General features: G+C 45.1%; 1 protein-coding gene across 1 annotated transcript; it reads left to right on the top strand.

The window, feature by feature from the left end:
• The first annotated feature begins 3113 nt into the window (after window positions 1–3113).
• On the top strand, window positions 3114–31105 carry NDUFA9 (NADH:ubiquinone oxidoreductase subunit A9). Its single transcript, XM_040439208.1, has 11 exons — window positions 3114–3228; window positions 4794–4964; window positions 6199–6296; window positions 6896–6987; window positions 12856–12997; window positions 15296–15398; window positions 16869–16936; window positions 17035–17111; window positions 24283–24378; window positions 25645–25711; window positions 30851–31105. The coding sequence occupies exons 1-11, from the start codon at window positions 3180–3182 to the stop codon at window positions 31019–31021; spliced, it is 1134 nt and encodes a 377-aa protein (XP_040295142.1). The 5' UTR covers window positions 3114–3179; the 3' UTR covers window positions 31022–31105.
• Window positions 31106–60948: the final 29843 nt, after the last annotated feature.

The raw sequence follows: 60948 nt of genomic DNA, 5'->3' as shown, positions 1-60948 counted from the left end.
ATGTACCTTTGAAACCTAGGAACTACACCATTTTTGGTGCAGTTCCTTTGCTAGATTCTGCAGGACCTGTGATGTTGAAGATGATGTCATCACAGGTCCTGGCAGATGCACTGTTCTAACCTGGGAACTACACTTTACACTGTGCAGTTCCCTTACAGGACCTGTGATGACATCATCAAAGGTCCTTTAGCTTTAGAAAGGTAAACAGGAGTAATTAGGGGACAGGGCCTCTCCTCCACTTCGGTGCCTGCCTGCAGCCTATCAGAGGAAAGGGAAGGGACACGCCTCTCCCTCCCCTGCACCTCCGCTGGCACAGACAGTTTACAATGGAGATGAGCGCAATGGAAGCGCTCATCTCCCTGTGCCCGGCGGAGGCTGCTCACTTGGGGGGGGGGGGTCATTTTAGTTGGGGGGGCACATGGGGGGGCACAGCATGATGTAGGGGGGGCCGTGGCCCCCTCTGGCCCCCCCCTGGCGACGCCACTGCTGCTGGCACTTCACCTGCGCCCCCCTCCTGTCCGCAAATGGTAGCGCCCAGGGCACCCGCTCCTTCGGCCCCTGCCTTGTACCGGCCCTGTATGCACTCAATACTTGGTCGGGGCTCCTTTTGCATGAATTACTGCATCAATCTGGCATGGAGGTGATCAGCCTGTGGCACTGCTGAGGTGGTATGGAGGCCCAGGTTGCTTTCATAGGGGCCTTCAGATCATCTGCATTGTTGGGTCTGGTGTCTCTCATCTTCCTCTTGTCAGTACCCCACAGATTCTCTATGAGGTTTAGGTCAGGTGAGATTGCTGGCCAATAAAGCACAGTGATAACGTGGTGATTAAACCAGGTATTGGTACTTTTGGCAGTGTGGGCAGGTGCCAAGTCCTGCTGGAAATGAAATCCAGATCTCTATAAGGGAAGCCTGAAGTGCCCTAAAATTTCCTTTTAGACAGCTGCACTGACTTTGGACCAACACCGGCAGAGGACATGGCCCAAACCATCACCAAGCAATTTGGATTGTGTGACTCTCCACTCTTCCTCCCGACTAAGACCTTGATTTCCAAATGAAATGCTAAATTTACTTACATCTGAAAACAGGACTTTGGACCACTGGGCAGCAGTCCAGTACTTTCTGTCCCTAGTTCAGGTAAGACCCTTCTAATGTTGTCTCTGGGTCATGAGTGGCTTGACACAAGGAATGCGACAGTTGTAGCCCATGTCCTGGATATGTCTGTAGGGTGGCTCTTGAAGCACTGACTCCAGCCGCAGTCCACTTCTTGTGAGTTCTTGTGAGTCTCCCCCAGATTCTTGAATGGCTTTTTCTTGACAATGCTTTCAAGCCTGCGGTTATCCCTGTTGCTTGTGCACCTTTTTCTACCACACTTTTTCTTTCCACTCAACTTTCCATCAGAGGGGTATTCCAGTGGGTACAAGTTATCCCCTATCCTTTGGCAACCGAATCTCCATTCATGGCAGTGCATGATGGGTCCCTGTTCTAAAGATAGGAGTGAGTCCCAAAGGTAGGAGCAGCACCTATTGGACATTTATGGCATGTATATGTGGGTATGACAAAAATGTCCAGGTGGAAATACCCCTTTAACCCTTTCGCTACCAGCACCGTACCTGTACGGCGCTGGAGCGATAGGCAAACATGGCGCCCGCTTGCTCTTGCAGTGGACGTCATGGCCGGCAGATCTTTGCTGTTTCAAACAGCAAAGATCTGCCTCTAATTACTGAGACTGGCAATAATGACGATCGCGGTTATTAAAGCCTTTAGAGGCTGTGATCAAGTAAGATCACAGCATCAAAAGTTTAAAAAACCCGGAAGCTCGCGCGAATCCTACAGACATCCCCTGCGGCCAATGGGGATGCCGGTAACTGGTTTGAATGCCCTGGGTCTCGCTGAAGAGAAAGAGTATTAAAACGTCAATTCTTATATTGGCCACTAGATGGCAGGCCAACATAAGAAATAAGCAATAGATCGTAATAAAGTCCTTTTAAAAACACGATTGTTCAAAATTAAAAAATTATTTTTTTAGGCTCATATATGAGCTTCAAAATTATTACAATTTTTTTTTTTATTAAAAAAATATATTAAAAATTAAAAAATATATAAAAGTTTAAATCACCATATAATAAAAAAATAAATACCTAAATAACAAAAATATAAACATCATGGCTATCTCCGCGACTGAAAACACCAGCACTATTAAAATATAAAAATACTTTTCCAATACGGCAAATGGCGTAACGGAAAAAAGGGTCAAAATGGCCAATTTGCTATTTTTACATTGCTTCTCTGACCCAAACAAATTTCATAAAATGTAATCAAAAAGTCCCACACACTCCAAAATGGTATCAGTACAAACTACAGATTGTTCTGCAAAAAGTGAGCCCCGCACAGCTCAGTAGATATAACTATAAAAGAAAAGGTATGGGGGTCAGAATATGGTGTTGTAAAAATTTTATTTTTTTTCTCAAAGTTTACATTTATTTTTGGATTGTGTGACCTATACATATGCGGTAGCGATTTAATTGTACTGACCCAGAGAATGAAGGGCATGGGTCAGTTTTGCCGCAAACGAAACGCCGTGGGAACCAAACCCGTAAAATGGTGGAGGAATTTTTTTTACCGCTTCCCACTACATTGTATGCCTTAATTAATGGTGCCATTAGAAAGTACAACTTGTCCTGCAAAAAATAAGCCCTCATACAGCTGTGTGAACGGAAACATAAAAAGATATGAAGAAAGATAGGGAAGAGAAATGAGAAAACCTCCGGTAGTGAAGGGGTTTATGAACTCTGTAGCCGCCATGCACTTTGACATCATCAAGCATTGTATTTATTGTGACTGTAACCAACAAGCATTGGTTCCTTACAAAACTGTGCATGGCGGCTACTGCCTGTCACCCAGCTTTTCCTGGGCACAGATAAGTACCTTATTAGTTTTTAGGGAGAAATGTTACTTAATCTTAATAATACTTAAATTTATGTATATAAATATTCAGCCAAAACAATGTACTTATCAAAGAAGTACTTAATCTATGAAATAAAAAAAAATCGGACGTACACTTGGAGAACAGCAGGCTGCGTGTTTTGACCGCTAGGTGGAGCCTTTGCGCTGTGTCAGTGTCAAAACGAGTTGTGCACGGCTTCCGTAGCTCGCGCAGGCTTGTGGGATCTCGGTCAAGATGGCGGTCATTATCCTTTGCAGGGCTGCCGGTGCCCGGGCAATGTCACGTAAGTCACACGGTGATAATGCAGAAAAGGCCTTTGGAATAAGGGAGCACTGGCGGATCGCTCCGCGCTGGATGTGTCACCTGCTGGGCCTTGTAGTTCCACTACAGCAGGAGACCTGCAGGGTTCATGCCAGCAGTTCCCCCTGACTTGCCGTAGTGTCACTGATAACCTTCAACTGTATCTGTAGTGTGACAGGCGGACATACCCCGTAGACAGGGTGCAGACACAACGGAATGGGATCACCCATGATTGTTTTTTTAATTTATTTTTTCCATACTTTTCTAGAAGGAATACTGGAGGAACGGCACTAGAGTTCTTAAAGACATAACACCTGGTGTATCTGTCCAGTCTGTTGTGAGGCTGCAAAGCGATCTTTGGTTGTATGTCAAAGTCCCGATATATATGAAATGCTGGTGGGACATTGCCCTGTGTGAACGGGACTGGATGGGAATGAACCAGCACACCACTAATTATCATTTCTAAATGCAGCTAACAAGCTCTGATCGACCTGCCCCTATCATCAATGGGTACAATATCCACCCATATTAAATGACCCTTGTATATGTCATCCAAATACTGGAATAACTTGGTGAACACATTGCTTGTCGTGTATTATACTCCAGAGCTGCACTCCCTATTCTGCTGGTGGAGTCACTGTGTACATACATTACATTTCTTATCCTGAGTTACATTCTGTATTATACTCCAGAGCTGCACTCACTATTCTGCCAGTGGAGTCACTGTGTGCATACATTACTTATCCTGTACTGCTCCTGAGTTACATCCTGTATTATACTCCAGAGCTGCACTCACTATTCTGCCGGTGGAGTCACTGTGTACATACATTACTTATCCTGTATTATACTCCAGAGCTGCACTCACTATTCTGCCGGTGGAGTCACTGTGTACATACATTACTTATCCTGTATTATACTCCAGAGCTGCACTCACTATACAGCAGGCATTAGAGCTGAAATCTCCCAGCATTCTCAACTGGTTCATTGTCTGCACAGCCTTGCGCCAGTTATTTGCGTACCAGGTAGTGAGGTGTCTATATCAGGTCCCATTTACACGACTGTGCCCATGTTGGACATGTCCTATGTTTTGCGGTGCAGAAACACTGACCCAGATGCCCACAGAAACGCAAAGAAGACCGGAGAGGGCTTCTGGGTCCGTGTCTCCATGCTGCAAAAGATAGAACATGTCCTTGAAGTCAGTGGGTCAACACCGCGGTGCCATAAGTGTCTCAGCTCTATACCCAAAATCCTGGTGACAGGTTCCCTTTAAAGGGGCTATATGATTTCCAAGAAACAGCGCCACTCTTTTCCATGGTTGTGACTGGTACTGTTCCTTCCATTTGAATAGGCCTGAGTTACAGGACAGATATGGCTGCGGGCAGGCGTGGCACTGTTTCTATCGAGGAGTTTTTGGACTCAGGAGCAGAACACCTTCTGTGGGGTCGTCCATCGCCCCTCACCTCTAGGAACACACAGCAGGCATCCCTCCAGTTACACGAGGATGAACGGCCATTAACCTCTGTTCTCTATCTTTCTTGTTTGTCCTAGGTCGGCAGATCTCATCGCTGGCCGCCTCTGTTCCCGTGGTCCTGCAGCAGAGGAGCGTCCACCATGCTGTTATTCCCCACGGGAAGCCTGGCCGCTCTGCAGTCAGCGGGGTGGTGGCCACAGTGTTTGGAGCTACAGGGTTCCTGGGACGATACGTTGTCAACAGGCTAGGTGACTTGTACTATAGCGTTAGTCTCCTTCCTGGGGTTACTGGATTACCCCCCCCCCCCCCCTTTTTTTTTTTTGTAGTAAAGTGTACAAAAAACAAAACCAAAACATTTTTTTCATCCAATTTTCTTTTGTTCTTTATATTTGCAAAGTGTTCCCATGCTGGGAAGATCACTGGGTCTAATGGAGGCAGCGACCATGCTGTTCAGTCAGCAGCCATCCTGTCTCCAATTATTATTTTATTTTTTCAATATTAGGTGTTCATAAGTTTAAAAATAATAGCATTCATCCATTTCTTGTCTAGGTGTAAACCGATATAAGGGGCGTTCACAAGGCGTTTTTTTTTTTTTTTTGTGTGCAGACACCCACGTGGAAATCTTGCCAGCGGTCGCATGGTTTCTGCCCCCCAATCACATCATCAGTAAGGTTGAGCGGACTTGCGGTTTCAAGTTCGGTGTACAAGGTTCGGGTTATCTAAGAATTCTGTTATGGATTCCGCTACCACGGACCCTATAACTTATCCATAACGGAATTCTTAGATAACCCGAACCTTGTACGCTCATCCCTAATTATTAGGAGGCAATGCTGAAGATGGCAGCGAGAACGGAACTGTCCAATCTCAGCGCTGCCGTGGCTTCAAACTGCAGCTCCGTGCTCTTCAGTGCTGCCTCCTATTGAAATGAATGGGAAGCAGAAACCAAGCACCCTTCGGGAAAAAGGAGATGCCCACTCCAAGATTCCACAGGCAAGAAACCCTGTGTGAACAGGCCCTGACCACTTGTCAGCTCTCACAGATGCTGTTGGGCAGCGCCAGCCTCTAGCACATAAAGGGGGCTTCCAAGCAGCCCCATGTGGAAAGGGGTTTCTCAGTGAGACGGCATATCAGTTGTCATTATGTTTGATTTTGTGAACATATCGGGGGTCATTTATTCTAGCTCTGCTCCCGCCAGTTTTCTGGTGTTGTTGCAGGTGTTGGTTTGCGACAAAATTTGCGACTTTTTAGACGTGACACTTTTTTTTTTAATAGGCATGCTCCTCTTAATTTATTGGTCAGTTCTTCCACCAGCATTTTTTTTTTAAATACTAAGACTAGTGTGTCTGGTTTTTAGTACGTGGCCTCCACAAAAGGGGACAACCCGAGGGATCCTGGTGATTATTGGATCCTAGAGAGACATTCTTTGTCACACTCCTCCCACTTCCAGCACTTTGTGTTTGATTATTTTATTTGTTGTTTCAGGACGTATTGGCTCCCAGGTGGTCGTACCGTACCGTTGTGACCAGTATGACATCATGTATCTCCGACCTATGGGAGATCTGGGCCAGTTAACATTCATGGTAAGTGCCAAAATGCACTTTTCTTTAAAGGGGTTCTGCACTTTGTTTAAACTTGCTGATCTTTCCTCTGGATAGATCATCCGCATCTGATCGGGGGGGGTTCGGACACCCGGGACCCCCGCCGATCAGCTGTTTGAGAAGGCAGCGGTGCTCCAGCAGTGCCGCGGCCTTCTCACTGTTTCAGTGATGTCACGACCAGTATCAACTGGCCTGGGCGCAGCTAAGCTCTGTTCACTTGAATTGAACTTAGCCGCTCCCCGGCCAGTGATACCATTTGTGACGTCACTGGGCCTGCGGTAAACAGCGAGAAGGCGCTGCCTTCTCCAACAGCTGATCGGCAGGGGTCCCGGGTGTTGGACCCCCGCCGTTCAGATGCTGATGATCTATCCAGAGGACAGATAAACTACAGACAAAAATGAAGATGATATCGGAGTTGCAGATTTTAGTGATGTATCTGAGCAGGCAGTATGGCCACCCTATGCAGCTTCTGGCAAGAGCGGAAACCCCAACTGACCTTTACTCCAGGAGACCCCAGTTAGTTTTAGGGCCCGAGTTTGCATACAATCTGATACAAGCTCCTGCACAAATGATCTTTTCAGGAATGGGACTCACGAAACAGAGACTCCACCAGGCAAGCTCTCCAGCACTCCAGTGTGGTGATTAACCTTGTGGGCAAAGAATGGGAGACGAGGTAAGAGATTCCTGATCCTTTTTTACTCACTTGCTTGAAGCTTGTCCCTCCACTAGTCATTTCACTGCTCTGAAGGGTCTCATTTCTGAAGATTTGTGGTCTCCTACCTGTAGCTCTTCAGCTCTCAAGATGTGCTGCTAGCTGCAGGAGGAGTTTGAATGGTGGGACCACATGTGTGTATACATGCTCCCATCCTATTTAGTCTATTCGGGTTACAGGAACAGCCAAACTTCCACCATCTCATGCAATTTACATTCAACACTGTGGTGGATCATGTAAGTTGGGATCTGTAACCAAAACCAGAAGGTTAGATTTTTCATGACTGTCGTCGCATCATTCAGTTCATGTAATGTGACCTCATTTACTATCGTTATTTGCCAAGTACATGACTTGGTGGTACAGAGCCAAAGTTGCCATATAGACCTAGCCTTAATCCTCCCTGGATACAGTGAGGTAGCCTTGTCCATGTAACTGAGAATGAGGACACTTCAAGTGAATGGGGCGGATCTGCAGTAACTGATACTATCTATAGGCAGAGAAATGTTGCTGCCCTATGTTACTTTAAAGGGTTTCTACCACCAGATTTTCACCTATTTAGCTGTCTGACACTAGCGATCTGCTAGTGTCTGCTGTACCTAACCATGTTCATGTATTACCTTTGTCTGGAGCGGTTAAGCTTAAAAACGTAGTTTTATTGGTATGCAAATGAGCCTCTAGGTGCTATGGGGGTGTCTTTTCAGCACCTAGAGGCTCCGTCTACTCACTATTTCTGCCGCCCAGCGCGCTCCAGCCCGCCCCTCTCCTCTAGATTGACAGCCTACTTCTCTCCATCTCGGCCAAATTCTCGCGCCTGCGCCGTGTGCTTCTGTATTCAGCGCAGGCGCAGTGACTGTCGGACTGATCCCTGCGCCGGCATCTTCAATTACGGATCGCTAGTGTCAGAGAGCTAAATAGGTGAAAATCTGGTGGTAGAAACCCTTTAATATTTACAGCACTACTTCTCCAATCTCCAGGTCTACCTCTCTGTGCAGAAGAATCCCACCATGACTTAAAGGGGTTGTCTCATCATGGACAATGGGGGTATATCGCTAGGATATGCCCCCATTGTCTTATAGGTGCGGGTCCCACTGCTGGAACCCACACCTATATCGAGAACGGAGCCCCGAAAGTGAAGGAGGGCGCACTGCTCATGCGCGGCCCCCGCTGCCATTCATTTTCTATGGAGCCGGCACCTATAAGACAATGGGGGCATATCCTAGCGATATGCCCCCATTGTCCATGATGAGACAACCCCTTTAACTATAAGTCCATAGAAGTCAAGATTTTCAAGACTAAGGCTACTTTCACACTAGCGTTCGGGGCTCCGCTTGTGAGTTCCGTTTGAAGGCTCTCACAAGCGGCCCCGAACGGATCCGTACAGCCCCAATGCATTCTGAGTGGATGCGGATCCGCTCAGAATGCATCCATTTGGCCTCCGCTCAGCAGACGGACACCCGAACGCAGCTTGCAGCGTTTTCGTGTCCGCCTGGCCGTGCGGAGCCAAACGGATCCGTCCAGACTTATAATGCAAGTCAATGGGTACGGATCCGTTTGACGTTGACACAATATTGTGCAATTTCAAACGGATCCGTCCCCCATTGACTTTAAATGTAAAGTCAGGAGTCCCTATTAATATACCATCAGATCGGAGTTTTCTCTAATCCGATGGTATATTTTAACTTGAAGCGTCCCCATCACCATGGGAACACCTCTATGTTAGAATATACCATCGGATTTGAGTTACATCGTGAAACTCAGATCCGACAGTATATTCTAAACACAGAAGCGTTCCCATGGTGATGGGGACGTTTCAAGTTAGAATATACTGAGAACTGTGTACATGACTGCCCCCTGCTGCCTGGCAGATGCTGCCAGGCAGCAGGGGGCAGACCCCCCCTCCCTCCCCAGTATTAATTGTAACCAGTGCGGCCCCCCTCCCTCTATATTCATCGGTGGCCAGTGCGGATTCCCAGTATTAAATATGACCAGTGCGGCCTCCCCCTCCCTCCCTCCCCAGTATTAAATATGACCAGTGCGGCCTCCCCCTCCCTCTATATTTATTGGTGGCCAGTGCGGATTCCCAGTAAATGTGACCAGTGCGGCCTCCCCTCTTCCCCCCCCCCCCTAATTAAAATCACCCCCCCATCATTGGTGGCAGCGGAGAGTACCGATCGGAGTCCCAGTTTAAATCGCTGGGGCTCCGATCGGTTACCATGGCAGCCAAGACGCTATTGCAGTCTTGGCTGCCATCGTTACTTAGCAATAAATAGAAGCATTATACTTACCTGAAGAGCTGCGATGTCTGTGACCGGCCGGGAGCTCCTCCTACTGGTAAGTGAAAGGTCTGTGCGGCGCATTGCCTATTGCACAGACCTGTCACTTACCAGTAGGAGGAGCGCCCGGCCGGTCCCAGACATCGCAGCTCTTCAGGTAAGTATAATGCTTCTATTTATTGCTAAGTAACCATGGCAGCCAAGACTGCAATAGCGTCTTGGCTGCCATGGTAACCGATCGGAGCCCCAGCGATTTAAACTGGGACTCCGATCGGTACTCTCCGCTGCCACCAATGATGGGGGGGGGGGGGGTGATTTTAATTAGGGGGGGGAAGAGGGGAGGCCGCACTGGTCACAATACTTGGAATCCGCACTGGCCACCAATGAATATAGAGGGAGGGGGAGGCCGCACTGGTCATATTTAATACTGGGAATCCGCACTGGCCACCGATGAATATAGAGGGAGGGGGGCCGCACTGGTTACAATTAATACTGGGGAGGGAGGGGGGCCGCACTGGCCACCAATAAGTTAAATACAGGAGGGGAAGGGGTCTGCCCCCTGCTGCCTGGCAGCATCTGCCAGGCAGCAAGGGGCAGTCATGTACACAGTTCTCAGTATATTCTAACTTGAAGCGTCCCCATCACCATGGGAACGCTTCTGTGTTTAGAATATACTGTCGGATCTGAGTTTTCCGAAGTGAAAAATCAGATCTGAAAAAAAACAGTTATGCAGACGGATCCGTTCTGAACGGATGCAAGCGTTTGCATTATAGGAGCGTATCCGTCTGTGCAGACACCAGACGGATCCGCTCTTAACGCAAGTGTGAAAGTAGCCTAAAAAAGCCTTTTTCAAGTGCCTTTCAAAGGGGTTTTCCAAGACTAGTGCCTTAGGCCTCGTTCACACTTTAGTGTTTGTTTTAAATTTCCATCAGTGATTTCTGAGCCAAAACCAGAAGTGAAGCCTACACAAAGATAAGGTATAATCGAAAGATTTGCACCTGTTCTTTGGTTTGGACCCACACCTGATTATGGCTCGGAAATCACTGACCAAACACTGAAGTGTGAATGAGGCTTATTCACAGCCAGTGTTCTGTCAGTGATTTCCATCAGTGATTCTGAGCCAAAACCAGATGTGGCTCTAAACACAGAACAGGTGCAGATCTTTCCCTTATTCCTTATGTCTGTGGAGGATCCAATCCTGGTTTTGGCTCACAATCACTGATGGAAATCACTGACCAAAACACTGATGTGTCAATAGGGCCTAACATATTTATGACCTATCCTAAGGTCACCAATATCACATCGGCACCCCGTCTGACCAGCTGTTTTTATTTACTGCAATGCTGGAAGCAGACAGCGGAACCACATTGTGTAGTGACTGTGCCTGGTCACTGCTGCACTGCTCCCATTCACTTGAGTGGGACCCGCACTGCGGTAACCAGGCACAGTCACTACATAGCAGTACTGTTCCAGTTCTCCCATGTAGCATTGATAACCTATCCTAAGTAAAGGTCAATACGTTTGTCCTGAAAATCCACTTAAGGCTGAGTTTACACGGGCGAGATTTCCGCGCAGGTGCAATGCGGTAGGTGAACGCATTGCACCCGCACTGAATCTGGACCCATTCATTTCTATGGGGCTGTTCACATGAGCAGTGATTTTCACGCATCACTTGTGCGTTGCGTGAAAATCGCAGCATGCTCTATATTCTGCGTTTTTCACGCAATGCAGGCCCCATAGAAGTGAATGGGGTTGCGTGAAAATTGCAAGCATCCGCAAGCAAGTGCGGATGTGGTGCGATTTTCACGCACGGTTGCTAGGAGACGATTGGGATGGAGACCCGATCATTATTATTTTCCCTTATAACATGGTTATAAGGGAAAATAATAGCATTCTGAATACAGAATGCATAGTAAACTAGCGCTGGAGGGGTTAAAAATAAATAAATAATAATTTAACTCACCTTAGTCCACTTGATCGCGCTGCCCGGCTTCTCGTCTGTCTCCTTTGTTGAACAGGACCTGTGGTGAGCATTTATTACAGGAACAGGACCTGTGGTGACGTCACTCCGGTCATCACATGATCCATCACATGATCTATCACATGATCTTTTACCATGGTGATGGATCATGCGATCACCGGAGTGACGTCACCACAGGTCCTGTTCCTGTAATGAAGGCTCACCACAGGTCCTGTTCAACAAAGGAGACAGACGAGAAGCCGGGCAGCGCGATCAAGTGGACTAAGGTGAGTTAAAAAAAAATTTAAATTTTTTTTTAACCCCTCCTGCGCTATTTTACTATGCATTCTGTATTCAGAATGCTATTATTTTCCCTTATAACCATGTTATAAGGGGAAATAATACAATCTACAGAACACCGATCCCAAGCCCGAACTTCTGTGAAGAAGTTCGGGTTTGGGTACCAAACATGCGCGATTTTTCTCACGCAAGTGCAAAACGCAATGTTTTGCACTTGCGCGGAAAAATCGCACGTGTTCCCGCAACGCACCCGCACATTTTCCCGCAACGCCCGTGTAAACTCGGTCTAAAAATATTTAAAGTCTGTAGCAAATTGTTGAAAAGTCTACATACTGCGCACAGCAAATTGTGTTACTGTTCCTTTTGGGGTTTGTGTCTTCTTTTTTTTTTTTTTTTTTAACAAAATTAGCATTCTCAGGCAGTAATGCTTTTATTACATTCTCCCATAAATTCCTCTCTATACTTGAAAAAACGCGTTGCAGATATAATAAAATCATTTGTCCCAATACAAAAAGCTTAAAGGGGTTCTGCACTTTGTTTTAACTGATGATCTATCCTCTGGATAGATCATCAGCTTCTGACCGGCGGGGGTCCGACACCCTGGACCCTGCCGATCAGCTGTTTGAGAAGGCAGCGGCGCTGGCAGTAGCGCCGCGGCCTTCTTACTGTTTACCGCCGGCCCAGTGACGTCACGACTAGTATCAACTAGCATGGGCGGAGCTAAGTTCCATTCAAGTGAACAGACCTTAGCTGCGCCCAGGCCAGTTGATACTAGTCATGACGTCACTGGGCCAGCGGTAAACAATAAGAAGGCCGCTGCGCTGCTGGAGCGCCGCTGCCTTCTCAAACAGCTGATCGGCGGGTTGTCCCGGGTGTCGGACCCCCGCCGATCAGATTCTGATGATCTATCCAGAGGATAGATCATCAGTTAAAACAAACTGTTGAACCCCTTTAATGGGGTAGCTATTTTTGGTAATTTCAGATGTATCCCTATCCATCTCTCTGAGATCTGCTGGAAATAGTCGATTGCTGTACTTGGCTTTCTCCAGCCGTCCCATAAGGATGAATTGTGCGTCAGTGCTCATGCTCACACTGGCGCTTTGTTCATTTTGGGGGGGCCCTGAGTGGTACAGGGCCTCATATTCTTGTAATCGGTGGGGGTTCAAGCAGTAGGACCCCCACTGATCTAATAGTTATCCCCTATCCTGTGGATAAGGGATGACTTTTTAAGGTATCTATTTTTGATTTTTCTATTTGTAGATAGAATAAAATAACTTAGTTTTTTCTCCATTTTAGTAATTTCAGTTTTGAGGATATGTTTGTCAATATCCCAAAAGACATTGCATTGTTGGCTCGAGAAGCAGGAGTAGAGAAGTTCATCCACGTTTCCCATCTCAATGCTGACATGAAAAGCCCTTCAAAGTTACTGAGGAACAAGGTGAATTGAATTCTTTAAAGAAACACTAAACCTAAGGCCTTATGCACACGACAGTTGTTTTTTGCATCCGCCCAAAAAAACGGATGCAGCATCCGTTTTTTATGGAGGATCCGTTTTTTTCCACAGATCCCTTGTAATAAATGCCTATCCTTGTCCGTAAATGTGAAAAAAGTAGGACATGCACTATTTTTTTTGCTGAAGGGAAACACGGACAACAGACGCGGAACACAAACGGATGAACTATCCGCATTTTTTTGGGTCCCCATTCTATCCGCAAAAAATAACGGAATGGAGGCCGAGAAAAACGTCGTGTGCATGAGGCCTAAAAATGATAAAATCTAGTTTCCCCCACTGTCGGTAGCATTTTCTGCATGATCCTGACACACTGTGTTGTACAAATTCTGCAGAGAACACAGTTAAGGCTACAATTACCCGCTGTTTTTAGAACCTATTGAAGTCTATAAGGCTATTCACATGGCCATTTTTTACCAGCCAGTGAACACCAGCCGTCAAAAAAAAGATGTCCTATTTTTGGCCATTTTCACAGCCAGACGGACTCCATTAAAATCAGTGGGATCGTTTTTAACAGCCGTTAGCAGTGCACTCATCTAATGGCTATTACAAATGCGTACAGTAGTGCAAAATGGCCTTTTAGGGTTAAAAAAATATCACCTCATCCACTTGCAGAGGCAGTCGCTCCTCTCTGCTGAAGGACCTGCGTTACAAGCGTGATGATGTCACCATGCGCTCCCAGCTATCATGGTGACGTCATCACTAGGCTTGAGCGAATCAAGCTTCGTATCATAGATCCAAAGTCGATTCGTTCAAAAACGTATGGGGTCATTTATGACCAGATACATGCCGTATATCTGGCACATATTCTGTCGCACACCATGGTGCGGCAGAATCTGCGACTTCTTCCCCGCTCACTCCAAGTCTAAAAAAGTGGGTGCGGCGGGGAAGTAGAAGGACCGGTAGGCCCGTTTCATTCATCACTTTCTACGCCTGGTTTAGCTGGTAGTGAAAACCTTTCTGATATTTTTCTGTATACAGCTCCTGTACAGACCTTTGTGTCTCTATGGTTATGGATTACAAGCAAGCCACGTGTAGTCTGATCCTTATGCCCCTTTTTTATTTTCTGTAGCTTAGCAGAAGAGTAAAGTGACAATCGACTGCAAGACTCTGCAACCATGGAGATACAAAGTTCTGCAAAGACGCTGTATACACGAAACGGGAGGAGCTATACCCAGAGGGGTACTTTATTAAAGGGATTCTGTCACCAGATTTAACCCTATTACGCTAGCTGACATTAGCAATGTGCTAATGTCAGCTAAACCTAACTAGCCTATTCCTACTTTTATCTATGCCCCCGTTACTCCAGAAATCTAACTTTTATAATATACTAATTAGCCTCTAGGAGAAGGGGGGGTGTTGTTCCTGCTCCTAGAGGCTCCGTTCTCCCACCTTTGTCGCCTCCCTCCAAGTCCTGATTGACAGGGCCAGGCAGCGCTCGCATCTGTCTGCCTGTGCTCTGCTAAAATCTCGCGCCGTTCAGTATTCGGCGCAGGCGCGGTGAGGAAGTTGGCAGCCTGCGAGCGTCTTTCCCTCATCGCGCCTGTGCCTAATGCTGAATGGCACGAGATTTCACCAGAGCACAGGGCTGGCAGACAGATGCGAGCGCTGCCTGGCGCTGTCAATCAGGACTTGGGGGGAGGCGACAAAGGTGGGAGAATGGAGCCTCTAGGAGCAGGAACAACCCCCCCCTCCCCCTGCTCCTAGAGGCTTATGAGCATATTCTAAAAGTTAGATTTCTGGCCTAACGGGGGCATAGATAAAAGTAGAAATAGGCTAGTTAGGTTTAGCTGACATTAGCGATGTGCTAATGTCAGCTAGTTTAATAGGGTTATTTCTGGTGCCAGAAACCCTTTAAATATTGGTGTTCTAGATGCCAGAACCCTGCTGGGAGAAGATCTGACTAGTTTATTAAGAGGTGCAGATCAGTGGCGGAAAACACAATGTTTGCGAAAAATGCCCTTTTGTGCCTTTTTATGCCAAAATAACTGAAAATGACCCCTAATTATTTATGATTGCAAGTAACTGTCCAAATTTTTTTATCCAAGCAATGGTTCAGTTGGATAAAAGGCCTGTATAGATTGTCATTGCATTGAGACATGTACTGCTAGAAATGGATCAAATTGCAGAAAAATGTGTAGTGTGAGACCCAACCTAAGTGATCCGTGCAGCTCTCCATTTCTTCTGCCGTTATATTAGTAGAACTGTAAATTGCTTTGTCATCAGGCGGTGGGAGAAGAAGCTGTGAGAGACATATTTCCTGAAGCCATCATCCTGAAGCCTGCAGAGATATTCGGTCGGGAAGACAAGTTCCTGAACTATTACGCAAGTATGTCCATGCCTTATTTTGCAGTTTCTTGAACACTGTGCATGGCCTCTTTGGGTAACGCTCCCAGGGGCTAGAAGTGCCAATTGCTGTTTAGTGGCATCTCTAGGGATTATTCTCTTCGCTCACAGAGTAGTGAAAGGAAAGGGGACCCGAAAGGAGATCCTTTTGATTAGAATCCAGTTGTATCAAAATTCAAGGCTCCTTCACATTTTAACTTACACTTGAACAGTCCCATTGAAGTGAGTGCATGCGCACTACCGGTCCATTCACATGGGGACCTCACCCTATCTGGTGGCAAAACCTCTTTGGTTGGCTGAGCACCAACCTATCATAAAAAAACCTGTGCCAATGACAGGAAGTCAGAAAAACCGATAAATTGAATAGGACCTATGATGCCCTCACGGAACTACATCTGGCTGGATACCTTTGCAGCGGTATGTAACCTAGCTCCCGCATGTTTTTGTTTCTCCAAGCTTCCCCCGTTCAGACGCTTTTGCTGCCTTTTGGTTTCGGTGCTTGATAGCAGTGAACTGTTGGGTAGGCGGTTCCCAGCCATTGACACTAAGCGTAGGGCATTGCCCACCTTATAAATTCACCGCTATCAGGTGCTAATACTAACGGTATGAACGAGGTAGGCTAAAAGGTAATTGCAGCACAGGAGACACGGTGGCAAAGGTACACAACCAATCACAGGACGTGACCGCTCCGTTTTAAAGGGGTTGGCCAGTTTAGACTTATCTTTCTAAAAAGGCCAAAAACAATCATGTTTGTTCAGTCCAAGCATACATGAATTTGTAGTGTCCCCCAGATGTGATGGTAAATGTCTCTGAGCGCCCCGGTATTGGCGGTGTAATCCTACGGACCAGGCATCCTCGTTGTCTACAGGATACAAGATGGCGGTGGTCACTTCAAGTGGATGCATCTGGCACATGCACCGATACAGGGGAATCTGCTGCCTGTATCTGCGAATGCCATTCAGCATCTGCACTGAAGTCCTGGACATCAGGAACAGTCTGAGGAAGTGGTCACATGAGCAAATCACGGGACCAGTGCAATTTGGTGTCCCATGAACGCAGAGTTCTCAGTCTGTATGTTTATACCGCAGATACCTGGTCTGCTGGGGGACAGTACAAAGGAATATGTTCATCGAGCAAACATGACTGTTTATGGACTTTTTAGAAATGTATGTCCAAATTGGACAATCCCTTTAAGAAATCTCTGGTCTAGGGTCTCATAGTTGTTCATAGAGGAGGAGAATAGCTTGTTGTCTGGTATTCTACTGCCAGTCAGACCCCACAATTTGGCTGGGCCTGCAGTAATCAAATCAGTGGGTATGACCGGGCAGAGTTTGTTATGAGCAGGATCATGTAGGGCCCCCCCCCCTTTTCTTTTTATACATCTTATCGTCCACAAAATATGGCATTTTACTTTTTATTTTAACCATTTGTGAATTTTTGTCCTTGTGTGTAGACATGCGGTGGTTTGGAGGTGTGCCCCTAATATCTATGGGCCAGAAGACTGTGAAGCAGCCGATTTATGTGAGTAGCCGTATTATGCAGTTGATGTGGATGCTGTGGTGAATGTCTCTTGGGATTTTTTAGATGGCTGGATGATGTGGCTGCTGTTCTTTATGCAGGTTGTGGATGTGGCCAAGGCTATCGTGAATATTATCAAAGATCCTGACTCTGCAGGGAAGACATATGCTCTAGCTGGGTAAGTTGCATGCACTGACTGATATTTTAATCAAGAATATAATGTATCTAGTACAAAATGCTCGCCATTTCCACCCCCTTCCCGCAGAATTCCATACTTGTGCGACATCTCTGATCCTGCAGGCACGACAGCTGAAGCTCCATGATAAGCACCAATCGGGGTGCCAATAAAGGAAGGGGCTCGCATTGTCTGGTCCTTGTCACCCCAGTAGCATAATCACAAGGGCTGACTAGAAAATAGTGGCAGCCTCTGACCTAATAATCTGTGTATCACTACTTGTGCAGGCAGCAATGTACTGTAATACAGACATAAAAAAAACAAAGTTAAACGTAGATTTCCCCTTAACCCCTTAAGGGCCTGCGCTGTACATGTACGGCGCAGATGTCCGTGACTTAAGGACCAGCGGCATACATGTACGGCGTTGTGATTGGGTGTGTGCAGGAGATGCGCCCGCCCAATCCGCGGCAGGGGTCCGGCAATCACTGATAGCTGGACACCTGCTGCATGCGCCGACATGTGCTGCAGTCAGCGCTGACCGATGCACGTGCGATTGTGGAGGGAGGGAGAGAGCAGCCATCGGGTTCCCTCGCTGCTGTGACTGGGAACAATGGCAGGGAAGGCAGCCCAATGCCTTCCATAGGCATTTTGACAGCCTTCTGTGACAGCCTGTGAGATCCAGCCCCATAATAGAAACCACCCAAAAATGACCCTATTTTTTGAAACTACAACCTCAAGGTATTCAAAACTTATTTTACAAACTTTGTTAACCCTTTAGGTGTTCCACAAGAATTAATGGAAAATGGAGATGAAATTTCAGAATTTCACTTTTTGGGCAAATTTGCCATTTTAATCCATTTTTTCCAGTAACAAAGCAAGGGTTAACAGCCAAACAAAATGCTATATTTATTGCCCTGATTCTGTAGTTTGCAGAAACACCCCATATGTGGCCGTAAGCTACTGTACGGGCACACGGTAGGGCATGGAGGGAAAGGTGCGCCGTGTTGGTTTTTGGAAGGCAGAAACTCCATAAAAATGACCCCATTTTGGAAACTACGGGATAAGGTGGCAGTTTTGTTGGGACTATTTTTAGGGTACATATGATTTTTGGTTCATCTATATTACATTTTTGTGAGGCAAGGTTACCAGAAATAGAAATTCTGAAATTTCATCTCCATAACTCTTGTGGAACACCTAAAGGGTTAACGACGTTTGTAATATCAGTTTTGGATACCTTAAGGGGTGTAGTTTCTTAGATGGGGTCGCTTTTATGCATTTTTTACTCTAGGGGTGCATCAAGGGGGCTTCAAATGGGACATTGTGCCCAAAAAAAAATGCCATCAAAATCTGCCTTCCAGAAACCATACGGCGTTCCTTTCCTTCTGCGCCCTGCTGTTTGGTCATACAGCAGTTTACGACCACATATGGGGTGTTTCTGTAAACTGCAGTATGACGGTAATAAATATTAAGTTTTGTTTGGTTGTTAACCCTTACTTTGTTATTGGAAAAAAACTGATAAAAATTTCAAATTTGTCCAAAAATGGCTTTTTTGGCACTTTTTTTTTTTTTTTACCATGTTCATCTGAGGAGTTAGGGGGCGGTATTTTTATAGAGCAGATTCTTACGGACGTGGCGATGCCTAATATGTCAACTTTTTTTATTATTTATGTTTTACACTATATTATATTTTTATAAAAAAACAACAACATTTTATTATCTCCATAAGAGTCTTTTTTTTTGTTGTTTTTAGCCGATTATCTTAGGAAGGGGCTCATTTTTTGCGGGATGAGAGGACGGTTTTATTGGCACTATTTTGGGGGGGCATATGACATTTTTTTTTTTTCTTTTTTTATGTGTTCATTTGAGGGGTTAGGGGGGGTATTTTTATAGAGAAGATTATTACGGACGCGGCGATACCTAATATGTCTACTTTTTTTAATTTATTTTAGTTTTACAAAATAATTATTTTTGAAATATTTTTTTTTTTGTTTTAGTGTCTCAAGTCTGAGAACCAGTTTTTTATCCGATTGTCAGTGGCTAAATTGGGATATAAATTTAGTACTCCATGGAAGTGTGGTACTCCCTGAAGCAACCAATAATGCAGAGGCCCGGATGATCGGGGCACGTGTCACATTGAGTAATGGTGTCCTTCCATATCCCCCTCCTGTGACACACTCTGCACTTTTTTTGGGTCCTCTTTCCAGTATGGGGGACCACACCTGGAAAGTGTTGGCCAGGGACGATCTGACGCCTACAGTTCCCGAGGTACTCCGGCCTGCTCTTTCCCGGTCAGAAAAGATGAGGGCCTTGAGGACTGCCTCATAGAACTGAAGGAATGTCCCTGTATAAATGTATATACCTAAAAATGATACCTACATTTTTACCAGCTCATCCTGTTCAAAAGCAAGGTCTCCGGTAGCCTTAAAGAGTATTCTGGTCGTTATCACCTATTCACAGGATAAGGGATCATTTTTAGATTGGTGGGTGTCCTGCCACTGGGACCCCCACCATTTGCGAGAACAGGTACTCTGTAACCCTAAAAGTCCCTCGAAATGAACAGAGCGGCAAGTCAAGCATGCGTACTGCCACTCCAATCATCTCTATGGGAGTTCCTGAGACAGCTGACTCAGCTATTTCCAGTACTCTCATAGAGATGAATGGAGTGGCAGTTTATATGCCCAATTTGGCTTTCTGGTCATTTCTGGAGGCTTCAAGAGGTATATGGTACCCATTCTCGTGATTGGTGAGGGTCCCAGCGACCACCGATCTAATAGTTATCCCCTGTCCTGTGGTTAGTGGATAACTTTTAACAATTAAAATACCCCTTTTAAAATACGAAAAGGTAATCCTGACAGAATAAGAAAAGGCAAGTACAAAAAAATTCTCTTCAGTCAAAATTAGCTCCATCCTTATGGAACTGAATGGGTTGTCTGAGGATCCTGCTGGCAAACATCTCACTGTTGCCCATGTTATAGGGGTAACTCTGTGCATCATAGAGGGCAGAACCATGAACAACAGCATTATTAAATGTAAGGCTGGCATCCATGTTCCCCACCAAAAAGGGGTTAGCATCATGAGGCTAGGCCTTAAAGCACCGCTCCCACAACATTTTTTATTCTCTAACCCGTTAGTAAGTTACATCATGTGACCACTCTACTTCAGCGTGTTATGTGTGGACAGGAAGTCAGTTTCTGTATTCATTCCTATGGGAGCCTAGGAATGAATGGAGAAACTGACTTCCTGTCCACACATAAGATACTTATCTTAGCAACCAATCGGCTTCCACTTTTCAGTTTTTAAAGCTCCTTTTGAAAATAAAAGGTGGAATCAGTTCAGAAGGGTTTGGATATTCGTCGTTCTCTCCAATCAGCTCTTTGATGGGACTGGGGTGCTCGTGTAAGCACTTCAGCTTCTGCAATGTTTACATCGATCTGCGTGATATTCGTACTCAGAACTCTGCATTTCTCCATAGCAGCTACTCTGAGTATTCACTTTCAATACTGCAATACTCGCACAAGTGTCAAAGCCACTTCTAAGTTTTGATTGGATGAGGTGCCAAGGATCGGACTCTCAACTATCTGATATAGATGGCCTGTCATGAGAATAGGCTATCAATATTAGAGAGCTGGATAACCTCTTTAACACCTTAGTGACCACTCATACGTGTTTTTACGGCAGTTGTACGGCGGCCCAGTCTAAGCGCTGCATGTGACCCTGCTCTAACAGCCCGGACGGGCAGGAGTGCCGAGCCGGGCTGTTTAACACTTTACATACTGTGGGCAATGGCGCCCGCCGCATGTAAAGAGGGAGCGGACTCTGCGATCACGGGGTGCCGATGTGTGCCAAGGCTGCCTGGGGTCTGATGTAGGCCCGAGACCAGCCTTCAGTAATATCCAGCAGGCTACACCTCTCTGGCACAGCCTGCTGGTCAATGTCAGAATAGCCAAAAAAATATATTCCCCATATGTTTGGTATTGCTGCATCCGTAACGACCCGGATTACATAAATATCATGTAAATTATGCCCTACGGTGAACGCCGTGAAAAAAAAATTGACAGAATTGCTAATGTATTCTTAGTTGCCACCGAAAAAACTTAATAACCAATGAAAAGTCGTCCCGCAAAAATCAAGCCCTCACACAACTCCATAGAAAGAAAAATAAAAAAGTTATGGGTCTTGGGAAGCGGCAATGCAAAAACATATTTTTCTTTAAAAAAAAAGGGGGGGGTTTTATTGCAAAAAAGTAGTAAAATGTAAAAAAAAAACTATATGTATTTGTTATCACTGTAATCGTATGTTATTTATACCGAAAAATAAAAGGCGTAAAAAAATTCACGTAAAAACGCATTGTCGCTCTAGCTGTTTTTCCCATCTCCCTCCCAGAAAACGTAATAAAAGTTAATCAGATAGTTGTGTACCCCAAAATGGCGCCAGTAAAAACTACAGCTTGTCCCGCAAAAAACAAGCCCTCGTAAGGCTATATAGATGGAAAAATTCAAAGTTATAGCTCTTGGAACGCGACGATGAAAAAAGGAAGAAAAACACTTGGTCAGTATGGCCCAAAACAGGCTGGTCACTAAGGTGTTAAAGAGAACCTGTCACCTCTCCTACTTGTTTTCCCCATTAGAGGGCCTCTGTCAGCAGATTTGTCCCTATGCAACCAGCTGGCCTGTTACATGTGCACTTGGCAGCTGAAGACATCTGTGTTGGTCCCATGTTCATATGTGCCCGCATTGCTGAGAAATATTATGTTTTAATATATGCAAATGAGCCTCTGGGAGCAATGGAGGCGTTGTCATTACACCTAGAGACTCTGCACTTTGATTGGCAGGGCCAGGTGTGATGATGTTTTGACTGCTTGGCCCTGTTAATCAATCAAAGTGCAGAGGGCGCAGTAGTTGCAGAGAGAGCTTAAAGGGACCACGTCACCTGGATATCGCTTACTGAGCTAATAACATCACCACATCAGTCTCCACGATATATATTAAAATATACTAGTATTACTGCCCTGTGTCTAGCCGCGCCCATTATCTTGGAGCCCAGCACCGCCCCACTGTTAATTTACTCACTGCTTGTCGCAGACGTAATGTGTTTGTTGCACCCAAAAACCTGTGCTTTTCCGGGTCGAGCGAAGCGGGGCATGCGCACTTCGTTCTGTAATGCCGATGCCAGGACACCACTCGGGCGCTGACATGAGTATCCACAGCGCATGCGCGAGATTTCGGTCGCAACAAACACATTATGTCGGCGATGAGCAGAATTAGCAGGGGGGCGGTGCTGGGCTCCGAGATAATGGGTGCGGCTGGCCTCCAACGGCCGGATGGACAGCCTTTTGGGCTCCTTATTGGGGTAATTTAGCATATTAATAAAAGCGATTTTATAGAGAAATGACAAGACACAGGGCAGTAATACTAGTATATTTTAATGTAAATCATGGAGACTGATGTGGTGTGTTGTTAGCTCAGTAAGTGAAATCCAGGTGACAGGGTCCCTTTAACCTCTAGGTGTAACAATAACGCCCCCGTTGCTCCTAGAGGATCATTTGCATATATCAAAGCATCATTTTTCTCAGCAATGCGGGCACATAAGAACATGGGACCAACACAGATGTCTTCAGCTGGCAAGTGCACATGTTACAGGTCAGCCAGTGTCATAGGTACAAATCTGCTGACAGATGCCATTTAAGTAACAATTCGTCTTTTCTTAGAACTCTGCATTATGCCATTCCTCTGCCAATCCCACTGGAAATGTATGCATAAATTGACAACTGGATGTTACCATGCTTCATGAACAAAATACTGTGTCCCTACAGAGTCTAATACGGACTGCACTGATTGGACAGTGCCAGACTGTGAGGACAACCCAATTGGCAAGGGGTACTGGTAACACCCAGTTGTCCATTTATTCTCACAATTTCTAGGAGGAATAGCAGAGGGGCAGAGTTCTAACAAAAGATGTTCTAGAATTATTTTATGAACAATTCAAGTATCTACTAAAACAAACATGTCAGACCCGAGAGGTCCTCTTCAGCGTGGTACACTGAGTATACAGAATCTTTATGGCTTATTTAGATGGTGGCTTAAAGGGGCTCTGCAGTTTGTTATAACTGATGATCTATCCTCTGGATAGATCATCAGCATCTGACCGGCAGGGGTCCGACACCCGGGACCCCCACCGATCAGCTGTTTGAGAAGGCAGCGGTGCTTCAGAAGTGCCGTGGCCTTTTAACTGTTTACAGCTGGCCCAGTGACGTCACGACTTGTATCAACTGGCCTGGGCGCGGCTAAGCTCTGTTCACTTGAATGGAGCTTAGCCGCGCCCAGGCCAGTTGATACTGGAGCGCCGCTGCCTTCTCAAACAGCTGATCGGCAGTGGTCCCGGGTGTTGGACCCCCCGATCAGATGCTGATGATGTATCCAGAGGATAACTCATCAGTTAAAACAAACTGTAGAACCCCTTTAATTTTCTTTTTCCACAGGATCTTTTGGTCAAGCACAGAGAGCCAGGGAGCAGAAAATGAACAATTAAGCCGTACTTTTCTCTTCCATAAATCATAGCTGTGTAATAGGCTGGTGACATGTCCATTTCATAAGTTGTTTTCTCCCTGGCTGAGTGCGGTGATGTTAATTCTTAATTGTACCGAGAGCTCTTAGTGCTTTGTACAGAGGGTGAAGATCTGCAAGGAGCTGACTGTGCTGACCCGCGACATCCATTTAATAGAGAAGCCAACTTGTATGTGTCATGGGTGACTGCAGTGGGGCACGCTGTGCTATCCTCTTCAGCTGTAGGTAGTGGCCCGGTTGCCATTATGCATCACAATTTGTCAGCCTGATCTGAAGGACTATGGATTCATACCGCCAGATCTAAATCTGTATTTACTCCGAGTAAACACTTTCATGTGTGTGCCAACAAAGCTCCCTGCGACCGTAGATGTAGGCCCCCATTCACTCGACTGGGGCCAAAAGTATGTTCTTACCTCCGTTGGGGTGTTCTGTAAAAAATGCACAGCAGACTGCACTTCCCTATACCGTGTGCTACCATAAAGTAATGTACACATATAGAAGAAATGTAGTGTCAGCTTGCCCTCACACCAGCTGGACAAAACTGGTGCCTCGTAGTGATGTGCTTGTACCCTGCTGGGCATTAATGTCACTGCTTCTGTTCTCCCTTTTAGACCTCATCGGTATCTTCTTCATGACATGGTCAAATACATCTTTGCTGTTGCGCATAGACCTTTGCTACAATACCCGATGCCTCGCCCTATCTATCAGTAAGCATATCATTTTTATTTACTTTGGGGAGGGTTCAGAAATTAAATCATTTAAGGAGGAACCTAGCCCAGAGTTGCATTCACAGTTCTGCTGATTGTCCTTGGAAAAAGCCAAACAGTTTGTAGACAAACACCCCCCCCCCCCCCCCCCAGCGGTCTAAATAACCTCCTGTAATGCAGGGACAGATTACCTATTGTAGATAAAAGAAGCCAATTGATTTTTATCCCTGAATGCAGATCACTTTGGCATAAATCAGTAGTACAGGCAACCACAAGAAACTTTGTAATATGTCTTATCAGTGAGAAATGTTTTTTTTTTTTTTTTAATCAAATCATTTTTATTGATTTTTAAAGATAAGCATTTTCTGTAATCACATTTACATTTTGCCATGGTAAATAACAGAATAAGATACAGTAACAAATTGCGTCCACAGACGAAATGTCCATTTCAGCAGTAATCATTATACAATCATGAGTAACTGAAATGGTATACAAGATACATCATCAAAATTAACTATAACCCCAAACCTTTATAATGGCACAAAACCTATCAGATTAACGTCCCTTTAATCGACTGCTGATTGATTTATATATCATTGATCAGCGCTCGTTATTGGCTTGAAATCGGTCGGTGTAACCCTGGGCCTTTATTTTTTAAAAGAGTATTTCACTAGTACACTTAGACAACCCCTATCTGAATTCCCAAGGGAGTGAGACGCTATATATCAATGTCTCCCACTCCAGTGTCCCAGTCTGTCCATGCATTACATGACTGGTCGATTTGTGGTACTACGTTCCCCTCTATGTTCGTCCACTGCTTCCCCAGCAATGATTTCCTTGCTGTGCCGACTTCATTTCAAAAAGTGGTTGTCTTTATGAGACAATCCCCTTTTGGAAGGGTTGTTCCATAACAAACACTTATTCCCTGTCCACAGGATAGTGGATAAGTGTCTGATCGTCTGGGGTCCGACAATCACGAGAACTGGGGCCTTGTATACAAATGCTCAGCTATCAGCGGCAGTCCCATAGAGTTGAATGGAGTGCAGCATGCATGCGTGACCACTGCTTCATTCAAGTGGGGGAACACGGGGGTTGCGATCAGAGCTGGCACAAGCTTTTGGAACCCCACCCATCAGACAATTGTGGTATAGGGAATGTGTTTGTAATGGGACAGCATCTTTAGCACTTTGCATTGTGCCATTCCTTGACTTGACAGCCGTGTGAAGTGATTTCTATTTAACAACCCTCTGTGTTTCCTCTCTGTAGTCTGATCGCAAGGTTCTTTGAATTAAATCCATTTGACAAGTGGACAAGCCGGGACAAAGTGGATCGAGTGAGTCTGCACTTTATTTTTTTTTTTTTTTTTTTTAATATGGACACATTGGGACAGATTTTCTAATCTTATGTAAAATGTAGACCGCGTAAGGCAGTCTAAACATTCGCCAAATTTATCACAGTGGCTGAAGCTGGATAATACGTTTTGTGCACGGTTAGACACTTACCTAAGATACAACCTATAAGTTGTCTTGCTTTGCAACAAAATTCTTTGTCAAAATCTTGGTGTAATTTTGGCACAGCTTTCTGCAACTAAGGCCATACCCATTTTCTGCCAAGCCACACCCCTTGAAAGATAGGTACCAGTCTTTCTTAACTGGATCTGCCAAATTGTGCCAAATTTTTGTGCATTTTATGAAGAAATATAGGTGCAATCACATTAGTGGTTCTTTGTGTAGAGGTCATGTGCGTTAACTCCTTAAAGGTGTTCTCTGGGATGACTATGGATATGCCTGTGTAATTGCATGCATCATGTCAATCTTCCCCATGCTTTTCCTTTTTTAATTTATACTTTCCTGACCTGTTTTCATCATGTAAACCTTCCACCCGGTTTCTTTTCATCCTGTATGCAGCACTTCCTGTTTCTGTATCCAACCAACCCTATGATGCACTTCTCCTATTTCTGCCACAGCTCTACCCCTAACATCGCCCCCAACAACACCCAGCTAGTTTATAGCTCCTCCCACCAGCTAGTTACATAGACACTCCCCTAACACCCAGCTAGTTTATAGCTCCTCCCACCAGCTAGTTACATAGACACTCCCCTAACAACACCCAGCTAGTTTATAGCTCCTCCCACCAGCTAGTTACATAGACACTCCCCTAACAACACCCAGCTAGTTTATAGCTCCTCCCACCAGCTAGTTACATAGACACTCCCCTAACACCCAGCTAGTTTATAGCTCCTCCCACCAGCTAGTTACATAGACACTCCCCTAACACCCAGCTAGTTTATAGCTCCTCCCACCAGCTAGTTACATAGACACTCCCCTAACACCCAGCTAGTTTATAGCTCCTCCCACCAGCTAGTTACATAGACACTCCCCTAACACCCAGCTAGTTTATAGCTCCTCCCACCAGCTAGTTACATAGACACTCCCCTAACACCCAGCTAGTTTATAGCTCCTCCCACCAGCTAGTTACATAGACACTCCCCTAACACCCAGCTAGTTTATAGCTCCTCCCACCAGCTAGTTACATAGACACTCCCCTAACACCCAGCTAGTTTATAGCTCCTCCCACCAGCTAGTTACATAGACACTCCCCTAACACCCAGCTAGTTTATAGCTCCTCCCACCAGCTAGTTACATAGACACTCCCCTAACACCCAGCTAGTTTATAGCTCCTCCCACCAGCTAGTTACATAGACACTCCCCTAACACCCAGCTAGTTTATAGCTCCTCCCACCAGCTAGTTACATAGACACTCCCCTAACACCCAGCTAGTTTATAGCTCCTCCCACCAGCTAGTTACATAGACACTGCCCCTAACACCCAGCTAGTTTATAGCTCCTCCCACCAGCTAGTTACATAGACACTGCCCCTAACACCCAGCTAGTTTATAGCTCCTCCCACCAGCTAGTTACATAGACACTGCCCCTAACACCCAGCTAGTTTATAGCTCCTCCCACCAGCTAGTTACATAGACACTGCCCCTAACACCCAGCTAGTTTATAGCTCCTCCCACCAGCTAGTTACATAGACACTGCCCCTAACACCCAGCTAGTTTATAGCTCCTCCCACCAGCTAGTTACATAGACACTGCCCCTAACACCCAGCTAGTTTATAGCTCCTCCCACCAGCTAGTTACATAGACACTGCCCCTAACACCCAGCTAGTTTATAGCCCCTCCCACCAGCTAGTTACATAGACACTGCCCCTAACACCCAGCTAGTTTATAGCTCCTCCCACCAGCTAGTTACATAGACACTGCCCCTAACACCCAGCTAGTTTATAGCTCCTCCCACCAGCTAGTTACATAGACACTGCCCCTAACAACACCCAGCTAGTTTATAGCTCCTCCCACCAGCTAGTTACATAGACACTGCACTATCACTGCCCCTAACAACACCCAGCTAGTTTATAGCTCCTCCCACCAGCTAGTTACGTAGACACTCCCCTATCACTGCCCCTAACAACACCCAGCTAGTTTATAGCTCCTCCCACCAGCTAGTTACGTAGACACTCCCCTATCACTGCCCCTAACAACACCCAGCTAGTTTATAGCTCCTCCCACCAGCTAGTTACGTAGACACTCCCCTATCACTGCCCCTAACACCCTGCTAGTTTATAGCTCCTCCCACCAGCTAGTTACATAGACACTCCCCTATCACTGCCCCTAACACCCAGCTAGTTTATAGCTCCTCCAGCTAGTTACATAGACACTCCCCTATCACTGCCCCAACACCCAGCTAGTTTATAGCTCCTCCCACCAGCTAGTTACATAGACACTCCTCCCCTATCACTGTCCTTGTTGCTGCTCTGACACGCCCATGGGCATAACACAGGAAATAAGAAAGAGCGGCACTGACATGGTCATGTGATCATAGCCCAGAATGGAAGATAGGAGCAATCAAGTTACAAGAAATGCATTAAATCACAACTACCTTCATAAATGTATATTTTAAAGGATGTTAGTGCATACTGGAAAACCCCTTTAAGGAGGATTTTTCACTCAATGACCAAACACACATATATATATACACTGCTCAAAAAAATAAAGGGAACACAAAAATAACACATCCTAGATCTGAATTAATTAAATATTCTTCTGAAATACTTTGTTCTTTACATAGTTGAATGTGCTGACAACAAAATCACACAAAAATTTAAAAATGGAAATCAAATTTTTCAACCCATGGAGGTCTGGATTTGGAGTCACCCTCAAAATTAAAGTGGAAAAACACACTACAGGCTGATCCAACTTTGATGTAATGTCCTTAAAACAAGTCAAAATGAGGCTCAGTAGTGTGTGTGGCCTCCACGTGCCTGTATGACCTCTCTACAACGCCTGTGCATGCTCCTGATGAGGTGGCGGACGGTCTCCTGAGGGATCTCTTCCCAGACCTGGACTAAAGCATCTGCCAACTCCTGGACAGTCTGTGGTGCAACGTGACGTTGGTGGATAGAGCGAGACATGATGTCCCAGATGTGCTCAATTGGATTCAGGTCTGGGGAACGGGCGGGCCAGTCCATAGCATCAATGCCTTCGTCTTGCAGGAACTGCTGACACACTCCAGCCACATGAGGTCTAGCATTGTCTTGTATTAGGAGGAACCCAGGGCCTACCGCACCAGCATATGGTCTCACAAGGGGTCTGAGGATCTCATCTCGGTATCTAATGGCAGTCAGGCTACCTCTGGCGAGCACATGGAGGGCTGTGCGGCCCTCCAAAGAAATGCCACCCCACACCATTACTGACCCAATGCCAAACCGGTCATGCTGGAGGATGTTGCAGGCAGCAGAACGTTCTCCACGGCGTCTCAAGACTCTGTCACGTCTGTCACATGTGCTCAGTGTGAACCTGCTTTCATCTGTGAAGAGCACAGGGCGCCAGTGGCGAATTTGCCAATATTGGTGTTCTCTGGAAAATGCCAAACGTCCTGCACGGTGTTGGGCTGTAAGCACAACCCCCACCTGTGGACGTCGGGCCCTCATATCACCCTCATGGAGTCTGTTTCTGACCGTTTGAGCAGACACATGCACATTTGTGGCCTGCTGGAGGTCATTTTGCAGGGCTCTGGCAGTGCTCCTCCTGTTCCTCCTTGCACAAAGGCGGAGGTAGCAGTCCTGCTGCTGGGTTGTTGCCCTCCTACGGCCTCCTCCACGTCTCCTGATGTACTGGCCTGTCTCCTGGTAGCGCCTCCATGCTCTGGACACTACGCTGACAGACACAGCAAACCTTCTTGCCACAGCTCGCATTGTGTGCCATCCTGGATAAGCTGCACTACCTGAGCCACTTGTGTGGGTTGTAGACTCCGTCTCATGCTACCACTAGAGTGAAAGCACCGCCAGCATTCAAAAGTGACCAAAACATCAGCCAGGAAGCATAGGAACTGAGAAGTGATCTGTGGTCACCACCTGCAGAACCACTCCTTTATTGGGGGTGTCTTGCTAATTGCCTATAATTTCCACCTGTTGTCTATCCCATTTGCACAACAGCATGTGAAATTGATTGTCACTCAGTGTTGCTTCCTAAGTGGACAGTTTGATTTCACAGAAGTGTGATTGACTTGGAGTTACATTGTGTTGTTTAAGTGTTCCCTTTATTTTTTTGAGCAGTGTGTGTATGTGTATATATATATATATATATATATATATATATATATATATATATATATATATATATATATATATATACACACATTTTTTTATATTTTTTATTTATTTAAGTATTTTCACTTTAAAACAAAGTGTCAGAATGGTTTCCCCGTTTTGTCTTTCGGCCATTTTGACATATGTATAGTATTAGGTGGTTGGGGTGTACTAGGTACGGTTTGGTTTGGTGGCGCCGTGGTGTTTCTGTGTTCAACCTCTGGGGGACATTCAGACCTTTAGTTGGTGACTCTAATGTTTTGTCCACTATAGACCGCCTTTGTGCATAGTTATGCGTCATCCTCTCGCCTTTGGTTTTTAATATGTGGCTTTCCAGCTTTTGCAAACCTACTGGTATCCCCTGGCCAAATTATTTGAAAAAAGGCTCAGAATGGTGTAAAATAATAGAAAAAGACCAGTAACTGAGTGAGGTGTTTCCCAGCAGCAGTCAGTGATTGGTTGACCGATCATCTCATGTGTGTTGAGAGACACCAGGAAGTAGAACCCAGTTGGGACAGGGAAATGTGGTAGTGGGAATGGGAGGGGATCAGTAAGGCAAGTGTCCCTTATTTTTTTTTTATTTCATACAATTCTGAGCCTTTAAAAAAATAAATCTAACTGGAGAACTCCTTTGAAGTTTCACAGCAGCTGAAGAGCTCCAGGGTGGAAACCATTGTCTTTGTGTAGGATCCTGTAGTTCCGACATTGCTATAGGACCATAGGTGTCCATCGTTTATTATTGTATCTGTAGATGTTGAGAGTTATGACACGACACATTTACATAACACCGTGGATAACACAAGTCTTTATGGTTTATTCCCTAGTTCCATATTACAGACAAGAAGTACCCTGATCTCCCTGGCCTGGAAGACCTCGGCATCGTTCCAACACCTCTGGAGCACAAAGCGATCGAGGTCTTACGTCGTCACCGTAAATACCGCTGGCTGGATGCAGAGTTGGACGTGGCTAAGCCGGTCACCCCTGTGAACTTCTAAGGACACATTGCCGAGCTTGTTCTTTATAAGGATTGACAGTTGTGCTTACACCTCCTGTGTACATAATAAACTATTACAAGACTATATTGTCCACTTTATCTGGGGGGGGAGATGCTGCCTTGGTTTGGTTTTTTTGCGCACATACCGTTCATTGTTCTGGTACACCTTACAGGTAGTGCCACTGCTATATAGGGGGGTGGTACAGAAGTAGTAGTGCTTAACCCAGCTCTGGTACTTAGAGGGCTCACTGGCGCCTCTGCCACTAGTATTATAAATGAAAGGTAGAAGGCCACATTACAGATTCTGTGTTAGGACGCAAGAGCTTCTCCTCTGCTCTATGGCTAAAAGATTAGAACTTTGGACAGATAATCCCTTCTCTAATTCTTAATTCCCAAAAAGGGTCTATGAAAGATGGGTCTTCTACACCGGAGAACCCCTTTACGGCCCTCAACAGCATTCTGGTGTCACGATCCATTTGGGTGTAGCAATATCTGGCAATTTACAGTTTTGCATGTAGCCAGTATTTCATCCTAAAGCAGATTGGGGTTTCTGGAGGAGGTGAGTTGCTGTCAAGGGAAAAGTATTTATTATGGCAGCTCTAAGTTTCTTTGGAAAAGGACATGGAACCTTGTAGAGAATGTAGTTTGAGTTTTAGGCCAAGTTCACACTTCAGTTATTTGATCAGTTATTTCCATCAGTTATTGTGAGCCAAAACCAGTAGTGACGCCTACTCAGAGATCAGGTGTAATGTAAAGATTTGCAACCCTCTCTTGGTTTTGGCTCCCTATAACTGATGGAAATAACTGAAGTGTGAACTCAGCTTAGGGGTCATGCACACCAACGTGTTTCCTTTCAGTTTTTTTTTTTTTTTCTGCAGACCGTATGCAGAACCATTCATTTCAATGAGTCCACAAAAGAAACAGAAGTTAGTGTAGAAGAGGTTTTTAAGCCCCTGGAAGTGTACAAGGGTGCTTCAGTTCACTGACAGCAAGCAGAAATATAAAAAAGATTAAACATTTTCAAACCGTAGGGCTTATTTAGCAATGCAGTTATGTTTTGCCGTATTTATTAAGCCCTTTGACAAATTTTCAGACTTGCCTGCAAAAAGGGTGTGGTTTGAAAGGCAAGCCTCTGCAGCATCTGTAGAAAAGGCAATGGTATAGAGCAGGCATGCTCAACCTGCGGCCCTCCAGCTGTTGCAAAACTACAACTCCCAGCATGCCCTATCAGCCTACAGCAGGGCATTGTGGGAATTGTAGTTTTACAGCAGCTGGAGGGCCGCAGGTTGAGCATGCCTGGTATAGAGTTTAGGGCCACAAGTACTATTTGGTGCAGAGGTGACATTTGCACCCAAAAGGTCCCTATTTTAATTGACTAGATATCATCGTGGCCTTTTATAGATTTTTCTTTGGGTCGCAGTAGCTTCAAGGTCTCTTCCAGCCTTGAGGTCAAACTTGAGGTAAAGTCCCTGTACAGGAAATTTGTAGAGGGGTCACACTCATCCAAACGGTTTTAGGAAAAGCCACTCATAGCTTAGGATTGATCCTTCTAAGACTCACTCTTGAGATAGTGAGCATGCTTTTCAGGCTTACGCCAAAGATTTAGTTTCAAAGTCTTGGATGCTGAGTCTTGCACTTCCTGTGCCAACTCACCCGCTTGATTTATCCAAGGAGAATGCTGGCAACTTTGAGGAGCATCAAGATCCAAAAACAGATACAACCACTGGCCAGCGCCATGTCCGGCCATCATCTGCTCTGTGTAACCTCACACAAGACTATCCAGTTCACAATCTCCTCTGCCTCTCAGATCACTTACAACAGATCAAAGTTGTTTTGCTGTGATCATGTTGGAGACTCCTTCCTGTAGATGACACCAGTAGAAGCTTCTTACAGTAGATCAGCTATTCCAGGGCAAAAATAGAAGCACAAATGAATAACTTCCTCATATAAACAGCAGCATAAATAAGGTTTGTGGAGGGGCGCCTTTGCTTTACCAGAGGGGAAATGTCTTCCATCTGCTCATTGTGATTCCATACAAAAGCATCTGGTGTATACATTACAGGGACTACAGTAGCAATAAACACTTCATTTACATGTGTAGGTATGAGATGAGTCAGCAGGGCGGAGAAAAAAAAATTACATTTATATTTTTATATATTAATATTTCAGTGTAATAAAAAGGTTGAAATTCAACTTTTTGTGAATTCTCGTTGTATTACACACTGCGTATCTAGAATAGCCATGTCATCTTGGGCCTTAGTGACCTTATGTTTTATGTATCTCCTAGTAACTTTTTGTTTTTTGTAGCAGTGACAAATCCACGCAGATGTGTTACTGTCACATGGTTCCCATAGACTGCTCCAACATATGCCCTATAATTGAGAAACTGTCCCAGAAGCATAATAAATGGATGGACTATAAGACACAGATAAAATTCACACACCTACAAATGGACACACAAAGCAAGCTTGTACTAAAGAGGACCTTTCACTAGAATAGAAAATCTAAACTAACTATACAGACATGGAGAGCGCGGCGCCCAGGGATCCCCCTGCACTTACTATTATCCCTGGGCGCCGCTCCGTTCTCCCGGTATAGCCTTCGGTATCTTCATATGTTTGGCTCCACCCAGTTGAGCCTGCCGGCGTCTCCTCCCATGCTGTAGCGCTGGCCAGCGCTACAGCCTGGGAGAATGAGACGCCGGCAGGCTCAACTGGGTGGAGCCAAACATATGAAGATACCGAAGGCTATACCGGGAGAACGGAGCGGCGCCCAGGGATAATAGTAAGTGCAGGGGGATCCCTGGGCGCCGCGCTTTCCATGTCTGTATAGTTAGTTTAGATTTTCTATTCTAGTGAAAGGTCCTCTTAACTGTAGGCAGATGAGAATAAGCATAAATGATACAGATGTCAAGTGATATATACGTACTAAAGGAGTATTTTCATCTAGGACATTAATGGCACTAGTCACTAGGATCATTGCTCCTAATAACACCCAGCTAGTTACATAGACCCTCGTCCCCTTTCACTGCCCATAATAACACCCAGCTCCTCCCACCAGCTAGTTACATAGACACTCCTCCCCTATCACTTCCCCTAACACCCAGCTAGTTTATAGCTCCTCCCACCAGCTAGTTACATAGACACTGCCCCTAACACCCAGCTAGTTTATAGCCCCTCCCACCAGCTAGTTACATAGACACTCCCCTATCACCGCCCATAATAACACCCAGCTAGTTTATAGCTCCTCCCACCAGCTAGTTACATAGACACTCCTCCCCTATCACTTCCCCTAACACCCAGCTAGTTTATAGCTCCTCCCACCAGCTAGTTACATAGACACTGCCCCTAACACCCAGCTAGTTTATAGCCCCTCCCACCAGCTAGTTACATAGACACTCCCCTATCACCGCCCATAATAACACCCAGCTAGTTTATAGCCCCTCCCACCAGCTAGTTACATAGACACTCCCCTATCACCGCCCATAATAACACCCAGCTAGTTTATAGCTCCTCCCACCAGCTAGTTACATAGACACTCCTCCCCTATCACTTCCCCTAACACCCAGCTAGTTTATAGCTCCTCCCACCAGCTAGTTACATAGACACTGCCCCTAACACCCAGCTAGTTTATAGCCCCTCCCACCAGCTAGTTACATAGACACTCCCCTATCACCGCCCATAATAACACCCAGCTAGTTTATAGCTCCTCCCACCCAGCTAGTAAATAACAAAGGACTGTATGGACATGGTCATTTACCCAAAGCCAAGAATGGAAGACAGAAACAATAAAGTAAAAGAAACGTTCCAAAATTACAACTACCTTCTTGCATGATTTTTTTAAAGGATGTTGGTGAAAACCGGAAAACCCCTTTAAGTTTGAACTTACTTTTAGACAATATTAGTAATGGCGGGCTAATACATTTTAACTATACGTCATCTCAATATGTCTTCCAGGGTTGGTAAGAAAATGCCGGCACAGTGAACAGCAGCAGCACAGATTTTGAACTATGGTAAAATCTGGGTAAAGCTACTTAAATGATTGCCCCTGTAATGGTAAGTTTACATAGTAAAGGCCCACACAGATTATTGTTAAAGGGTCGTCCTGCTGTTTAGGGAGCAGAAAGCAGAAACTGGCAGGGGAATGGTGAAGCATTGTAACTGGAATGGCAGGGGATCAATAAGTAATAACAGTAGGTACATTAATCACAGACTATTACTGTATAATTTTATAATTAATTTAAAGGGGTTATCAAAGAGTATAAAATTCCTACCATATGCCCGGCCCCCACACTGAATATACTTACCCCGCTCTCCGCGCCGCTCCTGGTCCCCGCACCGCCGCTGCTGCTTCTCCCGTGTGCGGATGAAAGCATCCGGTGTCGGGGGGGGAAGCAGCCAATGGCAGGCGGGGACGAGCCTCCTTAGCGTTACCCGCGATGCTACGGAGGCTCGTCCCCGACACTGGATGTTTTCATCTGCACACGGGGAGAAGCAGCAGCGGAGGTGCAGGGACTAGGAGCAGCGCAGGGAGCGGGGTAAGTATATTCAGTGTGGGGGCCCGGGCATATGGGGGGAATTTTATACTCTTGGATAACCCCTTTAACTGCAGACGTAGGCTGCATTTGTTGCATACAACAACAGGCAGCCATGATGACATCACAAAGCACATGACATCACAACAGGTGCAGAACGTCCAAAGTTCTAGACCAGAACCATTTTGTGTCAGTTGAGCTTGACAGCTTGAAGAGGACATGTCCGGGTATGTAGTTCTTCACAAATGATGTTTCTGGATGGTGTGCCGTGAAGTTCAGAACTGCGCCATTAAGGGTATCTCTACACAGAGATTTTGGCTGTGACCAGGGACGTAGCTATAGGGGAAGCAGCTGCCTTGGGGCCCCAACTTAGAAAGGGCCCACCCAGGAGGAGGACTAAAAGTTTTTATTGTCGAGGCCCCTTCAGCAGTATATACGTGACACTGTATGAAATTGACGAAGTGGCTGCTGGGCCTCATCTGCCTAGCCACAGAAGTGAAGGTCGCTGGGTTGGCGGGGTGGGTTTGGGGCCCAGTCATTTCTAGTTATGCCATTGGCTGTGACACATGTTGCCTGCCCATGTCGCGCCCAAGTTTTGCAGTGTAGCGGGTCTGTCATAGGAACGAATGGGGTCGCAGTGCCACTCACGTATGTGTTGCGACACGTGAATCTCAATAGCTGCATTTTTTTTTTGCGATTTGTTTGTTGTGGTCGCAGCAAACACGCGAGTCACACTGCGACCCCATTCATTCCTATGGTAGCCCCGCTATAATGCAATACATGGGTGTGACACGCGTCGCAGCCAAAATCGCCATGTAGCCGTAGTCGTACGCTAACCCTCCAAAAATCTCAGCAGAAACCCATGAAATCCGTTTCTTGCTGTGATTGTCAGATCAAATCTTCAAAGGGAAGACATTTCTAAGAAATGTTCATTGACACTATTCTATGCGCACAATGTGCGCATCTGGGCACCTCTCTGCCAAAAATATGCCATGTGTGAACCCGACCTTACAGGGGTTGTCCCATCTGGAAACCCCTTCTCTATATGAGGAATCACTGGCAATCAGCTGCTATCACTGGGTATGTTGCAGCCTCTTCAGGACACAGGTGATATTTCATGGTCCCCTTTCAAATGAATGGGTGACTATGTAATATCTGGTCTCTCTGAGTCCTCCAGGACATGAGCTGCAATTAGCAGTGGGTCTTTGCTCTGACTTAGAGGGGTCCCAAACTGAAGCCTCCTCTCTCTGAAGTCCATATGCCCTAATAGGGCATGTGGAAAGAGGGTGGTCCATTTTGTAATATAAACCTGGTTAAAACTGTTATAATTCTATGTTGTCAGCTGCTTTTTGTCCTGTTAAATTGGAGAAGTGACCTGGGACTTGTCCTTTATAGCTGCCAGGAATCCCAGTGTAGAATCCTGTCTTTTTCTTTAGTTCATAGAGCAGTAGGTAATAAGTATGAAGGAATGGTCCCTTTAAATATGTGTCATGACATTTCTGGTGATATACACTGTATATTGTGTCTCTCACATGCCAAGCTGCGATGTACTTCTATATTAGTGCAGTCCTGGGCAGATTTTCCTGTTACTTTTACAAATCTGTGACGACGATCATGTACAGTACATGCAGGTTTTATGGTGCAGATCTCCGCTGCATCACTATTAGGCCTCATGCACACGACCGTTGTTGTGTTCCGTTCCGCAAAATGGGGTTCCGTTGTTCCGTGATCCGTTTCCGTTTTTGTTTCCGTCTGTCTTCCTTTATTTTTGGAGGATCACCAGACATGAAGGAAAATAAAAAAAATTGTAAGTCAAGTTTGCCATGCAAATAATAGGAAAAAAACTGACGCGCGGACGCGGATGACAATCTTGTGTGCCTCCGTGTTTTTTAGCGGTCCTATTGACTAGAATGGGTCCGCAAACCATTTTCCGCGAAAATAATAGGACAGGTTATATTTTTTTGAAGGACTGGAACCACGGATCACGGACGACAAACGGTGCATCAGCCGAGTTTTCAACGGACCCATTGAAAGTCAAAGGGTCCGCAGAAAATCACGAAAAATGGCACAACGGACACGGAATAAAACAACGGTCGTGTGCATGAGGCCTATACCTGTGACTATATTACAGGGTCTTGTTTTTGATCTTTCTAGAGGCTTAGGGGGCCATACACGTTAGATTAATGTTAGACAACCCTGCTGATTTTGAGGGATAGACCATCTATTTAAAGGAGTTGTCTCAAATAGCATTTATGATGTAGAGAAAGTTAATACAAGGCACTTACTGATGTATTGTTATCCATATTGCTTCCTTTGCTGGCTGGATTCATTTTTCCATCACATTATACACGGCTCGTTTCCATGGTTACGACCTTATGTGCACACTATAGAAAAAAAGCAACGGCCTCTCTGGTGGCCAGGACCATAGGAGCGCACATAGGCTAGTGCTTTTTCCTATATTATGCAAAAAAGACCACCACTGATGGATTGCAGCTGTGGTTGTAACCACGGAAATGAGATGTGTATAATGTGATGGAAAAATGAATCCAGCCAGCAAAGGAGGCAATATGGACAATCACAATACATTAGTAAGTGGTTTGTATTAACTTTCTCAACATAATAAATGCTATTTGCTGAAGTGAGACAACCCCTTCAATGTGTATGGATGTCCCAACCCTCCCCTGATGCAAACGTTTAGGAGAAGAAGGATTGGGCAGGTTGTATTTTAACATGACCAACTCTTTGTTGCTGTGGCTTATTCTCTTCTACCCACTGCATACACATGTATGCTTGTCATATGTATGGGGAAGTCGGGAGGAATAGCTATAAGCTGTACAATATCACAAGACACATGACATCATAGATACCACATGGCAACCAGGGCACATGACATCATAGGCACCAAGTGACATCACAATGGGTGTAGAATGCACAAGGTTCTAAACCAGAATCATCTTGGTTCATTTCAGCTTGAAGAGGACGACACATCCACATCCAGTGTGAAGCATTTGAAGAGAACAAGCCCAGGAATGTAGCTCTTCACTCAGGTCTGTAAGATTGTCCAGGCATCCTCAAACTGCGGCCCTCCAGCTGTTGCAAAACTACAACTCCCAGCATGCCCGAACAGCCTACAGGTATCAGCCTACAGCAGGGCATTATGGGAGTTGTAGTTTTACGACAGCTGGAGGGCCACAGTTTGAGGATGACTGTAAGCTCTGAGGAGCAGGGTTTCTATTGTTCTATTAGACTGTAAGATCCGAGGAGCAGGACATGTATTGTATATTAGACTGTAAGCTCTTAGGAGCAGACCTTGTATTGCATATTAGATTGTAAGCTCTTAGGATCAGGGCATGTACTGTATATAAGATTGTAAGCTCTTAGGAGCAGACCTTGTATTGCATATTAGATTGTAAGCTCTTAGGAACAGGGCATGTACTGTATATTAGATTGTAAGCTCTGAGGAGCAGGGTTTCTATTGTTCTATAATTAGACTGTAAGATCCGATGAGCAGAACATGAATTGTATATTAGATTGTAAGCTATTAGGAGCAGAGCTTGTATTGCATATTAGATTGTAAGCTCTTAGGATCAGGGCATGTACTGTATATTAGATTGTAAGCTCTGAGGAGCAGGTTGTCTCTTTCCTTCCAGGGTCAGCTCTCCGGAGCTTTATATTACATACATATATATATATATACAGCAATATGCAGCAGGACAGATGTAATCCAGGGAGAAATCCGATCGCCACATCTGGGGTCAGGAAGGAATTTTTTTCCCCCCTGAGGTAGAACTCTCCGGGGGGTTTGTTCGCCTTCCTCTGGATCTTTGGATCCGGTGGCTCTCATCTCAGGACAGTGTTGGGCTGGTCTGAATGACCGCAGCAAGTTCTGTGGTCTCCCCCGGGCCTGACCTGAGAGTCACTGGGATCCCTGTTTATTTTATTAAAGGGCCAGTAATATTGTATTACAATGTTGCTTATTGCTACTCCAATAAAAAAAATAAAAATAAAACAATGCTATCTTGTGGTGTTTGTTTTTGTCTGGATTCTTCATATAGTGATTATAGTGAGAGTGATTATTGCTGCTCGATATTCTAAAACTACACATAGCTGTTGATCCAACATATAATAAAATGTATAATCTCCTAAACACATGGCGGCAGCTGCTGCAGGACCAGGAACTATAGGGGACTCCATTATAATAAAGTGTATTATCTCCTAAACACATGGCGGCAGCTGCTGCAGGATCAGGAACTATAGGGGACTCCATTATAATAAAGCGTATTATCTCCTAAACACATGGTGGCAGCTGCTGCAGGACCTGGAACTATAGGGGACTATTATAATAAAGTGTATAATCTCCTAAACACATGGCAGTAGCTGCTGCAGAACTGGGGACTATGGGGAACTCCATGATAATAAAGTGTATTATCTCCTAAAAACATGGTGGCAGCTGCTGTAGGACCAGGAACTATCAGTGGCGACTCTAGGAACAATATATAGGGGGGCACATAAGATACCACGGTCAAAAATGGGGGGGCACTAATAATTTTCACCACTTAATCATACTACTGGGAAAAAAAAAGTATAAATGTAAATAAGATTACAAAATATGAGAGAATTGCGGTATGCAGGGATACATTTATAATAAAACAATTTACTTACAAAAGAAGCCATTCAGTCATCTCATGTGCCGTCCTTTGCTTGCTTCTGCAGATTACTTTCCCTCCTTTCTGTCTCTCCTCAGTGCGCAGGCGCACTGTTATGGGGGATCTGTGGATGACACACTGTTATGGGGGATCTGTGGATGACACACTGTTATGGGGGCATCTGTGGAGATGACACTGTTATAGGGGCATCTGTGGGGATGACACTGTTATGGGGGCATCTGTGGGGATGACACTGTTATGGGGGCATCTGTGGATGACACACTGTTATGGGGGATCTGTGGAAGACACACTGTTATGGGGGATCTGTGGAAGACACACTGTTATGGGGGCATCTGTGGATGACACTGTTATTATGCCTCTCATTAGCTCCCATTATGCCTCTCATCACCCCCATATCAGCCCTTATGCCTCATTAGCCCCCATTATCATCCCTTATGCCTCATTAGCCTCCATTATAAGCCCTTATTCCTCATTAGTCCCCATTATCAGCCCTTATGCCTCATTAGCTCCTATATGCCTCATTAGCCCCCATTATGCCTCTCATTAGCCCCCATTATGCCTCTCATTACCCCCATATCAGCCCTTATGCCTCATTAGCCCCCATATCAGCCCTTATGCCTCATTAGCCTCCATTATTAGCCCTTATGCCTCATTAGCTCCTATATTTCTCATTAGCCCCCATTATGCCTCATTAGCCCCTATTATGCCTCATTAACCCCATTATGCCTCTGATTAGCCCCCATATGCCCCATTAGCCCCCATTAGCCTCATTTGTTATAAAATAAAAAAACACTTACCTCTCCTGCTTTTGGACACCGCCGCTCCTCGCCACCCGCGATTTTCTTCCTCCTGCTGTCGGCTGTGCTCTGAACTGGCGCACACAGCATGACGTGACAAAGCACCGACAGCCGAGGACCAGGAAGCGGTAAGTACAGAGAGATCACCGCTTCCTGGTCCTCCGGTACTAATGAGCGCTCTAATGAGCGCTTCCAAAATGGAAGTGCTTCATTAGTATTCGCCGGCCACCAGGGCTCAAGAGGCAGCTGCCTTGGGCCCCCCAGGAGCAACTGGGCCCGGGCAGCTGGCGCGCGTTAAAGACTGCACTGGTGTTAAAGAAGAATCAGCGGGGGGGGGGGGCACCCGGGGGTGCTGTAACGACGCCACTGGGAACTATAGGGAACTCCATCAAAATAAAGTGTATCATCTCGTAAACACATGGTTGCAGTTGCTGCAGAACTGGGGACTATAGGGGACTCCATTATCATAAACAGTATAAACACATGGCGGCAGTTGCTCCAGGACTAGGACTATAAGAGACTCCATTATAATAAAGTACTGTATATCATCTCCAAAACACATGGAGGCAGCTGCTGCAGGACCAGGAACAATAGGTGGCTCCATTATAGTAAACTGTATCTTTTCCTTAACACATGGCGGCAGCTCCTGCAGGACCAGGGCCTATAGAAGAATCAATTTTAATAAAGTGTCTCCTAAACACATGGCGGCAGCTGCTGTAGAACCAGAAACTATAGAAGAATCCATTATAATAAAGTGTATTATCTCCTAAAAACATGGTGGCAGTTGCTGCAGGATCAGGAACTATAGGGGACTCCATTATAATAAAGTGTATTATCTCCTAAACACATGGCGGCAGCTGCTGCAGGACCAGGAACTATAGGGGACTATTATAATAAAGTGTATAATCTCCTAAACCAGTGTTTCCCAACCAGTGTGCCTCCAGCTGTTGCAAAACTACAACTTCCAGCATGCCCGGACAGCCTTTGGCTGTGCGGGCATGCTGGGAGTTGTAGTTTTGCAACAGCTGGAGGCACACTGGTTGGGAAGCACTGTCCTAAACACATGGCGGCAGCTGCTGCAGGACCTGGAATTATATGGGACTCCATTATAATAAAGTGTATTATCTCCTAAACACATGGCGGCAGCTGCTGCAGGACCAGGAACTATAGGGGACTCCATTATAATAAAGTGTATAATCTCCTAAACACATGGCGGCAGCTGCTGCAGGACCTGGAATTATATGGGACTCCATTATAATAAAGTGTATTATCTCCTAAACACATGGCGGCAGCTGCTGCAGGACCTGGAACTATAGGGGACTCCATTATAATAAAGTACATCATCTCCTAAACACATGGCGGCAGCTGCTGCAGGACCTGGAACTATAGGGGACTCTATTATAGTAAAGTGTATTATGTCCTAAACACATGGGGGCAGCTGCTGCAGGACCTGGAACTATAGAGGACTTCATTATAATAAAGTGTATCATCTTCTAAACACATGGCGGCAGCTGCTGCAGGACCTGGAACTATAGGGCACTCCATTATAATAAAGTGTATTATGTCCTAAACACATGGTGGCAGCTGCTGTAGGACCAGGGACTATAGGGGACTCCATTATAATAAAGTGTATTATGTCCTAAACACATGGCGACAGCTGCTGCAGGACCAGGAACTATAGGGGGCTCCATTATAATAAAGTGTATCATCTCCTAAACACATGGCAGCAGTTGCTGCAGGACCAGGAACTATAGGGGACTCCATTATAATAAAGTGTATTATCTCCTAAACACATGGCAGCAGTTGCTGCAGGACCAGGAACTATAGGGGACTCCATTATAATAAAGTGTATTATGTCCTAAACACATGGCGACAGCTGCTGCAGGACCTGGAACTATAGGGGGCTCCATTATAATAAAGTGTATCATCTCCTAAACACATGGCAGCAGTTGCTGCAGGACCAGGAACTATAGGGGACTCCATTATAATAAAGTGTATTATCTCCTAAACACATGGGGGCAGCTGCTGCAGGACCTGGAACTATAGGGGGCTCCATTATAATAAAGTGTATTATGTCTAAACACATGGCGGCAGCTGCTGTAGGACCTGGAACTATCATCTGCACACGGGGAGAAGCAGCAGCGGCGGTGCGGGGACTAGGAGCAGCGCAGGGAGCGGGGTAAGTATATTCAGTGTGGGGGCCCGAGCATATGGGGGGAATTTTATACTCGGATAACCCCTTTAACTGCAGACGTAGGCTGCATTTGTTGCATACAACAACAGGCAGCCATGATGACATCACAAAGCACATGACATCACAACAGGTGCAGAACGTCCAAAGTTCTAAACCAGAACCATTTTGTGTCAGTTGAGCTTGACAGCTTGAAGAGGACATGTCCAGGTATGTAGTTCTTCACAAATGATGTTTCTGGATGGTGTGCCGTGAAGTTCAGAACTGCGCCATTAAGGGTATCTCTACACAGAGATTTTGGCTGTGACCAGGGACGTAGCTATAGGGGAAGCAGCTGCTTTGGGGCCCCAACTTAGAAAGGGCCCACCCAGGAGGAGGACTAAAAGATTTTATGGTCGAGGCCCCTTCAGCAGTATATAAGTGACACTGTATGAAATTGACGGAGTGGCTGCTGGGCCTCATCTGCCTAGCCACAGAAGTGAAGGTCGCTGGGTTGGCGGGGTGGGTTTGGGGCCCGGTTCATTCAAAAATTTGCTGTGAGGCCCAGTCATTTCTAGTTATGCCACTGGCTGTGACACATGTTGCCTGCCCATGTCGCGCCCAAGTTTTGCAGTGTAGCGGGTCTGTCATAGGAACGAATGGGGTCGCAGTGCCACTCACGTATGTGTTGCGACACGTGAATCTCAATAGCTGCATTTTTTTTTTGCGATTTGTTTGTTGTGGTCGCAGTAAACATGCGAGTCACACTGCGACCCCATTCATTCCTATGGCAGCCCCGCTATAATGCAATACATGGGTGTGACACGCGTCGCAGCCAAAATCGCCATGTAGCCGTAGCCGTACGCTAACCCTCCAAAAATCTCAGCAGAAACCCATGAAATCCGTTTCTTGCTGTGATTGTCAGATCAAATCTTCAAAGGGAAGACATTTCTAAGAAATGTTCATTGACACTATTCTATGCGCACAATGTGCGCATCTGGGCACCTCTCTGCCAAAAATATGCCATGTGTGAACCCGACCTTACAGGGGTTGTCCCACCTGGAAACCCCTTCTCTATATGAGGAATCACTGGCAATCAGCTGCTATCACTGGGTATGTTGCAGCCTCTTCAGGACCCAGGTGATATTTCATGGTCCCCTTTCAAATGAACCTGGTTAAAACTGTTATAATTCTATGTTGTCAGCTGCTTTTTGTCCTGGTAAATTGGAGAAGTGACCTGGGACTTGTCCTTTATAGCTGCCAGGAATCCCAGTGTAGAATCCTGTCTTTTTCTTTAGTTCATAGAGCAGTAGGTAATAAGTATGAAGGAATGGTCCCTTTAAATATGTGTCATGACATTTCTGGTGATACAGTGCTTGAAGTGGGCCGGAACGCGGCGGTACTCAGTACCGCCACTTCCAAAAATTGCCCTGGAGAGTACCAGCACCTCTCCGTGCGCCCAGTACGTGGGTTTCCGGTACCGGAGCGCAGCGGAGAGCTGGCAGTATCTCCTCCCTAATGTCGTTGGCTGGGCAGCTAGTGGAGGGGGGCGGGTCGTTGCAGAGTACGGCTCAGGCTGGCGCAGGCAGGGAGTTAACCTCACGTTAGGTGACGTCAACTCCTTCCCGCGCGCCTGTGACTGAGGAGCGATCAGTGCGGCGACCAGTGACTGGTCCTCCTTGGAGTCAGGAGTCGGACGGTGCAGCAAAGAACATCGACTTTGCTTTGGAATCCAACTTCTGAAGAGTACTGGTGAGTGACAGGCACCCCCCCTCCCCCCACACACATTAGTTCCTCTCTGTACCAGTACCCCCCCCCCCCCCCCCCCCTGGCAGGGGGGTACTGGTACAGAGAGGAATTAATGTGTGTGATGAGGGGGGGGGGGGTCTGGTGTGCAGGGGGGTACTGGTACAGAGAGGAACGAATGTGCGGTGGTGGGGGGGGGGGGGTACTGGTACATAGAGGAACTAATATATATGTGTCTGATGGGTGGGTCTGATGTGTAGGGGGCCCCTGCACATCAGACCCCCCCATCACCACACACATATATATTAGTTCCTCTATGTACCAGGACCCCCCCCCCCCACCACCGCACATTCGTTCCTCTCTGTACCAGTACCCCCCTGCACATCAGACCCCCCCCCCCCCTCATCACACACATTAGTTCCTCTCTTTACCAGTTTTTTGTTTCCGTCTGTCTTCCTTTATTTTTGGAGATATAAGGTAGAAATCCTGTTCAGATATTTAACCCTCTAGCGCTGCAAAATCCCGGACACAAGTGAGCAGAGAGTCCACACAGTAAAATAGAAGAAAATGGATTGCGCTGCAGGAGTATGCTAAAATGGTTAAAGTCCAAAGGTTACTTATATTTTCTTTCTTATGTAAATCTTCGGTCAAATGGGTTCATCCATATACATCAAACACAACTGTGGTGTGGAAATCTGAAATAAAATAGAATAAAATAAAATAAATAAGAATTTATTTCAGATTTCCACACCACAGTTGTGTTTGATGTACACTCACCTAAAGAATTATTAGGAACACCTCTTCTATTTCTCATTAATGCAATTATCTAGTCAACCAATCACATGGCAGTTGCTTCAATGCATTTAGGGGGGTGGTCCTGGTCAAGACAATCTCCTGTACTCCAAACTGAATGTCAGAATGGGAAAGAAAGGTGATTTAAGCAATTTTGAGCGTGGCATGGTTGTTGGTGCCAGATGGGCCGGTCTGAGTATTTCACAATCTGCTCAGTTACTGGGATTTTCACGCACAACCATTTCTAGGGTTTACAAAGAATGGTGTGAAAAGGGAAAAACATCCAGTATGCGGCAGTCCTGTGGGAAAAAATGCCTTGTGGATACTAGAGGTCAGAGAAGAATGGGCCGACTGATTCAAGCTGATAGAAGAGCAACGTTGACTGAAATAACCACTCGTTACAACCGAGGTATGCAGCAAAGCATTTGTGAAGCCACAACAACCACAACCTTGAGGCGGATGGGCTACAACAGCAGAAGACCCCACCGGGTACCACTCATCTCCACTACAAATAGGAAAAAGAGGCTACAATTTGCACAAGCTCACCAAAATTGGACTGTTGAAGACTGGAAAAATGTTGCCTGGTCTGATGAGTCTCGATTTCTTGTTGAGACATTCAAATGGTAGAGTCCGAATTTGGCGTAAACAGAATGAGAACATGTATCCATCCTCTGATGGCTACTTCCAGCAGGATAATGCACCATGTCACAAAGCTCGAATCATTTCAAATTGGTTTCTTGAACATGACAATGAGTTCACTGTACTAAAATGGCCCCCACAGTCACCAGATCTCAACCCAATAGAGCATCTTTGGAATGTGGTGGAACGGGAGCTTCGTGCCCTGGATGTGTATCCCTCAAATCTCCATCAACTGCAAGATGCTATCCTATCAATATGGGCCAACATTTCTAAAGAATGCTATCAGCACCTTGTTGAATCAATGCCACGTAGAATTAAGGCAGTTCTGAAGGCAAAAGGGGGTCCAACACCGTATTAGTATGGTGTTCCTAATAATTCTTTAGGTGAGTGTATATGGATGAACCCATTTGACCGAAGATTTACATAAGAAAGAAAATATAAGTAACCTTTGGACTTTATTTTTGGAGTATTACCAGAGGAGAAGACAGGTTTGCCATGCAAATGATAGGAAAAAAACTGACGCGCGGACGCGGATGACAATCTTGTGTGCCTCCGTGTTTTTTAGCGGTCCCATTGACTTGAATGGGTCCGCAAACCGTTTTCCGTGAAAATAATAGGACAGGTTATATTTTTTTGACGGACTGGAAACACGGATCACGGACGACAAACGGTGCATTAGCCGAGTTTTCAACGGACCCATTGAAAGTCAATGGGTCCGCAGAAAATCACGATAAATGGCACAACGGACACGGAATAAAACAACGGTCGTGTGCATGAGGCCTATACCTGTGACTATATTACAGGGTCTTGTTTTTGTTCTTTTTAGAGGCTTAGGGGGCCATACACGTTAGATTAATGTTAGACAACCCTGCTGATTTTGAGGGATAGACCATCTATTTAAAGGAGTTGTCTCAAATAGCATTTATGATGTAGAGAAAGTTAATACAAGGCACTTACTGATGTATTGTTATCCATATTGCTTCCTTTGCTGGCTGGATTCATTTTTCCATCACATTATACACGGCTCGTTTCCATGGTTACGACCTTATGTGCACACTATAGAAAAAAGCAACGGCCTCTCTGGTGGCCAGGACCATAGGAGCGCACATAGGCTAGTGCTTTTTCCTATATTATGCAAAAAAGACCACCACTGATGGATTGCAGCTGTGGTTGTAACCACGGAAATGAGATGTGTATAATGTGATGGAAAAATGAATCCAGCCAGCAAAGGAGGCAATATGGACAATCACAATACATTAGTAAGTGGTTTGTATTAACTTTCTCAACATAATAAATGTAATTTGCTGAAGTGAGACAACCCCTTCAATGTGTATGGATGTCCCAACCCTCCCCTGATGCAAACGTTTAGGAGAAGAAGGATTGGGCAGGTTGTATTTTAACATGACCAACTCTTTGTTGCTGTGGCTTATTCTCTTCTACCCACTGCATACACATGTATGCTTGTCATATGTATGGGGAAGTCGGGAGGAATAGCTATAAGCCGTACAATATCACAAGACACATGACATCATAGATACCACATGGCAACCAGGGCACATGATATCATAGGCACCAAGTGACATCACAATGGGTGTAGAATGCACAAGGTTCTAAACCAGAATCATCTTGGTTCATTTCAGCTTGAAGAGGACGACACATCCACATCCAGTGTGAAGCATTTGAAGAGAACAAGCCCAGGAATGTAGCTCTTCACTCAGGTCTGTAAGATTGTCCAGGCATCCTCAAACTGCGGCCCTCCAGCTGTTGCAAAACTACAACTCCCAGCATGCCCGAACAGCCTACAGGTATCAGCCTACAGCAGGGCATTATGGGAGTTGTAGTTTTACGACAGCTGGAGGGCCACAGTTTGAGGATGACTGTAAGCTCTGAGGAGCAGGGTTTCTATTGTTCTATTAGACTGTAAGATCCGAGGAGCAGGACATGTGTTGTATATTAGACTGTAAGCTCTTAGGAGCAGAGCTTGTATTGTATATTAGATTGTAAGCTCTTAGGATCAGGGCATGTACTGTATATAAGATTGTAAGCTCTTAGGAGCAGACCTTGTATTGCATATTAGATTGTAAGCTCTTAGGATCAGGGCATGTACTGTATATTAGATTGTAAGCTGAGAGGAGCAGGATGTCTATTGTTCTATTAGACTGTAAGATTCGAGGAGCAGGACATGTGTTGTATATTAGACTGTAAGCTCTTAGGAGCAGACCTTGTATTGCATATTAGACTGTAAGCTCTGAGGATCAGGGCATGTACTGTATATAAGAATGTAAGCTCTGAGGAGCAGGGTTTCTATTGTTGTATTAGACTGTAAGATCCGAGGAGAAGAAAATGAATTGTATATTAGACTGTAAGCTCTTAGGAGCAGACCTTGTATTGCATGTTAGATTGTAAGCTCTTAGGATCAGGGAATGTACTGTATATTAGATTGTAAGCTCTGAGTAGCAGGTTGTCTCTTTCTTTACAGGGTCAGCTCTCCGGAGCTTTATATTACATACATATATACAGCAATATGCAGCAGGACAGATGTAATCCAGGGAATTATCCGATCGCCACATCTGGGGTCAGGAAGGAATTTTTTCCCCCCCTGAGCTAGAAATCTCCGGGGGGTTTGTTCGCCTTCCTCTGGATCTTTGGATCCGGTGGCTCTCATCTCAGGACAGTGTTGGACTGGTCTGAATGACTGCAGCAAGTTCTGTGGTCTCCACCGGTCCTGACCTGAGAGTCACTGTGATCCCTGTTTATTTTATTAAAGGGCCAGTAATATTTTATTACAATGTTGCTTATTGCTACTCCAATAAAAAAAATTAAAATAAAACAATGCTATCTTGTGGTGTTTGTTTTTGTCTGGATTCTTCATATAGTGATTATAGTGAGAGTGATTATTGCTGCTCGATATTCTAAAACTACACATAGCTGTTGATCCAACATACACTGCGTGCAGAATTATTAGGCAAATGAGTATTTTGACCACATCATCCTCTTTATGCATGTTGTCTTACGCCAAGCTGTATAGGCTTGAAAGCCTACTACCAATTAAGCATATTAGGTGATGTGCATCTCTGTAATGAGAAGGGGTGTGGTCTAATGACATCAACACCCTATATTAGGTGTGCATAATTATTAGGCAACTTCCTTTCCTTTGGCAAAATGGGTCAAAAGAAGGACTTGACAGGCTCAGAAAAGTCATAAATAGTGAGATATCTTGCAGAGGGATGCAGCACTCTTAAAATTGCAAAGCTTGTGAAGCGTGATCATCGAACAATCAAGCGTTTCATTCAAAATAGTCAACAGGGTCGCAAGAAGTGTGTGGAAAAACCAAGGCGCAAAATAACTGCCCATGAACTGAGAAAAGTCAAGCGTGCAGCTGCCAAGATGCCACTTGCCACCAGTTTGGCCATATTTCAGAGCTGCAACATCACTGGAGTGCCCAAAAGCACAAGGTGTGCAATACTCAGAGACATGGCCAAGGTAAGAAAGGCTGAAAGACGACCACCACTGAACAAGACACACAAGCTGAAACGTCAAGACTGGGCCAAGAAATCTCAAGACTGATTTTTCTAAGGTTTTATGGACTGATGAAATGAGAGTGAGTCTTGATGGGCCAGATGGATGGGCCCGTGGCTGGATTGGTAAAGGGCAGAGAGCTCCAGTCCGACTCAGACGCCAGCAAGGTGGAGGTGGAGTACTGGTTTGGGCTGGTATCATCAAAGATGAGCTTGTGGGGCCTTTTCGGGTTGAGGATGGAGTCAAGCTCAACTCCCAGTCCTACTGCCAGTTTCTGGAAGACACCTTCTTCAAGCAGTGGTACAGGAAGAAGTCTGCATCCTTCAAGAAAAACATGATTTTCATGCAGGACAATGCTCCATCACACGCGTCCAAGTACTCCACAGCGTGGCTGGCAAGAAAGGGTATAAAAGAAGAAAATCTAATGACATGGCCTCCTTGTTCACCTGATCTGAACCCCATTGAGAACCTGTGGTCCATCATCAAATGTGAGATTTACAAGGAGGGAAAACAGTACACCTCTCTGAACAGTGTCTGGGAGGCTGTGGTTGCTGCTGCATGCAATGTTGATGGTGAACAGATCAAAACACTGACAGAATCCATGGATGGCAGGCTTTTGAGTGTCCTTGCAAAGAAAGGTGGCTATATTGGTCACTGATTTGTTTTTGTTTTGTTTTTGAATGTCAGAAATGTATATTTGTGAATGTTGAGATGTTATATTGGTTTCGCTGGTAAAAATAAATAATTGAAATGGGTATATATTTGTTTTTTGTTAAGTTGCCTAATAATTATGCACAGTAATAGTCACCTGCACACACAGATATCCCCCTAAAATAGCTAAAACTAAAAACAAACTAAAAACTACTTCCAAAAATATTCAGCTTTGATATTAATGAGTTTTTTGGGTTCATTGAGAACATGGTTGTTGTTCAATAATAAAATTAATCCTCAAAAATACAACTTGCCTAATAATTCTGCACTCCCTGTATAATAAAGTGTATAATCTCCTAAACACATGGCGGCAGCTGCTGCACGACCTGGAACTATAGGGGACGCCATTATAATAAAGTGTACCTTCTCCTCAACACATGGAGGCAGATACTGCAGGACCAGGAACTATAGAAGACTCCATTGTAATAAAGTGTATCTTCTCCTAAACACATGGCAATAGCTGCTGCAGGACCAGGAACTATAGGGGACTCCATTATAATAAAGTGTATTATCTCCTAAACACATGGTGGCAGCTGCTGTAGGACCAGGAACTATCAGTGGCGACTCTAGGAACAATATATAGGGGGGCACAGAGGATACCACGGTCAAAAATGGGGGGGCACTAATAATTTTCACCACTTAATCATACTACTGGGGAAAAAAAAGTATAAATGTAAATAAGATTACAAAATATGAGAGAATTGCGGTATGCAGGGATACATTTATAATAAAACAATTTACTTACAAAAGAAGCTATTCAGTCATCTCATGTGCCGTCCTCTGCTTGCTTCTGCAGATTACTTCCCCTCCTTTCTGTCTCTCCTCAGTGCGCAGGCGCACTGTTATGGGGGATCTGTGGATGACACACTGTTATGGGGGATCTGTGGATGACACACTGTTATGGGGGCATCTGTGGAGATGACACTGTTATAGGGGCATCTGTGGGGATGACACTGTTATGGGGGCATCTGTGGGGATGACACTGTTATGGGGGCATCTGTGGATGACACACTGTTATGGGGGCATCTGTGGATGACACTGTTATTATGCCTCTCATTAGCCCCCATTATGCCTCTCATCACCCCCATATCAGCCCTTATGCCTCATTAGCCCCCATATCAGCCCTTATGCCTCATTAGCCCCCATTATCATCCCTTATGCCTCATTAGCTCCTATATGCCTCATTAGCCCCCATTATGCCTCTCATTAGCCCCCATTATGCCTCTCATCACCCCCATATCAGCCCTTATGCCTCATTAGCCCCCATATCAGCCCTTATGCCTCATTAGCCTCCATTATTAGCCCTTATGCCTCATTAGCTCCTATATTTCTCATTAGCCCCCATTATGCCTCATTAGGCCCTATTATGCCTCTGATTAGCCCCCATATGCCCCATTAGCCCCCATTATGCCTCTCATTAGCCCTCATTAGCCTCATTTTTTATAAAATAAAAAACACTTACCTCTCCTGCTTTTGGACGCCGCCGCTCCTCGCCACCCGCGATTTTCTTCCTCCTGCTGTCGGCTGTGCTCTGAACTGGCGCACACAGCGTGACGTGACAAAGCACCGACAGCCGAGGACTAGGAAGCGGTAAGTACAGAGAGATCACCGCTTCCTGGCCTTCCGGTACTAATGAGCGCTTCCAAAATGGAAGTGCTTCATTAGTATTCGCCGGCCAGCAGGGCTCAAGAGGCAGCTGCCTTGGGCCCCCCAGTAGCAACTGGGCCCGGGGCAGCTGGCGCGCGTTAAAGACTGCACTGGTGTTAAAGAAGAATCAGCGGGGGAAGGGGGGGGGCACCCGGGGGTGCTGTAGCGACGCCACTGGGAACTATAGGGAACTCCATCAAAATAAAGTGTATCATCTCGTAAACACATGGTTGCAGTTGCTGCAGAACTGGGGACTATAGGGGACTCCATTATAATAAACAGTATAAACACATGGCGGCAGCTGCTGCAGGACCAAGAACTATAGGAGACTCCATTATAATAAAGTGTATTATCTCCTAAACACATGGCGGCAGCTGCTGCAGGACCAGGAACTATAGGGGACTCCATTATAATAAAGTGTATTATCTCCTAAACACATGGTGGCAGCTGCTGCAGAACTGGGGACTATAGGGAACTCCATGATAATAAACTGAATAAACACATGGCGGCAGCTCCTGCAGAACCAGGGCCTATAGAAGAATCAATTTTAATAAAGTGTCTCCTAAACACCTGGCGGCAGCTGCTGTAGAACCAGGAACTATAGAAGAATCCATTATAATAAAGTGTATTATCTCCTAAAAACATGGTGGCAATTGCTGCAGGATCAGGAACTGTGGCCAATATGGCGGAACTGCTCAGACCCCAAACACTGTAGCGTGTTTCTCATTGGGCGAGCAGTCCCATCGCATGTGAACCACAGAAATATCGTGGCAGATATGGAGGAGCTGCTCAAACCCCAAACACTGTAGCGTGTTTCTCATTGGGGGAGCAGTCCCACCGCATGTGGACCGCAGCAAACGACCATCCCGAGCAATTAATGCGTACAAAGGAGGACGCCAGCGCGGTCCACATGCACCACAAAAGCATCCTGCACAGGCAGAGCATTGTGCGGATGAAAATACAATTATATAAATCACTGAAGAAAATGCACCAAAAGGATATGTCACTGACTAAACTAGCTGGTCATACAAGCAGATATTAAAAGCTGAGACTTCCGCCAATATATTCCTGTCAGGAAAATATCGGAGCCCATCATGCACCATGTCACGGTCACTCAGCATGGCAAAGGGTCCTACCACTACGCTAACTGTGGTGTGAACACGGTCTGAAGGTGATGTGATCCAGCTCACAGCCCAGCCTGCACACAAATGCCTAGCAGGACAGCCAGTGCAATGTGAACAAAGCAGGACCGTGAGCCCCACCCATATCAGACCATGTGATGAAGGATTCCAGGTGCAAAGGAATGTTCAATTGCCAGATGAAGGCACATTCAAGACATATAAAACAAAATCACTGTAGAATTGCAGTGGCCAATATGGCGGAACTGCTCAGACCCCAAACACTGTAGCGTGTTTCTCATTGGGCGAGCAGTCCCATCGCATGTGAACCACAGGATCAGGAACTATAGGGAACTCCATCAAAATAAAGTGTATCATCTCGTAAACACATGGTTGCAGTTGCTGCAGAACTGAGAACTATAGGAGACTCCATTATAATAAAGTGTATCTTCCCCTAAACACATAGCAGCAGCTGCTGCAGAACTGGGGACTATAGGGGACTCCATTATAATAAACTCTATAAACAGATGGCGGCAGTTGCTGCAGGACTGGGACTATAAGAGACTCCATTATAATAAAGTGTATAATCTCCTAAACACATGGGGGCAGCTGCTGCAGGATCGGGGATTATAGGGGGCTCCATGATAATAAAGTACATTATCTCCTAAACACATGGAGGCAGCTGCTGCAGGACCAGGTACTATAGGCCTGTTCATCCTGTCAGCAGCCTCTCCAGACCTTTCCAAGATGCACATGCATTTCCTTTTGCTCCCAAGCTATCGCAACCTTTCCTAGGGAATTTAAAGAGGTCCAAACATTGTAAGATAACTATCAGGCTGTGTAGAGCGGCGCCCCGGGATCTCACTGCACTGCACTGAGTTTTTTTTTTCTCCCTGACTGTGAGCTCTGCGCTGCAATTGGCCAGCGCTACAGCCTGGGAGAAGGAACGCTCAGGAGAAAAAGGGCAGTCTCCTCCCAGTATATAAGTCAGCGAAAATACCGGGGGACATAGCGGGAGAACGGAGCGGCGCCCCAGAATAATAGAGAGTTCAGTGAGATCCCGGGGCGCCGCTCTACAACGCCTTATAGTTATCTTACAATGTTTGGACCGATGAACCATCCTGCCACTGGGTGAGATGCCTGAGCAATAGGTTCTGGTGAGTTTCCTGCAAAGTAGCGCCATTATCTTGTTCGCCTGTCCATGTACCAATCTGTTTGGGAATTGATCCTGTGCAATGTGAAAATCAGAGGGGCCACTTAGATAACACCCTTAGGAGTAGCCCCAAGCCAAATCTGTTGAGTGACACAGCAGATCCACATCCGCTTGACAGGACCCTTCCTTTATCAGAATTTGAGGTGCAGGGTAGGTGTGTCATGTGACTCTTTTTGGTCATCCTAAATGGCTGAGAGGTCTTCTAAAGGGGAGAATCTTAGGGGATAAGCACCCTTATCTAAGAACATGTCCTGGTAACAAGTCTCCTTTAAATAATACTAAAAGTTTATTTTGGATCCATTTTAAGTATTACAGATCCTTTGCCAACATTGATGCACATTTTCAAAGAGAAATGAACGCTTTGTGCCCAGGTGTGCCAGGGCTGTCACGTAGACTCTCATTTTCAGTCCTGATATGTATTTTGGCTTTAATCTTTGGCTTGTTGAGTGGCCATTTTCCATTCATTTTTATTTTCACTATATGAGGTTTCTTCATCATCCAACTTAACATTTCATTAAGTTTTCCCTAGGAAGTGAGGCATTGCCAAGATCTGTGCAGTAACATCTGTATTTCATTTCACCTCAACCATTTTTGCTCACTTCTTACATCAATAAAACCAGGGGTGTAGCTATGGAGTGGCAAAGGTAACAGCCGCGCTTGGCCCTTCTGCCGGAGAGGACCCAATGGTCCCTTTTCTACATTTAGTGAGGTGCCTATTCCAGATTTTTCATTGGGGCCCAGGAACTTTAAATTATGACTCAGGATTAAACTAAATCTGACCTACATAGCAGCAACATACTCTGGTCACCCGTGATGTAGGTGCCAATGTTTTAAAAGTTAAAATAGTTATTTTCTCCTCTCCGTCATATAGAATGAAGGACATATTATTAGTAAGGTATACAATTGGTTATTTGTGAATCACCCATAAAAAATGCGCCCTAGTGGCAGGTGATTGGTTCCTAATCAGTTCCAAATGGGGTTGTCTTCTGCCCAACCTCTGGGGTCCATTATTGTGTCAGAGCCTGTGCCCACTGGAGGGTCCTCTGGTACTCTGGAGGTCTAGTCTGACTCTGTATGCACCACAACACACTGGGTTTCAACTATGGGAACCATGGCACTGGAATTGAGTTTTTTTTTTAAATGGGGTGAGCCTGATGATGTAGCATTCTGGTGCCACAATCAGTTGAATTGAATTGGGCACTGCTTTCTGTGAGAAAGCAGCCCTCCATGTGGTGCCTGGGAGATATGCCGGGGGTCCGGGAGGTCTCTCATTTTTCAGGGAGAGATGGCCAAGTATGACAGTGTGCATAAGGCCTAACTTGCAGCAAACTGATTTACTAGATAAGAGACTACATAGATTGTCATCACTCACATCCATTCTTTTCCCCATAATTTAAGTTCTCCACACACTACAGCCAATTTCATAAGAAGTCAATGAATCTATCTGTAACTTTTTGGAGTGTAGAAGGAGGCTGGAGAACCTGAAGAAAATCTACACAGACACAGGGAGAACATCAAAAGTCAACACCACAAGGCACAAAGCACTGAGCCACCAGCCCAAACAGTGTTCACCTTTCATCCAAACACTCATCTTAAATTATTCAATGTTAAAGTTTTTTTTTAATTATTATTAAAACTAAAGCTCTGTAATTTATGAAAGATTTCATTCAAGTCAAACTACTGTACATGAATATTTAGGACTTGCAGTACCACTTTTTACCACTGCCACTAGCTAATATTTTTCATAGATATAGCAATGCAACAGCGCCGCCAGGTCTACATATTCATGATGAAAGGCTGAGATATGATTTTGGAATCAAGCATCCACTGGAAATATCTCTGCCTTACAAGATCTACAAAATCTGTATGATAAATCTCTTTTCATAAATAGGGGTTTACCTATCTAAGAATATAGTACTGGAAATAAAAATCATCCTTTTAACTTCTAATTATTATTATTATTTTTATTTTTATTTTTTCAATTAACATGCATGCACAACTGCATGTGGGTTTGAGCACTTCCTGCTTGTTTAATACCACGCCATTCTTTTCAGTTTGTATTTATAGAGATGTCTGGAGGTGTATAAACTCCAATTTAAATGTGCCTGTTTTCCATCTACAGGCTACATTTAGGTGCACTTGTGAGGCCTGGGCTATATCAGCCAGTCTTGAGTGGGACTCGCAGACTCCTCCCTCCTCCCATTGCTAGCATGGTTAAATGCTGGAGGTAACTGGTGAGTTGTTTGTGAGTCGGCCTCAGGTGAGTGTTAGGTCTCCGAGCTACTTGAGAAACCTTGGCGCAGTGCTCGGGCTCAGACATGTTCTACACCGTAGGACATGTTGGCTTATCTCTCAATTTTAAAATCAGTTTGAGGGTTTAGTAAGACCGCAGAGTGTACCTGTCTTTGATATAATAGACTGAGCACTGGGTATAGAGACCCTTTCACAGCTCTGCTACATGGGTCGGTGAATTTAACCTTTACCTCATTTCCCCTGTGTCTCCCCAAGGAGAAGTAAACTACTCTCTTCTACTGGATGTGTAATTTGGCCAGCTCTGCAGAGTAAAGCTGTAGCATTTGTAGTTGATGCTGAGCCAAGGAGAGAACAGCCGACAGGAAAACCCTTTAAACCAATGGGTGGCTAATGCCAGAGGCTATATTAGTTATAATAACAGTAACCACGAGGAGGAACATATGGCTAAATCCCTGGAAATTTTGCACAAAAATCTTATTATGACAGATATTAGATAGTTATGAGATGATATATAGCTAGATTGATATGAGGTAGATAGATAGATAGATAGATAGATAGATAGATAGATAGATAGATAGATAGGAGATGGATAGATAGATAGATAGATAGATAGATAGATAGATGATAGATAGATAGATAGATAGATAGATAGATAGATGATACATAGATAGATAGATACATAGATACATAGATAGATGATAGATAGATGATAGATAGATAGATAGATAGATAGATAGATAGATAGATATAGATAGAAAGATAGATAGATAATACAGAGGCAGATGACAAATAAGGGAATTTTCACAGTAGCGGCAGGACGGATCCGACAGGCTGTTCACCCTGTCGGATCCGTCCCACCGCTATCTCCACCCAACCATGTCTCTGAGCTCTACAAGCAGTTCTTTCCTCCTCATGGCTTGGATTTTGTTCTGGTATGCATTGTCAGCTGTGAGACCTTATACAGTGGTCCCTCAAGATATAATGGTCTCAGGATACAATATTTTCCACATACAATGGTCTTTCCTGGGCCATTGTAAGTTGAAACTAAACTGAACCTACAATGTCTCAGACATTTAGATCCAATCAACATGACCATTTTACTTGTAAAACACCTGTATTGGTTGTCTCGGAGCATCTCTGAGGTACTACATGTTCTGTGCTTCTTCCTGTCTGTTCCAGGATGAGCTTCCCCTTTGGACACTACTGTAGGTCAGCTGTAGTTTCAGGTTATTTATTTGACCCTGAAGATGCTCCTACCCTCACCATAGAAAGTGGTTTACAGCTTTAAGCATATATTTATGTCTGTTTAACGCAAGCACTTGCTTTATCCATCTTGGTTAACTGCTTATTTTTCTTAAAATGTAACTTTTTCTTGTTCTGGGATAACATTTTTAGGCTTTGGAACCTACTACTAGACTCAAGTTATAATGGTTTCAACAATGATCGTCCCAGAAACAATTTATTGTAACTTGAGGGACCACTGTATAGACAAGGCTCTGTCTTTCATAATCATGTCCAGTCAACTGAATTTACTGCAGGTGGACTACAATCAAGGTGTAGAAATATCTGAAAGATGATCAAAAGAAATGGCAGGCCCCCACAGCTAAATTTATAATAAAGTAAAGGATCATAGTCATAGTCATAGTAAAGGATCTGAATACTTGTTTTATTTTAGCACAAAGTCGCAACATGACAAAATGTGAAAAGGGTAAAAGGGTCTGATGACTTCATATGCATTGCAGATACCTATATAGATAGATAAATATTAGATAGATAGATCGATGTACATAAGATAGATGATAGATTGTCAGCATAGTAAACCAATAAACAATGCTGTCAGCAGAATGCCCCTATGAACAGTGCCAGCATAGAATTAAAGAGGCTGTTCCACAAAATATTAAAGGAGTTGTGTGTAGTTTTGATCGAGCACCGTAGTGCTCGGGGGCTCGGGCTGGACACATTCAGATGTTCGGGTGCCCGACCGAGCACCCGAGTATAATGGAAGTCAATGGGAGAACCCGAGCATTAAACCTGGTACCCCCTGCTCTGAAGAGGGGAGGGTGCCTGGTTCATAGGAAAATGTCGGAAATTTATGGAAACACCTCCGAAATTGTTCGGGAACAGCATGGGGAGGATGTCTGGATGCATCTTGGACTCCCAAGTTGCTGCTAGGAACGATGTTGTCTGAATAGTACGCCACTTTTACAAACTGACAATAATACGCACAAAACCGAATAAAAAATCGTTTTTAGAGGAAAAATTTATAGGAAACATTCTTTCCTGTATATTTACTTGTATATAAAGTGCAAGTGCTGCCAAAAATTACAAGGAAGAGGCACTCCGATACAACGTGTATATCACATAATGGAGGGCCTCATTCACATTGTGGTACAATTGTTCAGGTAGTGGGACTTCTACACTGATAAAGCCTATGCACTAAGTCAAAGGGCTGCCAAAAATTACAAGGAACCGGCACTCCAATACACCCTTTGTTACACATAAACGAGGGCATCATACACAGCCTTGAAAAATTATAATTGATGGCCTGCTGGTGACCTTCAAAAACATTTGGAGCAAGGGCCTGCTGATCTGACCATCTAAAACCTTAGGGGTGAGGGCCTGCTGCCGCTTTGGTGACTCTAGTTAACCTGGGGCCAATCGCACGTCCCAGTGATGGCGACGATTCATTCAGATGTCTGGCCTGTCAACTTTCGATGGTATCGTCAGCGCAAACAATTGTAACTATGGGTAACGGGGAATCAGTGTTTGATTCAGGAGAGGGAGCCTGAGAAATGGCTACGGCTACCACATCCAAGCAAGGCAGCATGCACGCAAATTACCTATTAGGTATAATTAGGTGAGGGCCTGCAGGTAAGCTGACCCTGTAAAAGATTTTAGGTGCGGGCCTGCAGGTGAGCTAACCCTGTAAAAGATTTTAGGTGCGGGCCTGCTGGTGAGCTGACCCTGTAAAACATTATATGCACACATTATATGTCACACACAATAGTCCTTAAAAGGACTTTTGGGTCTCTGAAAAGTATTTTGTGTAAAAATCTTCCTAAAACACTCCCTACACTGTCTGTCCCTTCCTTTGCACAGCTCTCCCTAACACTGAGCAATTTAGCGCAGGTTGTGCTACAAAAATATATTGCTGCTGTCACACACAATAGTCCTTACAAGGACTTTTGGGTCTCTGAAAGTTTTTGTACACTTAGAATATTCGATTACACTCCCTACATTCTCTTTCCCTTCCTATCCTCAGCTCTCCCTGACTTAGAATGAGCCGAACATGCGTAGGAAGATATCACGGAACACCGAAGTTGCTTCTTACCAGCACTGAACACAATGAAGGAGTTGTGTCACCTCACACACTGGTGACATACCGCTAAAATATGCCAGCAATGTCAGATAGGTAAAGATCCCGCCTCTGAGACCCGCACCTATCTCTAGAAAGGAAAAAAGGAAGAAAGGAAGGAGGGAATTTCTGAGTAATAATGTGCTATTTATACATTAATTATTTGTGTTAATTGGAAGCTTTTTTCCCACGTAATAGGTGGCTAGGAACTGCTCTTTATCTATTTATCGATAGATTCCTTGAAAGGAGACGGGAAGACAGCTCTTCTTTTTTATTTCTTTGCATTTAAGCTATCATTTTCTAACCATATGTGAAAAGCAATAATCTAGTCATCTGGATCAAACAAATCCATTACTCATCCTCCTGCTCTGTACAATTTGTGTTCTGATCAATTTTATATTCCATTTGCCTCTTGGCTGCCTGGTACAGTGCAGGATGCGTCTCCTACAAGCCCCAGGAGTGCAGAGGTCTGCATCACATAGCAAGACGTGTAATAATGCCAAAAGTCACTAAGGCCTGCACCAAATTGTCAGCTGAGACACTCATATATTACTGCATGAATATGATTTGGAAGGGAACAATACTGGGGATTATGGGAAGAAGAATGGATGTGAGCAATGACAAGTCTAGTCAAGTAAAATCTAGTCTAGTAAATCAATTTGCCTGTCACAAAAGCAATGCACTGCAACTAGTGCAACGGGCGCCTCCCTCTTGGGCCCTCTTTATAACGCGCATCCCAAGTGTAGGAAATGCTGAGTGGTATAGTG

This window comes from Bufo bufo, chromosome 1 (assembly GCF_905171765.1).
Source record: "Bufo bufo chromosome 1, aBufBuf1.1, whole genome shotgun sequence".
NCBI classification, from domain to species: Eukaryota; Metazoa; Chordata; class Amphibia; order Anura; family Bufonidae; genus Bufo; species Bufo bufo.
The sequence above is the reverse complement of the archived record's forward strand: the minus strand, read 5'-3'. Positions and strand labels throughout refer to the sequence as shown.

Bases quoted from the DNA above. Each gene is read 5' to 3' on its own strand.
- NDUFA9 (XM_040439208.1), top strand. From the start codon at position 3,180: ATGGCGGTCATTATCCTTTGCAGGGCTGCCGGTGCCCGGGCAATGTCA. The intron at 12,998-15,295 runs GTGAATTGAATT...CTTTGTCATCAG, and splicing joins CAAAGTTACTGAGGAACAAG to GCGGTGGGAGAAGAAGCTGT. The intron at 25,712-30,850 runs GTGAGTCTGCAC...TTTATTCCCTAG, and splicing joins GCCGGGACAAAGTGGATCGA to TTCCATATTACAGACAAGAA.